Source organism: Rutidosis leptorrhynchoides, chromosome 1 (genome assembly GCF_046630445.1).
Source record: "Rutidosis leptorrhynchoides isolate AG116_Rl617_1_P2 chromosome 1, CSIRO_AGI_Rlap_v1, whole genome shotgun sequence".
Taxonomy (NCBI): Eukaryota; Viridiplantae; Streptophyta; class Magnoliopsida; order Asterales; family Asteraceae; genus Rutidosis; species Rutidosis leptorrhynchoides.
This window is the reverse complement of record NC_092333.1, coordinates 77,220,706-77,292,794: the sequence shown is the minus strand read 5'-3', so window position 1 is coordinate 77,292,794 and position 72,089 is coordinate 77,220,706. Positions and strand designations below refer to the sequence as shown.

Here is a 72,089-nt window from a genome sequence, read left to right as displayed (position 1 = left end):
TACATGATTAATATATTTAGCTACTCGATAATTAAAACATAATTATAAATCTATATTAGTTTAGTTATATATATATTTAGAATTACAAGTTATAATATAAATACATTACATTAATAATAGGATTGTTATCATTTTTATTATTATTAGTATCAAGATTTCATAATGTTATTATTATTATTTGTAACATTAAAAGTATTATTATAGTTATAATTATTAATTAACGAGATAAACCATAATTCATAAATACATATATATACATATAGATATATAAATACATATATGTATATATACATGTACATAAAATCAGATATATATACACTGATATATATTCAGATACAATATATAAATCAATATTATTGTATTTATAATATAATTATATATATATAAATTATTAATTTTATAAACTCACAAAATAATTAAGATTTTGTATCAATTAAATCTGTAAAGTTTTGATTCTGTCTTTTATCAGTTTTCCACGTAAATACAAATCAAGGAACGAATAATAAGTCTTTTATTACAAAATAATTCTGTTCCATGTCCCTATCTACTGTATCTTTCTGTTTTATTTTCTTTGGAACGAATATTATGTCGACCAGTTTGTTACCAGTCGGTTTCAATCGATCAAGTCACGTACTATCTCGTATAGTCGATTACTATCCTTACATAATGCTAACTCCTCCTACAATTGAAAAGGAAATAAAGAAAACACAGAAAATATAAATAAAGTGCTCGATATCCTCTGTTCTATCTCATTTTTCAAATATCTCAATTACAAATTAAACTTCAAAATGTAAGAATGCAATTGTGTTAGGAATTCATTAGTTAATCTTTCTGCAAAGTTTCAAAATCTAATTCCTCATATAGAGTTCTAATTTCGAAGTCAAACACGTTTTTCTAAAAGTCAAACAGCGTGTTCATCACAAAAATTTGAAATTTGTGTTATGTTTAAAGCTCAATTAAGATTACAGGAAGTTTTTAGTAGTAATTTGCAACATATTTTGTGTTGTAATCTTTTCTTAAAACTATCCAAATATCAAAATCGATTGTGGGGTTCAAAATCTTTTTTTTTCTTTTTGGCGTACCAGCAGGTTCTGATTTCATTTTATTTTAAATCTTTTTGTGTTGTTAATTAAAAAATCACTCACATGTTATAATATGTTCTGTGTTAGTAACGATATTAAATAAAACTATGATTTTGGTTATAAACTGATTCTGGGTCGATTGATCTTGAGGAAGATGAAAAAGATAGAACTTGAGTTATGACATAAATAAATACGGGTTGATAAGCATTACAGAAAAGCTGCTTTGGTCGAGTGGTTGGGTTTATATACAAGGATTCAAGAGGTTTTGGGTTCAATCCCTGCAGGGTGCAATTTTTTTTTAATTGAGCTTATGAGGTAGTTATTTTTCATTTATTATTCCTATTATTATTATTATTATTATTATTATTATTATTATTATTATTATTATTATTATTATTATTATTATTATTATTATTATTATTATTATAAGTAGTAATTATGATATTATTATTATTCTAACTTTAATATTATTATCATGAATATGTTTAATTATGATTATTATGAAGATAATACAAATTATTAGTATTTTTAGTATTAGTAACTTTTTGTAAATAATAGAATTGTTAGTATCAAAATAAATATTATCATTAAGATTATTATGAGTATTATTAATATGATGATTAAAATCATTATCATAACTATCAATAAAAATAAAATTTATATTTTTATATGTATTGTTATTAATATCACTATTATTATTATTATTATTATTAATATTAATATGATTATTATTAACATTATTATCTTTATTTGCAATATTAAGTATTACTAATATTAACATTTTACCATGACAAATATTATTTTACTATTATTATAAATACTAGTTTCAACAAACAATATATATATATATATATATATATATATATATATATATATATATATATATATATATATATATATATATATATATATATATATATATATATATATATATATATTGAATGAAAATATAAAAATGAAACTTATGAAAGAAAAAAAAATAATAACAATTACATCACCAATAATATATATATATATATATATATATATATATATATATATATATACTCAATTACAATCATATATTAATGAATATACAAATTATATAGGTTCTTGAATCCGAGGCAAACCCTACACTTGTTCAATGATGTTATATGTATTTTTACTACAAAATACAGTATGGTGAGTATATAGTCCCACTTTTAAACTCTAAATATTTCGGGATGAGAATACATGCATTTTATGATTTACGTTATGGACACAAGTGATTAAAAATATATATTCTACGTTGAGTTGTACCACTGGCATACTTCCCTGTAACTTGGTAACTACTATTTACATGAGGTATTGTAAACGTGAATCCTGTTGATAGATCTATCGGGCCTGACAACCCCAACTGGACTGGACGACCAGTATTCAACGGTTGCACAGTACTTCATTTCGGTGACTACACTTGGTACGGTGTAGGGAGATTTCATAATAAAGGGAATATGCGACGTTGATTAAATGTTAAGTATGGTTGCCAAGTGCTCAACAACTTAGAATATTTTTATTAAAATGTTTGTGAATATGAAATCTTGTGGTCTATAGTTATAACGCGGCTAGCATCAAACCTATATCTCACCAACTTTATGTTGACGTTTTAAAGCATGTTTATTCTCAGGAATTAAAGAAACCTTTCGATGTGCATTAGCTCATATTAAGGATATTACTTGGGGCCATTCATGCTATATTTCAAAAATACGTTGCATTCGAGTCATTGAAGTTCAATAGAGATTATTATTAAATAAAAGACTGATTAGGTCATTTGGATATTATGAAATGGTAGGCGTACATGTCAATTTCTGATGTAATGAAAGATTGTCTTTTAAAAACAAATGCAACGTTTGTAAAATGTATCATATAGAGGTCAAGTACCTCGCGATGTAATAAACTATTGTAATTCGTTTGTAATCGATATGGACATCTTCCGGATGGATTAGGACGGGTTATTAGACGAGATCTGAACCTTCACCCAAAAGAACTAACATCTCCAATTCAACAACAATCATTCTACCCCATTCGTCTAATTCCTTATCAGCATCAACCAATGTTTCTTCACTATGATCTGCTTCTAGACTATCTTCAAACACTGAGGTATCACCATACTTATCCTTCCAACTGTTGAAGTAGTAGTCCTCTGATGATGTCGGTGAAACACTTCCAGATTCAGGTGTACGAGGGACTGAATCACGTGCCTTTTTGAATTTGCTCACAACTTGCTTCTAAACCATCTCTCTTCGAATGGTTCTTAATAATTCTTCAGCTCTTTCAGCACGAGCAGTCAGCATCTCAATTATGTTTTAACTAGTGACAAAGTCTTTTTCTACTTCGGTGATCTTTGCCATGTTGGCTTTAGGTTGCTGATCAGCCACATTTAACTTCATAGACCAATCATCATCGTCTCCATGAATAACAACCAAAGCTTTGTTCGGACTTTCAGCTGCATCAGCTTCATTTACTTTATCAGTAATGTAAATCTCACATTTAGTTGAATGACTCTGAGAACTGTAGTTCTAATTCTTGAACGGATTACGATTACCCTGCTTCTTCTGTTTTGTGCATTGTCTTGAAAAATGACCTAATTCTCCACAGTTGTAACAAGTAACAGAATTCATATCAAAACCCAGTTTTGTATCTTTGGTCAGACTGATCGGTTTCCCAGTTCTCTCTTCATAATCTCTAGAACGTCTCACAAGATTTGCCATACCCCACATAATATCCATCTTCTCGGCTTCGTTCTTATCAAGTTGATGATAATCTTCAGTTGTTAGATGAATATTGCCTACGCGACCATCAAGATAACTATCATAAGAATTAACAAGGCTTGACAGCAAAGCTATATCTTCACTAATCTTTTCTTTCCCAGCTTTCCTCATGTTTTCGATCTTAAGTGCAGAAAGAACATCTGATGCAGTCGGTGTAGATGACTCAGTAGTATTCGAAGTAGGCTGTGATTGATTGTTGAGTGAACATGGTGAAACTTGTGGTGGATATGAAGTTTGTTGAATAGGTGCACTGCTAACATTCAAACCATACATATTCTGATTGTTCGTAGCAAAAGCTGTTTGAAATGGTGCATGAGCCGACTTAGGCGGTGTGTAACCATTTGGACAGTACATTTTGGTGTCTTGGACTTGTTTAGACCTCTTGACTTTGTTTAACAACTCTAGTTCTTCTTCCTGAAGTCTTGCGATAAACGAGTTCACTATAGCAGTAGCTAATTCTCCACTAGTTTTCATAGTTAGTACAAAACCATTCCATTCTAACGGTAATGCTCCAGCTAGACATGTCACTTTGTCTTTCTCTTCAATAGTTACATCATGCTTATGTATTTCAGCTAGCAAATGACGATATCTTTCAACCAATTCTGTAATAGACTCTCCAACTTGCCAGTGAAAACGATCAAACTCAGCTTTCAGCTCTAAACCTTTTCTAGTTCTGTAAGATGAATTTCCTTCATTAAAAGTACGAAGTGCTTCCCATATATTGAATGAATTATCATGACACAGAAATTGATGGAAAATTGGACCATCAAGAGCACTTGTCAAATTACAGTACATCTTTTTCTCCAAGTTATACTCCTCACGTTCTTCAGAAGGCATGTTGTGTAATGTATATAACTCATTCGTAACTGGTGAATGTGGCCATTGAAATTCGGTTTCAATGTACTTCCAAAGCTTCGTGTCCTAACCATCAGACCAAATCTTAAACCTTGACTTCCAAGTAGAATAATTATCCATATTCAGTAACCTCGGACATTTCGTACCACTTCCTGATTCACTCTCAGCAAGGAGTAATCGTTGAGTCATATTCGTAATGCTCTGAACTAATGGTGCGGCCAACGCGTAATCATTTGAATTAAACATCTTGAAAACTTTACCAAAGGGGAAAACGTGCGGTTCAGGTTATCAACCGTACGTGTGATAGTATCAACCATACGTGTGAAAGTATCAACCGTACGTGTCACAGACTCAAGCGTACGTGTTACTACTTAACCAAACAAAACCGAACACAAGTAACAACCGTGTGAGTGACAATCAACCGTGTGATTACTCGTACGTGTCACAATCAACCGTTTGATCACTCGTGTGATCAGACTGTAGTCACTTAACCTCAAAAGGTTATGCTAATCCGTGCGTGTGAGTTCACGAGTGATGATCAACTGTGTGGTCAACCGTGCATGTGATCAAAAAGTTTGACCCACTCGTGTGAACTTCTGTTCAGCTCAGTTCACTCAAAAACCCTAAAAATTGATGTTAAACCTCAATTTCTTCGTCCAAAAGCTGGATTAGCACTAAACAAATATAAACACACTCTCTAATTACAATTACACACGTAAAAATGATTCCTTTTTAATTAAAATCACTTTTATCTTAAAAACCCAAATAATAAACCCTATTAATCACCAAAAATCACTTGATGATGTTGAAATCACAACCAACGCTCTGATACCAATGATGAAACATGACTAGGAACTTCGAGATCAACAGGTTTAATTCACACAAAGGCGGAATTAGTAAATCAAACCAATCAAAGTGAATATGGATAGCTTTTTGGGATTAAATTAGCCAAACTACAACAAGAATTGTGATTAGATTAATGCCTAGAGCTATTATTCACTACCAGGAGTGATTTGGGTTGAGAGAGAATCGGATCAGGTGAACCAGATCTGAGTTATTGTGTATGAGAGAGGCTTAACCTAAAATGAAGAACATAAGACTTTATATACCCCTGCTGTTGACTCACCCATACGAGTCATCCATCACATGTACGAGTTGGCTTCATCAGCCGTACGAGTGATCACTCACTCGTGTCTTCTCATTCAGGTTATAATTATGACTTAGCTCAGCATCAACCGTGCGTATGAGCCTGTCATCCGTACGAGTGATGCTTCACTCGTACGTCTGACTAAGTCTAACATATTCAAACATCCGTATCGCGTTCCTGCAGTACCTGTAACCACATACAAACATAGATAGGATAATAACAAGCGATCATGGTATCCCATAAACTGAAGTACTAATCACAAACGTAGGCAAGATGTCTAGGGACTTACAGATCATGCATCAACATTATGGACCTGCTGTGTTAGATTTCCACTACATTACTTAGAGATGTCTCAATCATGAAACTTTTATCTTGCATTCATAAATTATGTTATTTTCAAATAATGACTTTGTAACGACCTTTGTGTCACGTTATCTTTTGTAAATGCTATCTTTTTATGAATGCAAAACTGGTTTTCAAACAGTATTTAGTAATTGACCGTGTAAAGATCATGTTATTGACGAATCATACAAGATGGTTTTGTACGGGGCGTCACACCTTTGATTAAATTGACGAGCCAGGATTCGATTTAAACATCTAAAATCAGAGATTTTGGACACCCGAACTACGCATGTAACACAAACTTTGTCCTAAAGGTCGACAACCACCAAATCGTGAATAAGTTTAACCTTAGCGGATTTATCAAAGACGGAAAACGAACCAACATTGCTCAAAGTTGAGGTAGAACAATCGACATTGACGACCTCCTCAAATAGATTGGCCACCTCTTATACATTGTCCCTTGAAGCATATTTAACTGGGATACCCGTTATTTCCAACCATGTGTACCGAGAAAAGGAATCAAACGAGGAAACAACGACGAACTCACAAGAAGAAGTATCGATAATATTATCAAAACTATTTTGGTCATCACATACAAACACAACCAAAATGACTGAACATACAAATACAGGAAAACACGAGCATTATGAGCATTTAGAAGATCCGAAATCTTGGTGTCAACCATCAACATCTTACCAACAAGCAAAACAGCAAACTGAAGCGAATTAGATTGCAAGAGATTCAGGTTTAAAAATTATATTTAGGTAAGAAAACATTAGTACATTTAAGTTCTTGATGGATGAGTGGTACATTAAAGTTATTGATGATAGTTATTTACAAAAACGCTTCTCACCTCCTGGGCGAGACAAGTTACCTTTAGCTAGGAGCCACACCTCGGTTTAGTTTCAATATAAAATAATTTATGTTTGTTTAAATACAATTATAAATAATCGAGTTATTACTCTTCCACTATTGTAGATTATCATGAGTTTGTGATTTTGCCATAAATAAAAAGACAATTATATCGGTTTTATTAGAAATCCGCACTCATGGTTTCAGTGGTCAAGATTTACCCTAATAGACTTATTTATTAGGAAAGTATAGGTCAGGGATTTGATATGTCTCCTAAGAAGTCCCTAAGAGGTTTTACCAACCATTTTCATGATTTAGGTCCGACTCGTATGCTCCTCGGGATGGTCTAAGGTTTAGACCCTTGTAAGAGCACTGGGAGTGGTGACCCAGGTCACTTGACATGTCAGGCGTGATTTGATGAGTCAGAAAAAGTGGGGAGTGGTGACCTATGTCAGTTAGTGTGTTAAAATAATATTTTATTATATTTAATAATTTATTCCTTTGAAAAAAAAGCAAAAATAAAAAAGGGGGTAACATTGACGTCGCCTATGCGACTGACCGAAGGTGGACGGCACCAAGTGACGGAAGTGGGGAGTGGCTATTTAGATGACGAGGTGTGCGACGTGGGGGAGACGGTACTCCACTCCCACCGCTCTAATATGGTTCACATATCCTACCAGAAAGTGCGTATGTACATGACACATGATCGCGAATGTGATTAATACTGTGATGACCCGTCTAAATCCATTTGGACGAATACATCATTCATCGATTTCACAGTGAGGTACTGACCTCTACATGATACGTTATGTAAACATTGCATTCTTTTGAAAAGGCACACCATAAATGAATATCAAATTCTAAGGTTCTTGACATTTGATGATTTCTACATATAGACAATCACCGTAAATAATAGTTTACAATACTACATCCGTTGACAATGCAGTCAAATAAGATACATGGTGATGATTTTGTGAATGCAACGTTTTCTCGGATAAAGCATGTATGACTCCATGCACATAGCTTGTATAACATATAAGCAAATAGCGGAAGACTTCTAGGAACCTGAGAATAAACATACTTATAAGTGTCAACACAAAGGTTGGTGAGTTCATAGTTTGAATGTTGCGCATAATCTGCATATAAAGGTGGATCATAAGATTTCAGTTGTTTCATCCAGAAACGTTTATCAAATTATTCTACAAGATTGAGCACCCTGGTAACTAAGCTTTAACGTTATAATAAGTACCCCTGTTTTAACATACATGCAACCAACATGTACAATACACGCAATCCAACGTGTACTAAACTCAAATAGCATACGTCTGTTTTATAGTTCAGGCTAGGGTTTCTATACCTGGAACAGACGGGGATGTCAAGCCCTATGGATCCATATACAACTATTCGCGCCCACCAGTTCCTATAACTGGCAGTTACTAGTTACCAAAGCTAAGGGATTTTCGGTTCAAACTCGGTGTAGAATTTAGTATGTACTTGTGTCCATTGCATTTAAAATAAAGTGCATGTATTCTCAGCCCAAAAATATAGATTGCAAAAGCAATTATTTAATGACCCGTTCATACAGATTATAAACGATTCATAATAGTTGATTACATTGCGAGGTACTGACCTCTATATGATACTTTTTACAAACATTGCATTCTTTTAAAAAGACTAACTTTCATTTCAACAAAAGTTCACAAATATGCATACCAATGATATTATCATGTTCCTAAATATAATTGACTAATCTGACATTCATCTATTAACAATCTTTTTGAACTCAAATGATTTGAATGCAATGCCTTTTGAAATATGTCATGAATGACTCCCAGTAATATCTCTAAAATGAGCAAATGCACAGCGGAAGATTTCTTTCATAGCTGAGAATAAACATGCTTAAAAGTGTCAACCAAAAGGTTGGTGAGTTCATTAGTTTATCATAATCAATCATTTCCGTAATAGTAATAGACCACAAGATTTCAGTTTCCATAAATATCCGTACACTCGCAAGTGTATAAAGTATTCTATAAGTTGTTGAGCGCTTCGGTAACCATACTTAACAATTAATGTGGCATATTCCCTTTATTATGAAATCTCCCTACATTGTACCAAGTGTAGTAAAAATGAAGTACTATGCAACCGTTTACGATACTAGAGCGACTAGCCCGGTTGGGGTTGTCAAACCCGATGGATCTATCAATAGGATTTGCGCTTACATGTTCTTACAACATGTAAATATTAGTTACCAAACTATTTGGGAAGATATGCAAAGTGGTACAACTCAGCGTAGAATATGTTTTTAGTACTTGTTTCAATTTCGTAAAACAGTTATAAAACGGCGCATGTATTCTCAACCCAAAAATATATATAAAAAGGGAGTAATGAAACTCACGTATCAATATTGTGGTTCAATATTGTAGGAAAAGTGTGCAAACGCAACGGAAATGATAAATGCAAGGTTGACCTTTGATTCACGAACAAAACCCCCGAACAATACCCATAACCTCCTTAGATATAACCCATAAATTCCTTAGCTTTAACCCATTTGAAAACTCGTTTTGAAATCACCCGAACATAACCCCGTCGTAGTATTTTATGTATTATATGATAGTAATACTAATACTATATTATTATTAATAATAATAATAATAATAAGATTAATAAAAACAATTAATAATAATAATAATAATAATAATAATAATAATAATAATAATAATAATAATAATAATATTAATTATAATAATGTAATCTAAGTGTTTGTGTGACTTAGAAGAAATTTTTTACCGAGTATGATATCTCCATATGTGTGCATATATATAGAGATATAGATGTAGATATTTTTAGTTTAATAATATAATAATATTGAAATAAAATATAATAATATAAATATAATATAATAATATAATAAAGTAATAAAATAATAATCATTTTAAAAAAAAATGTGTGAAATCTTTTGTCAATTTCTACCGACAGTTTTCATGGATCGGTATTTCGTACTCTTATTGCTAATAATTGACGGGTAAAAGTATGAGTAAAAATTTCACTTTTTATATTTGAATACATATATATCTGTTTTGGTCTTAAGCTTTATAAAATTAGTTGTAAAAAGGTTTGTCTATAAAGTTTATAAGCGTAATATGTGTTTTTCTAGTTTTTGACTGGACAAAGGTATATAATATAATATTAATTTAAATATAATAATATAATAATATTGAAATAAAATATAATAATATAATAATAAATTTAGAATCAAATTTGAATCGTAAATTTTTAAAAAGCCGTATTTATTAAATACTTCAGGGGTATATTATATAACTTATAATTAATAATTTCTATCATGTCGCTTTCATTTGAATAGTAAATGAATTAATTTCGTTTTATTTACTATTCAATGAATAGTAAATGAATTAATTTAAATTCAACTATTTAAGCTACACGTTATTGTACGTTGTGCTTTACAAATTGTACATTTTTAATTTAACTTCGTTTCTTAAAAAAAATTACAAAAATTATATCATAAAAATAAAACGACTTAATACGTAAAAATTTTAATTTGAAATAGCATCGTTTAATAGTAAATTTTTTTATCATTTCATATATAAATATTATAAAATTTAGTTTTCTAGAACAAATTATATTTAAAATCATTTTATTAAGAGGTTATAATAATAGAAATTATTATATCATAAAACGTCTTCGTTTAAGAAAGTTAAATCATATATAAATCATGACCGGTTCGAATTTTAAATTATAGGTTGTTCGTGAATCGTAGAGTAAAGTCCAATGGTTAATTAAATGTATTGAAAAAATATTTTAATGCAACACATCAATTTGCTTATCTTGTCGGAGTTATCAGAGTTTAAATTTGATCAGAAATTTCCGGGTTATCACAAATTAAAAAGGGAGCAAATGAAACTCACCTTAGCAGCACATAAGGTCATTCACCGAAATGTGACCGAAACTCGGAATGCAAAATAACCGTAGATCTCAACCTAGAGAACATATGTTGGTCAATACAGGTCTAACAAGCTAGGTCGGGTCATAGTGTATCACAATCCTAATGCACGAGACCGACATGCAAAAGTTAACAAAAGTCATCTCAAGAGTCAACTTTGACAATTGTTTAGCAAAACGGGACGTGTCTTATATAAGAATTCATTTACTCAACTAGTAGTATCCAAAAATCCAATATATTAATCTTATAAATAAGTTATTTAAATTGTAGATTCAAAAGCAATTTCAATTAACGTCAACCATAATTCAGTTGACCATAACTTTTAGTTCGTTCATCGAAATCACGCGATTCCTAAATGAAAAGTTATTAATTTTTCGCCAGCTTTCCAATAACATGCATATCATATACCTTATATCAGTAGTATATGTATTAAATTTGTGATTCATCATAAACTATCTAACGACGAAATTTAGCAAACAAGCATGTATAAACATATATACTCGAGCACTAGACATGGATACACTATTAATATATAAAAGGTAAGATATGAATGCTCACGTATCAATATTGTGATTCAATATTGCATGAAAGTACGTAGACGCAACGGAAATGATAAACACTAGTTTGACCTCACGAGCAATACCCCCGAATAATACCCATCACCTCCTTAGATATAACTCATAATTTCCTTAGCTCTATCCCGCTCGAAAAGATTGTTTTGAAAATAACTTGCTCATGACCTCGTCGTAGTATTTTATGTATAATAATACTAATAATAATAATAAGATTTATAATAATAATAATAATAATAATAATAATAATAATAATAATAATAATAATAATAATAATAATAATAATAATAATAATAATAATAAATATTGAGAGAAAGAAAGAGATTGAATTGTAATGGATTCGGCAGAAACCTGGGCTATTTATAGAAGAATTCTGATTCCTGACCCCCATGTGATCGCATGGGTTTTATGCCTATTTCCCATGCGATCGCATCGCCCCAAAATCCAGCTCACAATTTTTTTGTTTTCTTGTTTGTCGACATATTATTATATATATATATATAATTTATATATAATTTATATTAATTATATATATTATATTATATTCATGTACATAGTTGACTTGTAATTTTAGGTCCGTTGACTCATACGTTGATACTCGGTTTCTGTCTCGATTCCGGATTTTCGAACGTCCTTTCGTACGCTTAGAAAACTTGTACTTTACGTTTCGTGACTCATACCTTTGTCAAAATATAGATTTAAATTATCAATAAACTATATTACTCGAAGTGTCACTTTAACGTTCAAGTGTTTTGGTCATTTGCTTCTTTAATTCCTCATCTCGTTATTAATTAATATATATTTAATAATATATTAAGTCTTTATAATAAATCATTTTCTCATTATTTATCAAAGTATATTTAATAATATTGTTTTAAATCAAAACGTTTTATGACCAAGTTAATATTATATTTTATCACTTTGTAAAATATATATTCAAATTACGTCAAAAAACATTTCAAAAATCAATTCCTATTATATCTAAAAACGTTTTCGCACGTTTGAAATTAAATCAATAGAATATTATGAAATTTAGTTCTCCACTAACTTTTGTCTAAATCTTGTTATTTGACACTTTGTTCTCACTCGTAGATTACTTTACCATTTATTTCGTATGCCGTTAAAATGAAATGATTTCTCAAATCAACGTGGACCTCACAACAGAGGCTCGTAATCATATCACAATGTATCTGATAATTCAATCATTTGATATTATCTTTTAATTCCTTCGATGAATATGTTAAACATATATTGAAACAAATACGTTCATGTAAAGTATTATACATCTAATACTTTGTTAACGTTTTCAATTATTATAACTATATATTGTATATACATATCTTTATGTACATAAATGTTCGTGAATCGTCGAGTATAGTCAAAAGGGTAATATTTTCGAGACTCAACATTACAGACTTTTCTTATCTTGTCGAAATCATATAAAGATTAAGTTTAAATTTGGTCGAAAATTTCTGGGTCATCACAGTACCTACCCGTTAAAGAAATTTCGTCCCGAAATTTGATTGGGATCATCATGGCTGACAATAAGTATGTTTTCATGACTCATATATTAGAGTTTTATCATCATTGAGTAATATAAATAAAACAATTCATTTATGTGAAGAGTACGAGTGAAGTTATCGCAAAAGAGTGAAATGAGTAAATGCAGGTTCGTCTTACCGGTGACGTAGTTACGGTGAATTTCCGGATTTCAAGGAATTTAAAGATAATCCTTGAAATCTATAAAAGATTTAATTATCCGGTAATCAAGGAAATTATGATCCTTTTTGATTAAATACGGTAATTTGCCTCGATTGCTATGTCTGATATTTTGCTATAAATTGACCTCTTCCGTTTCATTTATTTTCACCACTCCTATAATCTTCTTCCTTATTTCATACATCTCAATAGATTGTAAAAACGCTAAATCCAGTCCTAATTCTTGATATTTTTCTGGCTATCGTATCCTTCATTCTTCTTTTTCATCTGCCACCAGAGGAAGTTATTTTCTTCTACTATTACCTTGGGGTTATAATATTTTTAATTCTCCCGTGTCTTTACGTTGCAATACTTGTTGATATACACGGTCTGTAATTTATGTGTTGTTGTCAAGCTTTATATTTTTCCTTATATTTAGGAGCTCCATGCTTTTGTTTCTTCTTCCCGACTTCAAGTCAAGCGAATAATGGTCCAGAATTCGTAGGTATGGAGTTTCGAATGATCATAATATACAAAGTAGAATGGAAAGGTAATAGCACGATTTGATTTGTCAAATTACCAGAATATCCAGAAAAGACCGAATCATCAAGAAAATATTTTCTTGATAGTTTAGAGGTTAAATAGAATGAAAGAGTTATGTAACATGGTTCATGATGAGGGTATGATCTGTGAACCTTTATCACGTTCTATTAGAAACTCAGCATGACTTACTGTAATATAATCACGTTGATCAAATGTCATTATATTATACTAACTCATGCTTCAATTCCCAACACTACTTCAAAAACATTCATACTTTAAACTCGAAGGTTTCAAAATTTAGAAACTAAAACAGTTTTCTTTATGATATGATACAGATAACGCGAGGAGATAAATGATTTCAGATAAGAATGGTTATGAAAATATCTTCAGAAATATCGAGGATCTTTATAATGAAAGATACGATGATATCTTAGAATTTCTAATATCGAAAGATGATAAAGAAGATTTGTCCGTAAAGATTTAGAGTCAGGAGCAAGGTATTCGTTAATGACTTCAGCAGATACTGAATCATTTGGATTCTTTGAAGGCAGATTTAGTCTTTGTGATTTGTCCACAGTCTCTTTCATGGTTTGCTCAATCCTTTTTCCAGTTCCAAACCTTCTATTTTTCTGAGCTTTGCCAACACATTATTCTTTATCATCAAACTTTTGACTGTTAAGGTCATTTACAGTTTTTGCTGCTTCATCAGTTGTTTTCCAAAATTCGAAGAACTAGTTCACAGTTTAGGGTGTTTTTCAGAAACTTCACATTAAAAGTGTGTAAGTCTAGGAGATAGACGTTATATGTACATATATAACTGTTGACGTAGAATTGCTGGAAAATTCGAGAATAATGATTGAAGCTTTTTGATATGACAACTACCGTTACAAGATGCAGATGAGTACATGATAGGGTTTCAATGAATATAATGATATTTCGGAAAGTTAAAAATCAATGATGTTGCTGGTAAGTTTACTGCTAATGTGGTGGAATATAAACGGTTCCCCGGTAACGATGACGAAGGGCAAACTTATATATCAAGGTTATAATGAGGCTTATTCGACTGAAAAATCGAAGTTGATTTGCTGAAGGTGTGACAAAACTGACTACTTTGAAAAGGAATTGCAAAGTTATTTTCGGTAATAATAATGCAAAGGATCTAGCACAGTTTTGAATTCAAAGTATGATTTTGTAAGATGTGAAAATCTAATAGTGATATCTTCTGTTAAATCTTGTGTGTAATCGAATTTGTATGAAAATGGTTGTTATGATTCTCATGGAAGAATATATATCGCTGTAAATGTAGTGAGTATAGTTAATGATTCTTGAATCAAAATTGAAAAATGTACAGTGTAACATATTAATTGTGAACTTATATATTTCCTGGGTATTACCTACCCGTTAAAAATTTCACAAGTAATATTTTGTACAGAAGAATTTTACTACAGTCTTTATGATAATATATATGTATATGTATATTTTCTTCAGATGCAATACGTATTTAATGAGTTAATATCATATTAAGCTCATTTGATTTTCAGCTGGATTAGAAATGAATAATCTCTAAAACATTAAAGATTTCATAATCTTCGCGGAGTATTTCACTAATGTAATCAATACTTCATTATTCAGTTTTATTGATATTTCCTCAGTGAATCATGTTGGTGTTCATGGAACTCTTGCTAATTTCACAAGGTACGAATGATGTTTTCTAGAAAGTTTCGAGTACATCGAAAATGAAAGTGTAAAATCAAACGTGTAATTGAATAATACACTTAGTTTATTATGAAAAGGAATTCATTGAATTTGAAACAGAGATTGTAGTTAACGATGGTTATGTCATTAATGAAGGATGTACATCATTGCATATTAGTAATATGAACTAACCGAGTAGTACCTACCAGTTAAGATTCACACGTAATAGCTTAGTACGAAAAGATTTATTTTGATTTCAAAATTCATATATATTAACTATACATATAATTTCTTCAAGGAAAATGAGTTAATACTTCATAACTCGTTGATACAATATACGCGTTATTGATTTGTGATGATGTTGGTGATTATGGAATTGACGGAACTTGCAGTGCTACAGGTTTTGTCGGTGTTGGTGATACTGATGGTGATATTGGTGGTACTACCGGTGGCGCTTGTATAACAAGTCTAGCTTGTAAATCACGCATCATTCTTGTCAGGGTTTCTACCCTTCCTTCTATTATTTCGGTCCGTTTATCTACTTTATGGTTAAGGCTAGAATAGATAATCTCTAAGACTTTAGAGATTACATAATCGTCGCAGAATGTTTCTCCAATGAAGTTATGAATCAATACTTCATCGGTTATTGTTGTTGGTACTCCTTGGTACTTATGGTGCGTATGACGTTGATGTTCGAGGTACAGATTGTGATGTTGAGGTGTGAGATGCGAATGTTGTTGGTGGTGGTGGTAATGATACTGTTGGTGTTGATGATGGTGGTACTGTTGATACCGGTGATGCTGCTGGTGCTTGTAACCTTTGCACCATATTCTCTAAAGTCACTACCCGAGCGCGAAACTCGTTGACTTCTTCTATTACACCGGGATGATTGTCGGTTCGGATGAGCTGACGAATAAGATCTAGAATTTGAGATAGTATATAATCGTGACGAGATACTCGGGATGTTAGAACCTCAGGAATTGCATAGATTGTGTGCTAAGCCTTGTAAAGGTGGGATATAGACGAGGGCTATATATATCCCACAAGGCAACCTTAGAAGTGATCCATTTAACACATAGCCAAAGATATGTAAAAGTGTTCAAGGAAGTTGTGGAATAGAATTTTAGTTTTCTCTCTACAATCTTCCTACCTTCACACACATTCATACGATATTCATCCTAACACACCCCATCAATTGGTATCCGAGCAAAAGTTTTTAAGCATCGATCTGAATATTGTGTGGATCTTCATACTCTCATTTGAATCTTCAAACCGAATCTTCATATCTTCATCCAATCTTCATACTCATCTTCGAATATTCATACCGAATCTTCGAATCTTCATATCCAACTTTTATCGAATCACAACAATTTTCATTTTTCATATTACAAAAACAAAATAAAAAAATAAAAAAAATTTGTTTACCGAATCTCAATCAGATACATCAGATACAGTACAGTCTAATCTTCTCTCTCCTAAAACACTGTACATCTCTCCTCTCAATATACAGAACATCGAACATTTTCATCTCTCTCAATTTACATATACCGAATCTCAATCATCGTCGATCGATCTTCATCAAGGATCATCAACAGATTCATCTTCATCGAGCATCCTATATATATGCACATACCGAATCTAGTTCAACGTTCATCGTATTGAGGTCCTCGGTTGAATCTACTCATTCTGAGATCAAATTGAACACAAAATTGAGTTCCTAAATACTCGTTTACACTTTGTAAATCATATAAACGATTGGAAAAACATCACAGATCACGAATTCATCAAGCCAAAGTTTCAAGGTTTCTGGTCAACAATTTAATTCGAACGAATTATTGTGAATTAGATGTTATGATTGAGTGACGAGCATTTATGTGATGATTCTAAGGAACTTTGATTCACATATCTTCACCTGAAAACATCTACATCATCGATTTTGATTTTGGAGTTCTTATGAAGAACATCCTACTGTTCATGCTTTAATCTGAAATTTAAAGTCATTTTGATCGAAATTCCTTCACAGGATGTGTTAATCGGTGCTATTTGATGCTATTTCCATCAAATTTGAAGTTGAATTGCATAAAATTCGAGATTTAAGTTTTGGTGTTCATATTCTCAAGAACACATTCGGTATTGATTGAAGAAACACACTCGGTATTGATAACTTTCGGTATACAATTCGGTATTCATTCTGTATATGTGAACTCGGTTACACATTTGATATATTGAACAACATTCGGTACCTGATCAATAGGCAGTTACAACATTCGGTATTTGCTTCGGTATAAGCTTTAGTATCGGTTACTGTTTGAAACTGCTATTGGACATTACAAATTGTTAATTGGGCCTACTAAACTGCAAAGGCCCAAGCGAAGTTTCTATTAGACTACCGAATCTGTGATAAGCCCAAGTTCACTTCAAGAGACTACTTTTTACTTTTAGTCCTTGAAAGTTTCAAGATTTCTGCAACATCAGTCCTTTACCGAATCTTAGGACTTATTTGACACTTTCAGCCCCTGTCAGTTTATCAGAATTTACAAGGGTGGTCCATTACCGAATCTTGACTAACGAGGACTTAACGAAAGTTAACAAAACGTTCAAAAACAAAATTTGATTCACCGGAATCATATTTTGAGGGGGAGAAAAGGCGATAATACTTGATATTATTCAACGTTTCGTGATGATGACACCCGATTTCATTGTAAGATTTAATCATCGAGATAAGAGATGTTCTTGTTGTTACAACACTCCCGAAAAATGTGCTTTTATCAGATTTGTGGAAGATACAAAAGCTATACAACTTAAGTCAATTGCTTTGTTAATGACTCCACGAGAACCATCCTCTGTTGAAGAAACTGCACATTATGAATATGGTTGTTCATGCCACAACAGAAGTCAACCTTCCAATTGTATCTTTATACAATACAAACTTCATCAACAACTTCAAACAGAACTTCAACAGATGAAAGAACAAGAAGTTCAAACGACATCTTCAGAGATTTCCAAGTTGCAAGCTCAAGTCAAAGAACTGGAATCTCTCGTTGCATACAGTTAATCAAAATCTGAAAAGCTTCAAAAGAAAGTGACTACTCTTCAAAGTTCACAGGTTGTTGAAAAAATAATACTTTCCAAGGAACATGAGCTTGATTCAAAGATCATCACTCAACTGCGTAATCAAAATCGAACATTAATGTGTGACTTTGAGAAACGAATTTCCGAGTTACAAAAGGAGTTAGATGTTAAATCAACACCAATTTCGAAACCCAAAATGGTGTCACTAGGAGTTAATACTGATCCGATATTAGTAGTGGATGCATCAACGACTACGATTCCGGATTCTCCTCAAACGGTTGAGAAGAAGGTCATCAAGACGAAATCCACTCCTCCTACGGTTTCTAAACCCAAGACAACATTTTCCTCAAGCAAAAAGATTTATTCCGGTTATGAAACCAACGTGAATCGTCCGTTTCTGAAAACCACATATGGGGAGAATGGAGAAATTACGGGTTATCGTGATCAATATGGTTGGTTTCCACACAAAACCAAGAAGTCATCCATATGTCCGAGAAAAACCCCTCGCACCAAAGTTGACCTAGTTTCTAAAACTTTAAAGATTTAGTTTCCGAAACAAGTGTCAATCAAAGCTGGCACCACACACGTTTCCGCAACAACAAAAACCAAATACTCTTTTAAAGAGTTACTCAAGCTTAAGCCAAGATCCGTGCATATGGCTAAAACTTCATTCCCTTCAATTCCACTGGAACTATTCTCAAAAGCTAAACCAAATGTCCCGACAAAGTGGAGTGAAGAATCCATAGATGCAATTGATAATACCTACCAGTGGTATTTCAAACGACGATGATTTGACTTCACTACGGTTTCCATATACTTCTGTATGGGACCCGGTCTTCAAAGAGATGTTAAACATCATGTACCTTGACCGACGTAACTTGTCAAGGGGGAGAAAGTGTTCTTACTTCCAGGGGGAGCACCGATTATTCTTTCCAGGGGGAGTGAACACATGCTTACCATGATTCCCGACTCTGATACCTTGATTAAGTTTCCGTATTAGTCAAGGGGGAGCTATGCATGAAGATTCAACGCCGATTATCTTTGCGTAGGCTCTGATACCCTTTCCCTCTCAGATCAAAATATGCTTAAAAGTTAATCACATTTTGAGGGGGAGATATAAGGGAAAGTACGAGAGGTATTCTTCAGCAATTGGAAAATTCAAAGAAGATTCTCAAGAAGTCCGTTGAGGCTCCAAGAATTCAAGAAATTCAAGTTCGTCAACAACGGCTACATACATGAATCGAAGACTAGATTTGTAGTTTTAGATTTTTTGTATGTAATTTGTAAGGTTGCTAACTTTTTGCACACAATCAATGCAAAGGGGGAGATTGTTAGAACCCCGGGAATTGCATAGATTGTGTGCTAAGCCTTGTAAAGGTGGGATATAGACGAGGGCTATATGTATCCCATAAGGCAACCTTAGAAGTGAGCCATTCACACACATAGCCAAAGATATGTAAAAGTGTTCAAGGAAGTTGTGGAATAGAATTCTAGTTTTCTCTCTACAATCTTCCTACCTTCACACACATTCATATGATATTCATCCTAACACACCCCATCACGGGAAATGAGAGAGAAAATGGTATTACGAATAGGTTCACCGGTAAGTGCTTCAGGTTCTTCGCCAATAGGGCAATATGGTGGATGGAAGGGATCACCTTCTTCTTGTCTCCAATGATTAAGTAAGCTACGAACCCATCTCCAATTCATCCAGAATAGATGATGACTAATTGGTTGATCCATTCCGGTTACGCTGCTTTCGGAGCTCAGGTCGAATTCCATATGGGAATAGCTGTCGGAATCTGAGGAATTCGAACTAGATGCGGGATCCATCTTGTATAATTAGGGAATTGATTTTTGATATGAAATAGATTATAGGACTTAGATTGATATTTTTCAACACATAATTTACATATGTATATATAATACCAAAATCCCATAAATTACGGAGAAATTTTCGAAAGATGTCAAGAAAAGTTTACAGTAGCAGATATGCTAAGATATGAATTAGTCTGTACACTATCTATGCAATAAATGCAGGAAAACATGTCTAGACTTAAGAATGATAAGCAAGTAATTTCTGACAAGAAATGATAAGCAAAACTCGGTAATTACAGATACGGTCATAGTCCAGACTCACTAATGCATCCTAACAATTACCAGTTAAACACACTAATGTAAATTCTGGTTCCCTATGACCTCAAGCTCTGATACCAACTGTGATGACCCGTCTAAATCCATTTGGACGAATACATCATTCATCGATTTCACAGTGAGGTACTGACCTCTAAATGATACGTTTTGTAAACATTGCATTCTTTTGAAAAGGCACACCATAAATGAATATCAAATTCTAAGGTTCTTGACATTTGATGATTTCTACATATAGACAATCACCGTAAATAATAGTTTACAATACTACATCCATTGACAATGCAGTCAAAATAAGATACATGGTGATGATTTTGTGAATGCAACATTTTCTCGAATAAAGCATGTATGACTCCATGCACATAGCTTGTATAACATATAAGCAAACAGCGGAAGACTTCTAGGAACCTGAGAATAAACATGCTTAAAAGTGTCAACACAAAGGTTGGTGAGTTCATAGTTTGAATGTTGCGCATAATCTGTATATAAGGGTGGATCACAAGATTTCAGTTGTTTCATCCAGAAACGTTTATCAAATTATTCTACAAGATTGAGCACCCTGGTAACTAAGCTTTAACGTTATAATAAGTACCCATGTTTTAACATACATGCAACCAACATGTACAATACACGCAATCCAACGTGTACTAAACTCAAATAGCATACGTCTGTTTTATAGTTCAGGCTAGGGTTTCTATACCTGGAACAGACGGGGATGTCAAGCCCTATGGATCCATATACAACTATTCGTGCCCACTAGTTCCTATAACTGGCAGTTACTAGTTACCAAAGCTAAGGGATTTTCGGTTCAAACTCGGTGTAGAATTTAGTATGTACTTGTGTCCATTGCATTTAAAATAAAGTGCATGTATTCTCAGCCCAAAAATATAGATTGCAAAAGCAATTAAAAAGGGAGCAAATGAAACTCACCTTAGCAGCACATAAGGTCATTCACCGAAATGTGACCGAAACTCGGAATGCAAAATAACCGTAGATCTCAACCTAGAGAACATATGTTGGTCAATACAGGTCTAACAAGCTAGGTCGGGTCATAGTGTATCACAATCCTAATGCTTGAGACCGACATGCAAAAGTTAACAAAAGTCATCTCAAGAGTCAACTTTGACAATTGTTTAGCAAAACGAGACGTGTCTTATATAAGAATTCATTTACTCGACTAGTAGTATCCAAAAATCTAATTTATTAATCTTATAAATAAGTTGTTTAAATTGTAGATTCAAAAGCAATTTCAATTAACGTCAATCATAATTCAGTTGACCATAACTTTTAGTTCGTTCATCGAAATCACGCGATTCCTAAATGAAAAGTTATTAATTTTTCGCCAGCTTTCCAATAACATGCATATCATATACCTTATATCAGTAGTATATGTATTAAATTCGTGATTCATCATAAACTATCTAACGATGAAATTTAGCATACAAGCATGTATAAACATATATACTCGAGCACTAGACATGGATACACTATTAATATATAAAAGGTAAGATATGAATGCTCACGTATCAATATTGTGATTCAATATTGCAGAAAAGTACGTAGAAGCAACGGAAATGATAAACACTAGCTTGACCTCACGAGCAATACCCCCTAATAATACCCATCACCTCCTTAGCTATAACTCATAATTTCCTTAGCTCTATCCCGCTCGAAAAGCTTGTTTTGAAAATAACTTGCTCATGATCTCGTCGTAGTATTTTATGTATAATAATACTAATAATAATAATAAGATTTATAATAATAATAATAATAATAATAATAATAATAATAAAAATAATAATAATAATAATAATAATAATAATAATAATAATAATAATAATAATAATAATAATAATAATAATAATAATAATAATAATAATAATAATAAATATTGAGAGAAAGAAAGAGATTGAATTGTAATGGATTCGGCAGAAACCTGGGCTATTTATAGAAGAATTCTGATTCCTGACCCCCATGCGATCGCATGGGTTTTATGCATATTTCCCATGCGATCGCATGGCCCCAAAATCCAGCTCACAATTTTTTTGTTTTCTTGTTTGTCGACATATTATTATATATATATATATATAATTTATATTAATTATATATATATATATATATATATATATATATATATATATATATATATATATATATATATTATATTCATGTACATAGTTAACTTGTAATTTTAGGTCCGTTGACTCGTACGTTGATACTCGGTTTATGTCTCGATTCCGGATTTTCGAACGTCCTTTCGTACGCTTAGAAAACTTGTACTTTACGTTTCGTGACTCATACCTTTGTCAAAATATAGAATTAAATTATCAATAAACTATATTACTCAAAGTGTCACTTTAGCGTTCGAGTGTTTTGGTCATTTGCTTCTTTAATTCCTCGTCTCGTTATTCATTAATATTAATATATATTTAATAATATATTAAGTCTTTATAATAAATCATTTTCTCGTTATTTATCAAAGTATATTTAATAATATTGTTTTAAATCAAAACGTTTTATGACCAAGTTAATATTATATTTTATCACTTTGTAAAATATATATTCAAATTACGTCAAAAACATTTTAACAATCAATTCCTATTATATCTAAAAACGTTTTCGCACGTTTGAAATTAAATCAATAGAATATTATGAAATTTAGTTCTCCACTAACTTTTGTATAAATCTCGTTATTTGACACTTTGTTCTCACTCATAGATTACTTTACCATTTATTTCGTATGCCGTTAAAATGAAATGATTTCTCAAATCAACGTGGACCTCACAACAGAGGCTCGTAATCATATCACAATGTATCTGATAATTCCATCATTTGATATTATCTTTTAATTCCTTCGATGAATATGTTAAACATATATTGAAACAAATACGTTCATGTAAAGTATTATACATCTAATACTTTGTTAACGTTTTCAATTATTATAATTATATATTGTATATACATATCTATATGTACATAAATGTTCGTGAATCGTCGAGTATAGTCAAAAGGGTAATTGAATATATAAACATAGTTCCAAAATTTTCGAGACTCAACATTACAGACTTTGCTTATCTTGTCGAAATCATATAAAGATTAAATTTAAATTTGGTCGAAAATTTCCGGGTCGTCACAAATACACCTCTAGGTGATGAGGATAACTTGCTTTTAAAGAAAAAAAAAGGGTTTTTTTATAGAAAATATTTACTTCTAATTTTATTTTATAATGCTTGATTATGATTATTGATATTAATGATTAATGATTAATATTAATATTTAATATGAATAAATAATATGATATGATTATAATTTGCAAAAATTGTTTACCAGTAATTACACGCAAACATACATTCAAATAAAAGTGACTGCAGACTCTTCAATTTCCCCCAAATTTTGTAATCACTATTTATAATTCATCCATCGATCTCTGTGTGCGTAGTCCATGGATTCATAATAATCCTACGCTACACTCTCTTTGCAATCACTTTAATCTCCTTCATACCTTTTAATTCAATTAATGGGTTTCAGAAAATGGGTCGCAGGGTTTCTAGGGTTTGGAAATCACGATGAAAATGATAATACTGAAAACGATAATCATAAGACTAGAAACATGAACTCGGATGAAGAAATTCATCATCATCATCATAATCATCCTCATAGTTATAGTAATCGTAGAGGATTTAGTGTTCAAGTTCCTGTAGATAAAGTTCATCAAATCGGTCCTGTTTTATTTCCATGTGTTGCTGGCGATGGTGGTATTCAGGTATAGTTTTGCCCTATTCAATTCTTTGTTTATATGCTGATTTTATGTTTTGTATTTTATGTATTGTATTTCATGTATGTATGTTGTTTGATGGAATTCATGGTTTACTTGTATACTTTACTTGTATACTTTTACTGCACATATTGGAATTCATGGTTCTTTATGGTCGGAGGTCCCTAGGAAGCAGCCTCTCTGCTCTACAGAATAGGGAGGGACGACTTCCTCTACCTGGGGACCGATAGGTATCCGTGGGTGGAGGAATGACTTCCCTTTTACTTTAAGGTAGAGGAAAGGACTGTCTACATCTAACCTCCCCCATACTCCACTCTAGTGGAATTGGGTATTGTTGTTGTTGTTGTTGTTGTTGTTGTATGTTGTTTGATGGTAATTCTTATAGCTGCTATAGGTTTGATGAATAGATCCTTGATATAGTGGATTGTTTCTATTTTAGAGTACAATTTGAGAGTGTCACGTGGCCGAAACGTTTCATCAAAAATTGAGCAAGATGTTGATATAAGAGAATGGAAATAGTTAGAGTAAATGTTGCGCGTAAGAACATATTTTAGAACCATCACTAATGTGGCCTAGTGATAATGTGTACTCATGATGCTTATTCGTTTACTCCGTGTCAACAAAACACTTGCTTTCTTCGTTATACTTGATCACTGCTGAAAAAATTTGATAGAAAAGAATTCTTGCTGATCTGTTATTGTCATGATGAACTGTATTTGAGATGTTTCTTGATTGCGTTTTAATCTTGCTTGTCTGGTTGAATTGTCTATTAATATCTGACTGAAGTTTAGTGCTTTTATTCTTGATTGTACATTTTAGATGCCTTATGTAAGTATAGCTGAAAATGAGGGTTGATTGCTGTTTAATGGTTAATACAGATGGTAAATATTTGGGTTGGAAATTTAGAACCAATACTGAGGTTGAACCTAAAAAAGACCAGATCAGGGATAACCTTCGTAATAAAGGTGTCATCAGGGAATATTGTAGCATTGCGTTGTGTGGTAGCAATAGCAGTTGTAGTATTGGTATGTTGAAATGTTTTGGATCCACTGCAAGTTCATTTCAACTTATAGAGTTCAATCAGTAATATTTTTATTTTTTTTCATCAGCCTTTTTGTTTACCATGCTAAGTGCTATCTGTTTTTCATCACTTCATTTTTACTATGTGACGTGGGCATCTTTAGGGGAAGGGAAAATGTTATCACAAAAGAAACATTGATACATACTTCTGTCTCTGTACTTTGTTTTTGTTTGTGAGTGGAGATAGTGTAACGATAAACTAATAAGGATAGCAAGAACTTATTCCTATTATATTTTGTTTTGCCTTAAATTTTCTTTTTTATTTATGATGCGCGTGTGTGGAAAGACAAGGAATTATGCCAGAAAGGGAAAAAATACATTCTTTGTCTTGATCTTTGAGACTCATTCTTTATTGTTCTTTTAGTGCTCCGGAAGAGTTAATTTTCAATTTAGCAACCCTATATTGGCCAATGATTAAGGCTAGCGTTAAACTTTTATTTTAGCCTATGATTAAGGATATATTGACAGGATATGGTGATGGACTAAGGAAACATAAACATGTTATTATCTTAGATGAAGTAGCAATTGATTTGTATAGTGCCTAAATATATTTCAAAAGAAACTATTTCTTCCGAGGGTAGATTTGTTCTACAAACTGAAAGAGAACTCACGAGATGTATAATTTTTGTACTATCTTTTTTTAACTACAAGGCCCAGCACATGGGGATTGAACTTGGTTCTTAAACTTGACAGCAACACTCAGTATTCCTAACATCCAACTAATAAACTTCATGAATTACTAAAGTAAGTCCCTAGAATACAAAATCACTAACTGCTAAGCACACAAGCCTCATATCATTTTTATAATAGATACAGAGATATAACAAGTAATAATAGATACAGAGATATAACGGCGCCTTCCGCACATCGTGTTGCGGGGGCAGTGGGGGAGGGGGGTTTTACCGCCCATGCCCTCGGATTGGGCCAGGTTTCCTCCTGGGCAGCAGTTGGGGGTGGGTTATGCAATTGCGGGAAATGAACGCGTGGGTGGTTTAGTCCCCCTGGGTGATCCCAAATTGTTGTTCAAAGGAAAACAAGGAATAATAGATACAGAGATATCAATGTCTAATGTGTGCTACCCATGAAATGATTTTGCATTTCGTATAATGGGATTAACGCATTTGGATGAATCAGACATTTTTTTTTTAATAAATGTTCTTCTGTTTTCCTTGAGTGAGTTTCACATGCGCAAAGTGAGTCTACCACTTCCATTAGTTGAACTTTTTGATATTACCTATGTGACCCATTCAGGATAAAAGTTAAACTTTTATGAAATTGCTATTTGATAAATGGTACTAGCAGTTAGAGATCTTGAGCCCACACAATTACATTATTTTTCAATTGGAGGGTATTATAGATCAATGACACTTAGTTATGGTTTCAGGGTCTAGGATGGTATACAAAACGTCTCAGGGTAGATGAAGATGGAGATGTTGCAGACGAGTTTCTTGATGAGGTTTTTTCGGAAACATCAGCATCTAATATTACCGAAGTACACCACAAGCAATTTCCCAAATTTGAAGTGAAAGTAAACACTAAATCTGCTAAAGCAAGGAATCCAATTTTATCACGTGAAGGAACAATTCAGCAATTTGTGGAATATCGAGGTCGGTTCTTGCTGGCCTGAATTGCACATGGCTTTTTGCAAACTCGATAGAAGGTTATCTTCTAGGGTTATGTTTAGACATAGAATTGTATATCAGTTGGAATTCAATGAACTATCTCTAAGTCTTGAAACGAGAATTCTCCATTGCTTTAATGGTGGTGTGTTGTGGTTTATCATGATTGGTTTAGAGGTTATGTTTTTGTTTTGGTTTTATATCAAGAAATATCCTCACCTGCTTGTTGTTTGAAGATACAAGGATGTGGTTTTTTATAGGCTTGCAGTAATTTTAGATATTGATCAATAGTCAATATTAAGGTGGATATTTATGGATGTTTTACTGCTCCTGTACAATTATATGATTTCTTTGATCATATTTCTAGTCCTGCATTTTGTTAGATGAAGCAATCAAAGTTTTTTTTAATCAAATCAAAACTATAATAAAGGTGGAGAAAACTGAAAAATAATTTGTTTGTAGACCAGAAGCTAAGGTGATTCATGCTTTTAGATGTCATTAATACATGTCACTCGAACATTTTATACCAACCTATGTACTACAAGTGGGGGCGGAACATTTAAGGGACCAAAGGGGTATCCGCCCCCCTCGATTTCGAAAAAAAAAAAAATTACACTAAAAAAAAAAAATTACGAAAAAATAAGGTTTTTTTTTGTGTTTACCCCCTTCGATTAGTTTCGCCCCCTCTCGAGTTGGGTTCAAGTTATTGTCAAGATGTTAGATTTTCAGGTAAACTATACCACTTAATGCTTTTTCTCCTTAACAGAGTCTCTTTAATGATACAGATATTATTTATGCACAATATGAAACTGAATATAGTACATTTTTCTTTTAACATATTGAGCAACTGTGTATGATACATAATTAGTCCCCCGAATATGAGATATAAGGACATAGGCTATTGATATGATTATGCTAAATCATAATAACTAGTTTTTTGGCCCGCGCTTTCGCTGCTGGTTGGTGGAGCGGGTCAGGGGATTCGAATGGTATTGAGTTAGTGATTTGGAGGTGTTGGGCAAATCATGTTTTGAAAAGAAAAAAAAAATTTACTATTCACGAATGGTGTCAACCAATCAGAGGTTGACACCATTTACCACAAATTATATATATATAAATATAAATATCTTAAAAATACTTTTCATGGTATGATAAATCAATTTTATAAGGATCTAAATTTCTTTTCTTCATGACATGACATAGATAAAGTTGGAAATTTCACTTGTTATAATTCTTTTCAGGAAATTATCAAAATCTGTAAACTGATTAGGTAACGTACATGTGAGTAAAAGGAAAACGTTATCGATTTATATTTTTCAATCACTAGCGAGTTAGTATTAATAAAATTTTTGTTCTATTTTCGAGCTACTTCAAATTTATTAAAGCCGGTTCCGGTAGGCCCGATCCTTGCCAAAACACGTTTGTAACTAATTAATTAATTCATCTTCATAATTTTGGTCAAACATATGTAGATCATATTTGTACCATATAATTCTTTGAAATTAAAAGATCCAGGATTAATTAATTTAAATACTACGGAGTACTGTTTAAAAGAAAAAAAAATCTTAATTTTTTATTGGTTGATGGTGATTACCATCGCTATCTCCCAATATATCTTTCTTTTTATGATGTGATATTAAAGACAAAAAAGGGCGTAAGGCACCCTTTAGTCTTTCCTATTCTCCTCTCACCGTCACATTTATTTAATAATTATATTATATAACTATACTATACTAGTGGTTGTTATAGTTTGGGTTGGCAATACTTTTTTATCAACTTGCACCATTTTTATAAGTTATAACCAATAAGATTTTAAGTTATTCTAAGCCATACAATAGCAAATATCTTAATACAGTATTTGTTTTGATTGGTTGGTGATGCTTTCATTTTTTTCTCACTTATATCACCATTTTATGATGTGACATAGAGGACATAAAAAATGATAATGCATGACACACTCTTTCTCACTGTCTTGCATTAACCATATAATCAATCATCTTTAGATCAAACAAAACATTAGTGTATGACCTACTAAAAGGTGACTCGATATGCATAGAACTCATTACCCATTAATGTAAAAAATCAGCTTGAAATAACTAATTTATACCAAAAATACATATGAACCGGCCGCGTCAATCGAATATTGATTCTGGTAGTAACCGACACGCAAGGCCTACACCTGACGCTCAAACCAGGGCCCGGACCAGTCCTGGGCTTCTTCTTTTTTGTCTGAAAAGACGAAAACTTATATAGAAAACGAAGACGTGTTCAGGAAAAAAAAAAAAAAAAAAAAAACGTCAACAACCAGGAAATACAAAACGGAAGGCCGGGAAGAGGCTACACATAAATGACCCGTACAGGTTTACGTTTACATAACACGAGCTTAAGCATAAGACTAATGAGTTTGGAGTACCACATATCCAGCCCAACCTGGCCGATATGACCCACATATGACCCGTACACTACTTGCTGTCTATAAGAAAACAGAAGTCAACATTTAACATTTAAAATCCTTGAATGTAATTTTACAATGTACATGAGTTTATACTGATTGCCCGGAGAAAGGTGTCAACATTTAAAACATCTCCGGCGAAATATAAAATAAAAATAAAAATGAAATTCAATGGAGATAATAACTAAAACATCCATCTCCCTTTGTTTCAAAAGACAATAGAACACACAAGACCTCTTGTCTTGTGGTAGACATTTCTTGCTCGACCGAAAACGCGCTTTTCTTAATTTTTTTTCTCTATTCGTCGTCTTCATCAGAATCTCCATATATGACACTTATATAGTTTCCTAAAGTCTCGAGATTCAGCCCGGGAAAACGATGAGAGGTAGTAACGGGCCCCGGATCAATCTGCACAAACGGCCATTGCATGTTTTCGGATGCTTCACATTCTTCCCATCCGTCACCAATTGCACAAAACTGCACGTTTGGCCCGTTGAAACGCTCTTTTATCATCGAAAAACATTGATACTTCCCGACGTCCCATGAGCTGTAAACTGTGCAAAACTCTCAGTTCATCATTCAAATTATCTAATAACATTCAATCATGAATATTTGAAAACCGAAACTTTAAAATAATGTTTCATGTGTGTTACCCAAAACTTTATAATTATTGCCATTTCAAGTCACTATAGCAGATAATTATATCCAAAATTAAAATCCAAAACCATAGTAAATCTGTAAGTAGGAGCACGAAAACAATGTAAATCAAGTGACTAACCATTTTCGGAGGAAAACAAATCATCGAGCCGAAATAGTAAGCATTTGACAAGGCTGGGGATTAATGAGCCTGAAGTTACAATAACGTTAATGTTTTGAACCCTAGAACTTGTAGAATCTGAGATGACATCCGCTGATTCTACCGAGGGAGTTGAATCTTTGTTTCCACTTGCACATTGCTCGACACAAGCCCGAGCTGCAATCGAAGAGAAATGCATAGGTTACAAATAGAAATTTAAGACCAATTTAATGTAATGTTATTTCTTCTAATAACATATTGATGGGTCCCACAAAAAGAAATTACAGATACGGTTAGTTAAGCTATTAGTTTCCTAACTCGCTTTTACCTAGCCGAATATGCATGCAGGTGCTAAAGCTTAAAGAACCATTAAGCTATCCAACATTAATCGCAACAACATAAGGAACAATTAGCGGGTTCCAAAACAATAAATTGATTTAATACTTAAACTTGTGATCTTTTGTTTACATAATCCATACAAATTAAAGCAAGAAAAAACCAGGAAATTATAATTTCCCTAAAAATAAAAAAAAAACAAAAAAAAGATAAAAAAAAATTTCTTATGTTTACTAAACGGGGGTTATGCAGCATTTTAGCGCTATACTTTACAGGCATCAAACACGTTGCACATCTCACCATTAAATTATTACATGTTGCCCAAAGGAACAAAATATCCACAAACTACTCATTGTATATACGCTATTAGCATGATGATAATATACGGAATAATACACTCATATACTGTCTACATGTGTGACAGGTGAAACAACAAGAGTATAAGACCTATAACTTATTATATATCGACTAAATAAAAATAAATGCAACTTACCTGAAGATAGCCATTTGTCAGTATACTCATCAGTCACCCTATAAAGATTGTCCCAAGATTTTGTCATCTTTTCACCAAATACGCTACGCAAACCCTGCGTAACATGACGATACAACGACAGTAAGACTAATCTGTAGTTAAAAATTAAGTTACAAGTGATTCACAGAAGATCAACTAATGGCATAAATAGCAAATAAAATTTGTTACTGATACTGAAAAGACCACAAAATATGCATGTAGTTATGTAACGGATAACGATAGTTGGACATTGATGTAACAGATAACTTTTAAGGCTAAATTATTTCTATGTAACATTTACTTCTAGTGTAAACATGTGAAGCAATTAGCAATTTACATTACAACATTTAGTAATTATGATATTGAATGAGTTTGCAAGTTATTAAGTGTGATTTTAAAATTTTAATTCCATTTTCGTTCCAAATTAACAGAAGCTGAGCTGAAGAGTGAAAACTATGATCAAGATTACATTCTAAAAGATGACATCACACTTGATCTCAGATCATAATATATAATAACCTATAGATTACATAAAGGAGGAAACATCAATCTAACTATGTTGTCCTCCATGTCCTGAACTCCTGATATTAACTTTTTTTAAGTAAATTTCTTGCACTATCCTATTAAAGACAAACCATAAAAAACAGTAACTAGTCGTACAATTTACATAGTCGTACAATTTAAACATTGGTGTAGGTTTGAAGCACCAGATTCCAAAAAAAAAAAATTTAAAAAATAATCAATTGACTAAAAAAAGTCAGCATAAATCTTAAATCCTAAATCTACAGTATATAGCAGACACATAACCAATCAATTACATCAACTGTTATATACAATGATGAGTAAAATAAAATAACCTTTTTATACTTATGAGCAATGGCCCTGTGCCTATATGCCAACTTCTTCTTGTTAGAATCATCATCAAAAGCAGTACCCACAAAACCATCATTTGCAAAATCATAATCAGTCAGATCTAACCCATCATCATACTCCCTCATTGCATCAATACAAGGCTTGTTGCATCCTTCAATCTGCTCAAATCAGATATCAAATATAATATAAATCATCAAGAAAACCAAAAATTTGAACAAGAAAAAAAGCCCATTACATTAAAACTAAAAAATGGGTCTCTAGATTCAATTCTACAATAAAGATGGGTTTTTTCTTCAGTTAAAACATAAATCAAGATTTTTAAAAAAATGGTATTTTGACCAAGAAAAAACCCAAAACATTAAAATCAAAATCTGGGTATTTTCTTGGAAATCTTTATATTAAAAATTTTGAATTTTTTAAATAAAGAATAATGGGATTTAAACTTACTTGCTCATAGAAGAAATAATCATCACAAATTCGAAGGATTTGATTCTCCCAAGTTTTGCCAATTTCAATGCCCTTTTGAACATCTTTTGAGCCATTGAAAGCTTTTGCATATGAGCCTGTGATTAAAGATTTAAGTAAAATTAGGGTTTCGTCCATATCCCAAATGAAAACATTGATTTTTTGATCCATTAATGGAAAGGGCCTGAAATCACTAGAATAAAGAAAGTGAAGAAGGTGTCGTGGTGAGTTTTTTATATCATATCATAATCATAATTGGAGTTTAAAGAGAGCAACTTTTTTGTGCATATGCAAAGGAGATAAAATAGTAAATACTGTATTTATTAATAAAAAAACTCCCTTAGAGTTTGATGGTTGTCATTATACCCCCTTCAAAACTTTTACAAACTTCATTTTAGACCGAAGACTCAAATTAGGTACATTTTGAATACGTAAACAAACAACAAATCATTTTAAACTTATTTTTTCTTCTTTACATTGGTCAAAACGTGTATATTGGCAGAGACACGCTAACTCTGTGTGCCGTAGCACCCACCAATCCCACCCCGAAAGGAACCTGTGCCGGAAAAGTACCTCCTCCCAGTACCCAACAGCGGCGGCAAGGCGATCTTTACCCCAACTAGCTAGTCCCCCGAATTCTTTACATTTATTCATCAAATAAAAATAATAATAACTTCAACATATGGACCAAATAAAACTTGTAATTATAGTTATAACCTCGTCATGTTTTTCGAAGTAAAATGCAATAGAATTGTTAGATGGAAGCTAGGTTTTTGTAACCAAGTTATTAAGGCTTTAGAGTTGGTAAAATTTGGGCTTCGACCCAATAAACCAACCAACTAGTTGCTAACAAGTTCATTTGAGATTAGCAGCCCATAAAATTAATAGTTGATGTCTTGTGAGCATAAATAGGTGTTACGTGGGTTTTATTAATCGGGAAGTGATAGTGCACCATTAATATTTATCGGTACACTACTAAAATTATTTGTACTAACAATATGAGAATGCATGTTTAGTAATATACGAATAACTTAGTAATGTATAAATAATCACCCTTTAATAATATCTTAGTTTAAGTTTGATGGTCCTACATTCACTTTCATATAGAAGGTTTACTGAATGAAAAAAAAAAAGTTGTCAAAACTAAACTCTACTTGTCAAGGCATCTTACCTTTTTAGTTTTACCCAGTGGGGTAAACGACGTTCGTTGCGTCTGTTGCGACGCCCGTTGCGATGTTTGGTGATAAGCCCGTCTCGACCCCCTCCCGTCTTATAATAAGTCGGAAAACGGTCAAAATTCGGATCAAATACAGGAAAGGTCGGGTCAACATTGACCAAAAGTCAAAAATTCGGCTTAAATCGGTCAAATCGATCAAAATTGACGTAATTTAGTGTTACTTTATTATATTATATTAACGAATAACGATAATAACGATAATAACGATTATAGGTACAAATTGGTCAACGAATATTTTTTGGCTTTGAAATGTGTGTGTGTGTGTGTGTGTGTGTATATATATATATATATATATATATATATATATATATATATATATATATATATATATATATATATATATATATATATATATATAAGTTAGCGTCAGTCAACCTCGACCCCCGTCTCGACCGTCTCAACCCGTCTAGCGTCTTTATCAACCTTGGTTTTACCCTACATCCCTTCTCAATGTATAAAAGTTCTAGACAAAATTTCATTCATCGTCCCTGAACTTTACATCAAATTTGACTCCATGTCCTTTTTTTTTTGTGTGCATTCCTCGTCCCTAATGTATCACAATTCTACATCCCTCGTCCTCTCGTCTAGATTCTCTCAATTTCAGCTGTTTGTTCAGTCATGTGCAAAGCATGTGAGGGTAATTTGGTCTTTTCATTTTATTTATTTTCTTAATTATTTAACTTATCTTTTCACCCTCATCCTCAATCTTCATCGTCTCATCTTCATCATTCCCAAATTAAAAACGCTAGATTTATACTTCTATAAAATCTATAAAATCAAGACCAAACCTATCTTCAACCCCCACCACCGCCACCATCTGTAACATCCCGCGTTTTTCCGTTAAATTTATTTTTTAACACTGTCTTTTTTTTTAAATAATATCTTTCGTTATTTAAATTCGTAGCTTCCGTTGACTAACGTTCATAATATTTCCGTTATTTGGTTATAACATCTCTCGGTTACACTAACGTTTTTAAAATATTCGATTGGTTAATTCCCGCACCCGCTTTGAAACTTGAGGGACCGAGGTTGCCAAGTGGGCAAACTAGTTGACTAGGTCAACTAGTCAACCCACCTCATCCACCCATTCACTTCCACTCACCTCCTCATCTCTTTCTCTCCTTTCTCATCTTTCATTTTTGAACTTAAACACCCAACTCACAAAAATCATCATCTAAATCCGGATCAAGAGGCAAACATCAAAACAAAGTGCATATTCGTTATCCTCTCTTCATCCTCTACATTTTGGTACCAATTTCATCTCGTTTGGGTAACTTTCTAACAACTCTAGATTTCTCTAAATTCGTTTTATATACTTGAAATGGTGTTAGTTAGTGTCTATGGCTCAAGTATAACATGAATATATGTTTTGTTTGCTCGATTTGTTGTTTTGGAGTAACTAGCATGAACTTGAAAATGGGTGTGATTCATCTTTGATTTTGGATGAGTTAATGTTGTCAAATTGTTAAAGTTCATGTTTTAATTGTGTTACTAGTATCACTAGCTTCGTTTTGATGCGTAGGTTGATTAAGAAAACTTCAAACACATGATTATTGATTTTTGTGGATTTTGGTTAGGGTTTGATAGACTTAAAACGAACTTTTTAATGCTTGAATGCCATGAAATGTAAATTGTAAATGTATAGTTGTAACGTATGTTTCATTACCTTCAAAACGGCATATCATATGTGTGAATTGGATTCCCGAAACTTAAAATACATTTGATGAACTTGAAACTTTGAAAATAAACCTTTATTGATCACTTGACGAGATTTCGGTTATTGTAATTGATGTTTTTGCTTCTTGAAAGGTAATTAGTTGTATTCCTTGTCAAAAGAGCTTTCCAACGATATAAGATACGTATTCTAAGTGTTTACGGTTTGTGTTTTGCGCTAAATTAAATTTTGGATCAAGACTTGAACTTTTGAAACAGCCCAGGTACCAGGCCACGCCTAATGTCGCGGCGCGGCAATGGCCGTGTTTGGGGACTGTTCAACTTTGCACTTTTTCGTTTAATTCCAACTATGCTACGCACCTCCGATTAACATGTAACTTGGCCAACATGCTCAAATATGACTTCTAAGCATAGAAAAATAGTTGGGACCCGACCCGAACGTGTTGACTTTTTCGTTGACTTTGACTTGACCGAGTTTGACTTTTAGTTAAACTTAACCAAACGTTTATGCAATCGTTCTAATCTTCTTTTATACTTGATTCTTGCATGAAACTTGACAACGTGATTCACATGCTATATTTAATCGAGTCGTAACGAGCCATAGGACTAATTGAACACATTTCGCCCGACCTTGTGTCGTAACCAGTTAATTAATACAACTTACTTGTTTAGGTCAAGGCTAAGCAACTATCATGCACACGTTTACTTTGTGAAGTACTTTTATACTCGTGCACTCGAGGTGAGATCATAGTCCCATCTTTCAAACAACTTTTATGCTTTAAACTATGGGATGAGAAACATATATGTATCATACTTTTACACTTTAAACACAAGTACGAAAACGAACATTCCACGTACGGGTTTGAACAAAAATTCTCAATTCAATTATCATTAGTTACACTTGCAGGGTGTAAACGAGAACTTATATTATGTGATCACATGGGCTTGACGAGCCTCATTCGGACGGTTCGCTACCGTTAGCGGATGAAATATATTTTCGGGTCTAGTGTATGTTCTAACACTACGCAAAGGGTGCAAAACAGTTAAGTTTGATAATTGAGTGCCCGCGATACAAACAACAACTTTGGAATGCAAATGATTTTGATAATCATCTTATATTAAATCTTGTGGTTCAAATGCAACGTTTACTAAAACACCTATGATTTCACCAACGTTTTTCGTTGACAGTTTTCTATATGTTTCTCAGGTTCATACTTGGCTATTTGATACATGCTTCCGCGTACACTCATACTTGCTCGGAGTCAAGCATACATACATACTTACGCTAGTGATATCACCTTTGGATTCAAACTTAAAGCATACATACTTTCGCTATTTATAGCAAACCGTGATTTTAAACTAATTATGTCGCAAGTTGTTTCATTTACACTTCATAACTTTTGTAAACTTAAACTTGTTGTCGATCCGTTTGGTAAACTAAACTTTGTAAGTTTTGTACTTTTCAAAAGAATGCGACATAATTTTGGTCAAACGCGTCTCATATAGAGACTATGACCACGCAACGGGACCTAAGTAGCGGCGCCGTCGATGACGATTTTTCCGGGTCGCTACACCATCTTCAACCACCACCACCACCACCACCACCACAATCATCTTAACCCCCACCACCACCTCCATCTTCAACCACCGCGACACTCAAATTAATTAAAATGAAACACAAACTTACAAATTTATGTAAATCAATTCACATACTGAACAAACATGTGAAGAAAAGAATAAGATTCATATCAGATTTATAAAACAAAGTATCACAACCATGTTATAGAATGAAACCTGTCGTTATTATTCAATATTGATGTGATATTTATATTACAATGCAAACCCTAATAAACCTACAAACCCTAGTGGACCTAAGCCCGCAATCGGGTTGGGCTAACTTATCATCTAACAGTCCCCCGCAGTCCGAGCGGCGAAATCGCGAAAGCTCGGAATGGAAGAAAACAATAAACATAAAAAGAAGAAATAAAAACACATATTTTCTCTTTAATTTGTTGTATCAAATTGATTGATATCGTTGTTTGGTTGCATTGCTTGACTGCGTTTCCTTTTCCGTAACGTTTTTTTTACGTCGTAGCATGCTTGCCTAAGGATTGAGCAGAACTTGGGCTTTGAACTATTTCCGCCGATACAATCTTCTTCAACGCTGCAAAACAAGAGAGTTTTTTTTTATTCCTTTTTTTTCGAGGTTTGGAACCTAGTCTGGCTAGGCGGCTCATCCCCACGCCGATTATGATTGCAAATGGTTTGGGGAACTTGGAAAGTCTAGACTTCTCGAACAAGGTTTTTTTTTTTTTTTTTTTTTTTTTTTTGGACTTCTATCTTATGTTTGCTTTTATATGAAGCCTAGACTAGATTTACACAATTCTAGAAGATACAGAATGATAAATTCATACTGTATATCATTCTGCTAACTGTCAGAAGAAAAAAACACTCAACAGTCAACATTGAACGTGCACTCAACACACATACAAAAATGAATAAAAAAAGAGATAAAATTAACAATTTTTGATCATATACTTTAGTAGAGTTATCTATTCCTTTCTCATGATATTGAGTTGTTATTAACATTAACTAATTCAGCCGCAGCACGAGCAGCAGCAGATGCGCGATCTGCAGCAGCTATTGCAACACGAGCTCTCTCCAACACATCAAATGACTCCGATGAAACTGGTCTTCCCTTTTGACTTTCTGCTAAGGATTGTTTGACTTCGATCGGACTCACGATTGCAGCAGCCTTGGGAGATTGAAGTGGCTGAACAGGAACTTGTGGGCTGCTGATCGATAGTGGCCGAAGTGCAGCTTTTGGGGGTTCTTTATTATTGATTTGTGAAGTGACGCTTGATATTTGCCTTGGTCCATTCAAAAGATCCTCTGGCAATTTGTTGAATTCAACTTCGGTTTTAGATGAATCCCATAAGATATTATATTCTCGTGCAATTTCTTTTAATACGTTAAGCTTTACCTCACCGGACGGAGTATAAACTGAAAGTTTCTCAATTATTGTACGGTTGACACTTGTATCAGGTCGAAGCTCAGAGGCAGCTGCAATAAACTCCTTCCCGTATTTTGTAGCGAACAAATTTCTAACAGTCAATAAATCGGGCAAATCGGAGCATCTCGGAGCTGTAAAAATTATGCTTGCAACAGCTTCTTTTAACTCCAATGGACATTCTTTATGGCTTTCGATAATCGGAACTCGTGCAAGAACGAACTCACAAAACATCTCCAAGATCTCATAGGCAGCCCATATATTTTGTTCTCTTATAATATGCTCCACTCGTATCCGCGCTATTGGTTCTTGCCCAGATTGAAGAAACTGAGCTATTTCCTGGCGCATTAGTTTCAACTGTGTGTCTCTCTTGTTTGAAGCAATTTAATCCGTGATATCGCTAACGTTAGGCATGTTTTAAGAACCGAAACAAATTCGATGGACGTTTGATAACACGAGGCGTATTGTTCCGGCTCTCAATGAAAGCACCAATTGATCAAGCATATTTCCGCCTAGGATAGAAACATACTTGAGTGCAATAGAAGGAGGGTTTTATTAGTTCAGCTGCATTAACCTCGGGTCCGGATACCGTGATAACCCTAGCCGAGATGATTATCTCGGGAGGGTGGCTAAGGGCTGACCGTCGGCCAATGGCGGCGCCGATTGGCGGCGAAGGGGAAAAACCCTACGAGGAGTCGTAGGTAAAAACCCTAGTGTAGATTGTCCATATCGCAAAAAGAAAACAAGAAAAAGGAGGATTCATAGTGAAGGATACGTACACATGCGTGATGGTGGTAAAAAGATTAATTAGAAGACAAATTAGTAGCAAGTTACAACCGATGGTTTTATTGTGCGGCTGAAAAAAAATAAATAAATAAAATTGATGATAGTTGAAAACGGCGATGACACACTTGGGGTTTTGAACGGCGAGTACGATAAAAACTAAAAAATTTGGATCCCTCCGTATCACTGACTTGATCGAAGGATAACGAACATCAAATACAAGCGGATCAAATAGTTAGAGCACTGGCTCGGATACCATGTTATAGAATGAAACCCGTCGTTATTATTGATGTGTGCGAGGTGTACTAGGAAATAGTATTATTTTTATAAGGAAATACTATTAAATACGATACAATTTTACACAAGATATTTATTTATTTATAGAATGGATATACCTAAACCTTGCTACAACACTTATAGGCAGTGTACCTAATCGTACAGTAGTGTAGTTTTTAGTAAGTCCGGTTCGTTCCACAGGGAAAATTAAACAAGCTTAACACTATATTTTTAAAAACTATATTTGTAAAAATACAAAAATATATATAAGTAATATTATTATTATAAAAGGGGGGGGGGGGGTTTTTTACCGTTTAATGACCGGTTTGTCGATTTTAAAACTTTAGTCGCAGTTAAAACATAATGTAAAATATTAAAAATAAATAAAAGACTTAATTTAAAGCGTAAAGTAAATAACGATAATGAAATTGCGATAAATAAAAGTGCGATAAAATAAAATTGCGATAATTAAAGAGAATGATAATTAAAAGTGCAATTAAATACGATGACAGTAAATAAAAGTGCGATAATTAAAAGTGCAATTAAATATGAAATAAAAGAATTATGCTTATTTAAACTTCCGTAATCATGATGTTTGACGTGTTGATTTTAGTTTATTCCCATGGATTAATTGTCCTTTGTCCTGGATTATTTAATATGTCCGTCTGGTTTTTGTCCATAACAGTCCATCAGTCATAAATATAAAGTGCGAGTGTCCTCGTCAAATTATCCTTATATCCGAAGTCAAATATTCCAACTAATTGGGGACTTAAACTGTAACAAGGTTTTAATAATTTGTTTAATAATTACACCAGGATATCGACTGCGTGTAATCCAAGGTTTTAATACTTTGTTAACAATTATGCCAAGTGTCCTTGTACATAATTCACCCCAGTTTTAATAAGTCTATTAACTATTAATCCATTCCCGTGTCCGGTTAAATGAACGATTATTCGAACATATAAATATCCCGCCCATCGTGTCCGATCGAGTGTATATGGTTATTTATAGGTACGTCCAATTGTAAATCTTTACATTAAATTAACAAACTATCATTTAGTTAAACAAATATAAAGCCCATTAATAGCCCATAGTCTAATTTCCACAAGTGTCATTCTTTTGTTCAAACCCCAATTATGGTACAAAGCCCAATTACCCAATTTTAGTAATTAGCCCAACATCACGATTACTTCGGCATTAAATAAGCATAATAATAAATTAGCTACGAGACATTAATTTAAAAATAACATTAACCATAACTTACAGTGATTAAAAATAGCGTAGCGTTACACGGACAGAATTTCGATTTACACCCTTACAACATTCGCTAACATACCCTTATTATTAGAATTTAAAATTAAAATTAAAATTAAAATATATATATATATATATATATATATATATATATATATATATATATATATATATAAACGATATATATATATATATATATATATATATATATATACGTTTATAGATAGAGAGATGGATGGATATTGAAATGTCCCGTTCTTATTGATTAAAAACGTTCCATATTAATTGATTTCGTTGCGAGGTTTTGACCTCTATATGAGACGTTTTTCAAAGACTGCATTCATTTTAAAACAAACCATAACCTTTATTTCGTCAATAAAGGTTTAAAAAGCTTTACGTAGATTATCTAATAATGATAATCTAAAATATCTTGTTTACACACGACCATTACATAATGGTTTACAATACAAATATGTTACAACAAAATAAGTTTCTTGAATGCAGTTTTTACACAATATCATACAAGCATGGACTCCAAATCTCGTCCTTATTTAAGTATGCGACAGCGGAAGCTCTTAATAATCACCTGAGAATAAACATGCTTAAAACGTCAACAAAAATGTTGGTGAGTTATAGGTTTAACCTATATATATCAAATCATAATAATAGACCACAAGATTTCATATTTCAATACACATCCCATACATAGAGATAAAAATCATTCATATGGTGAACACCTGGTAACCGACATTAACAAGATGCATATATAAGAATATCCCCATCATTCCGGGATCCTCCAACGGACATGATATAAATTTCGAAGTACTAAAGCATCCGGTACTTTGGATGGGGCTTGTTGGGCCCGATAGATCTATCTTTAGGATTCGCGTCAATTAGGGTGTCTGTTCCCTAATTCTTAGATTACCAGACTTAATAAAAAGGGGCATATTCGATTTCGATAATTCAACCATAGAATGTAGTTTCACGTACTTGTGTCTATTTTGTAAATCATTTATAAAACCTGCATGTATTCTCATCCCAAAAATATTAGATTTTAAAAGTGGGACTATAACTCACTTTCACAGATTTTTACTTCGTCGGGAAGTAAGACTTGGCCACTGGTTGATTCACGAACCTATAACAATATATACATATATATCAAAGTATGTTCAAAATATATTTACAACACTTTTAATATATTTTGATGTTTTAAGTTTATTAAGTCAGCTGTCCTCGTTAGTAACCTACAACTAGTTGTCCACAGTTAGATATACAGAAATAAATCGATAAATATTATCTTGAATCAATCCACGACCCAGTGTATACGTATCTCAGTATTGATCACAACTCAAACTATATATATTTTGGAATCAACCTCAACCCTGTATAGCTAACTCCAACATTCACATATAGAGTGTGTATGGTTGTTCCGAAATATATATAGATGTGTCGACATGATAGGTCGAAACATTGTATACATGTCTATGGTATCTCAAGATTACATAATATACAATACAAGTTGATTAAGTTATGGTTGGAATAGATTTGTTACCAATTTTCACGTAGCTAAAATGAGAAAAATTATCCAATCTTGTTTTACCTATAACTTCTTCATTTTAAATCCGTTTTGAGTGAATCAAATTGCTATGATTTCATATTGAACTCTATTTTATGAATCTAAACAGAAAAGTATAGGTTTATAGTCGGAAAAATAAGTTACAAGTCGTTTTTGTAAAGGTAGTCATTTCAGTCGAAAGAACGACGTCTAGATGACCATTTTAGAAAACATACTTCCACTTTGAGTTTAACCATAATTTTTGGATATAGTTTCATGTTCATAATAAAAATCATTTTCTCAGAATAACAAATTTTAAATCAAAGTTTATCATAGTTTTTAATTAATTAACCCAAAACAGCCCGCGGTGTTACTACGACGGCGTAAATCCGGTTTTACGGTGTTTTTCGTGTTTCCAGGTTTTAAATCATTAAGTTAGCATATCATATAGATATAGAACATGTGTTTAGTTGATTTTAAAAGTCAAGTTAGAAGGATTAACTTTTGTTTGTGAACAAGTTTAGAATTAACTAAACTATGTTCTAGTGATTACAAGTTTAAACCTTCGAATAAGATAGCTTTATATGTATGAATTGAATGATGTTATGAACATCATTACTACCTTAAGTTCCTTGGATAAACCTACTGGAAAAGAGAAAAATGGATCTAGCTTCAACGGATCCTTGGATGGCTCGAAGTTCTTGAAGCAGAATCATGACACGAAAACAAGTTCAAGTAAGATCATCACTTGAAATAAGATTGTTATAGTTATAGAAATTGAACCAAAGTTTGAATATGATTATTACCTTGTATTAGAATGATAACCTACTGTAAGAAACAAAGATTTCTTGAGGTTGGATGATCACCTTACAAGATTGGAAGTGAGCTAGCAAACTTGAAAGTATTCTTGATTTTATGTAACTAGAACTTGTAGAATTTATGAAGAACACTTAGAACTTGAAGATAGAACTTGAGAGAGATCAATTAGATGAAGAAAATTGAAGAATGAAAGTGTTTATAGGTGTTTTTGGTCGTTGGTGTATGGATTAGATATAAAGGATATGTAATTTTGTTTTCATGTAAATAAGTCATGAATGATTACTCATATTTTTGTAATTTTATGAGATATTTCATGCTAGTTGCCAAATGATGGTTCCCACATGTGTTAAGTGACTCACATGGGCTGCTAAGAGCTGATCATTGGAGTGTATATACCAGTAGTACATACATCTAAAAGCTGTGTATTGTACGAGTACGAATACGGGTGCATACGAGTAGAATTGTTGATGAAACTGAACGAGGATGTAATTGTAAGCATTTTTGTTAAGTAGAAGTATTTTGATAAGTGTATTGAAGTCTTTCAAAAGTGTATAAATACATATTAAAACACTACATGTATATACATTTTAACTGAGTCGTTAAGTCATCGTTAGTCGTTACATGTAAGTGTTGTTTTGAAACCTTTAGGTTAACGATCTTGTTAAATGTTGTTAACCCAATGTTTATAATATCAAATGAGATTTTAAATTATTATATTATCATGATATTTTTCATGTATGAATATCTCTTAATATGATATATATACATTAAATGTCTTTACAACGATAATCGTTACATATATGTCTCGTTTAAAAATCATTAAGTTAGTAGTCTTGTTTTTACATATGTAGTTCATTGTTAATATACTTAATGATATGTTTACTTATCATAGTATCATGTTAACTATATATATATATATATATCCATATATATATATATGTCATCATATAGTTTTTACAAGTTTTAACGTTCGTGAATCACCGGTCAACTTGGGTGGTCAATTATCTATATGAAACATATTTCAATTAATCAAGTCTTAACAAGTTTGATTGCTTAACATGTTGGAAACATTTAATCATGTAAATATCAATCTCAATTAATATATATAAACATGGAAAAGTTCGGGTCACTACAGTACCTACCCGTTAAATAAATTTCGTCCCGAAATTTTAAGCTGTTGAAGGTGTTGACGAATCTTCTGGAAATAGATGCGGGTATTTCTTCTTCATCTGATCTTCACGCTCCCAGGTGAACTCGGGTCCTCTACGAGCATTCCATCGAACCTTAACAATTGGTATCTTGTTTTGCTTAAGTCTTTTAACCTCACGATCCATTATTTCGACGGGTTCTTCGATGAATTGAAGTTTTTCGTTGATTTGGATTTCATCTAACGGAATAGTGAGATCTTCTTTAGCAAAACATTTCTTCAAATTCGAGACGTGGAAAGTGTTATGTACAGCCGCGAGTTGTTGAGGTAACTCAAGTCGGTAAGCTACTGGTCCGACACGATCAATAATCTTGAATGGTCCAATATACCTTGGATTTAATTTCCCTCGTTTACCAAATCGAACAAAGCCTTTCTAAGGTGCAACTTTAAGCATGACCATCTCTCCAATTTCAAATTCTATATCTTTTCTTTTAATGTCAGCGTAGCTCTTTTGTCGACTTTGGGCGGTTTTCAACTGTTGTTGAATTTGGATGATCTTCTCGGTAGTTTCTTGTATAATTTCCGGACCCGTAATCTGTCTATCCCCCACTTCACTCCAACAAATTGGAGACCTGCACTTTCTACCATAAAGTGCTTCAAACGGCGCCATCTCAATGCTTGAATGGTAGCTGTTGTTGTAGGAAAATTCTGCTAATGGTAGATGTCGATCCCAACTGTTTCCGAAATCAATAACACATGCTCGTAGCATGTCTTCAAGCGTTTGTATCGTCCTTTCGCTCTGCCCATCAGTTTGTGGATGATAGGTAGTACTCATGTCTAGACGAGTTCCTAATGCTTGCTGTAATGTCTGCCAGAATCTTGAAATAAATCTGCCATCCCTATCAGAGATAATAGAGATTGGTATTCCATGTCTGGAGACGACTTCCTTCAAATACAGTCATGCTAACTTCTCCATCTTGTCATCTTCTCTTATTGGCAGGAAGTGTGCTGATTTGGTGAGACGATCAACTATTACCCAAATAGTATCAAAACCACTTGCAGTCCTTGGCAATTTAGTGATGAAATCCATGGTAATGTTTTCCCATTTCCATTCTGGGATTTCGGGTTGTTGAAGTAGAACTGATGGTTTCTGATGCTCAGCTTTGACCTTAGAACACGTCAAACATTCTCCTACGTATTTAGCAACATCGGCTTTCATACCCGGCCACCAAAAATGTTTCTTGAGATCCTTGTACATCTTCCCCGTTCCAGGATGTATTGAGTATCTGGTTTTATGAGCTTCTCTAAGTACCATTTCTCTCATATCTCCAAATTTTGGTACCCAAATCCTTTCAGCCCTATACCGGGTTCCGTCTTCCCGAATATTAAGATGCTTCTCTGATCCTTTGGGTATTTCATCCTTTAAATTTCCCTCTTTTAAAACTCCTTATTGCGCCTCCTTTATTTGAGTAGTAAGGTTATTATGAATCATTATATTCATATATTTTACTCGAATGGGTTCTCTGTCCTTCCTGCTCAAGGCATCGGCTACCACATTTGCCTTCCCCGGGTGGTAACGAATCTCAAAGTCATAATCATTCAACAATTCAATCCACCTACGCTGCCTCATATTCAGTTGTTTCTGATTAAATATGTGTTGAAGACTTTTGTGGTCGGTATATATAATACTTTTGACCCCATATAAGTAGTGCCTCCAAGTCTTTAATGCAAAAACAACCGCGCATAATTCCAAATCATGCGTCGTATAATTTTGTTCGTGAATCTTCAATTGTCTAGACGCATAAGCAATCACCTTCGTTCGTTGCATTAATACACAACCGAGACCTTGCTTTGATGCGTCACAATAAATCACAAAATCATCATTCCCTTCAGGCAATGATAATATAGGTGCCGTAGTTAGCTTTTTCTTCAATAACTGAAACGCTTTCTCTTGTTCCTCATTCCATTCAAATTTCTTCCCTTTATGCGTTAATGCAGTCAAGGGTTTTGCTATTCTGGAAAAGTCTTGGATGAACCTTCTATAGTAACCAGCTAGTCCTAAAAACTGGCGTATGTGTTTCGGAGTTTTCGGGGTTTCCCACTTTTCAACAGTTTCTATCTTTGCCGGATCCACCTTAATACCTTCTTTGTTCACTATGTGACCGAGGAATTGAACTTCTTCCAACCAAAATGCACACTTTGAAAACTTAGCGTACAATTCTTCCTTCCTCAATACTTCTAACACATTTCTCAAATGTTCACCGTGTTCTTGGTCATTCTTTGAGTAAATAAGTATGTCATCAATGAAAACAATGACAAACTTGTCAAGGTATGGTCCACACACTCGGTTCATAAGGTCCATGAACACAGCTGGTGCATTAGTTAAACCAAATGGCATGACCATAAACTCGTAATGACCGTAACGTGTTCTGAAAGCAGTCTTTGGAATATCATCTTCTTTCACCCGCATTTGATGATACCCGGAACGTAAGTCAATCTTTGAATAAACAGACGAGCCTTGTAGTTGATCAAATAAGTCGTCGATTCTCGGTAGTGGGTAGCGGTTCTTGATGGTAAGTTTGTTCAACTCTCGGTAGTCGATACACAACCTGAATGTACCATCTTTCTTCTTGACAAACAAAACAGGAGCTCCCCACGGTGATGTGCTTGGTCGAATGAAACCACGCTTCAAAAGTTCTTGTAATTGGCTTTGCAGTTCTTTCATCTCGCTGGGTGTGAGTCTGTAAGGAGCACGAGCTATTGGTGCAGCTCCTGGTACAAGATCTATTTGAAATTCAACGGATCGATCTGGGGGTAATCCCGGTAATTCTTTCGGAAATACATCGGGAAATTCTTTTGCAATGGGAACATCATTGATGCTCTTTTCTTCAGTTTGTACTTTCTCGACGTGTGCTAGAACAGCATAGCAACCTTTTCTTATTAGTTTTTGTGCCTTCAAATTACTAATAAGATGTAGCTTCGTGTTGCCCTTTTCTCCGTACACCATTAAGGGTTTTCCTTTTTCTCGTATAATGCGAATTGCATTTTTGTAACAAACGATCTCTGCTTTCACTTCTTTCAACCAGTCCATACCGATTATCACATCAAAACTCCCTAACTCTACTGGTATCAAATCAATCTTAAATGTTTCGCTAACCAGTTTAATTTCTCGATTCCGACATATATTATCTGCTGAAATTAATTTACCATTTGCTAATTCGAGTAAAAATTTACTATCCAAAGGCGTCAATGGACAACTTAATTTAGCACAAAAATCTCTACTCATATAGCTTCTATCCGCACCCGAATCAAATAAAACGTAAGCAGATTTATTATCAATAAGAAACGTACCCGTAACAAGCTCCGGGTCTTCCTGTGCCTCTGCCGCATTAATATTGAAAACTCTTCCGCGGCCTTGTCCATTCGTGTTCTCCTGGTTCGGGCAATTTCTAATAATGTGGCCCGGTTTTCCACATTTATAACAAACTACATTGGCATAACTTGCTCCGACACTACTTGCTCCGCCATTACTCGTTCCGACACCATTTGTTCCTTTCGTTCTATTAACCCCTGGTCCGTAGACCTCACACTTCGCCGCGCTATGACCATTTCTTTTACACTTGTTGCAAAATTTGGTGCAGAACCCCGAGTGATACTTTTCACACCTTTGGCATAGCTGCTTCTGATTGTTGTTGTTGTTGCGGTTATTATTGTTGTTGGGATGATTGTTGTAGTTGCTGTTGTTGTTGTTGTTGTTGGGCCGTTTGTTGTAGTTGCGATTGATGTTGCGATTGTTGGAATAATTGTTGCGATTATTGTTGTAATTGCTGTTGTTTTTGTATTGGTGATTCTTATCACCGTTTTCCTCCCACTTTCTTTTGACTTGCTTCACATTGGCCTCTTCAGCAGTCTGTTCTTTAATTCTTTCTTCAATCTGGTTCACTAGTTTGTGAGCCATTCTACATGCCTGTTGTATGGAGGCGGGCTCGTGTGAACTTATATCTTCTTGGATTCTTTCCGGTAATCCTTTCACAAACGCGTCGATCTTCTCTTCCTCATCTTCGAATGCTCCCGGACACAATAGGCACAATTCTGTGAATCATCTTTTGTACGTGGTAATATCAAATCCTTAGGTTCGTAACCCTCTAAGTTCTGTCTTGAGCTTATTGACCTCGGTTCTGGGACGGTACTTCTCGTTCATCAAGTGCTTGAATGCTGACCACGGTAGTGCGTACGCATCATCTTATCCCACTTGCTCTAGATAGGTATTCCACCATGTTAACACAGAACGTGTGAAGGTATGCGTAGCGTACTTCACTTTGTCCTCTTCAGTACACTTACTTATGGCAAACACCGATTCGACCTTCTCGGTCCACCGTTTCAATCCGATCGGTCCTTCGGTTCCATCAAATTCCAAAGGTTTGCAGGCAGTGAATTCTTTGTAGGTGCATCCTACACGATTTCCTGTACTGCCAGATCCAAGGTTATTGTTGGTATGTAGCGCAGCCTGTACTGCGGCTATGTTTGAAGCTAGAAAAGTACGGAATTCCTCTTCATTCATATTCACGGTGTGTCGAGTAGTCGGTGCCATTTCCTTCAAAATAGTCAAATGGAACAAGTTAATCATACAGAATATTAAGAGTAGTTAATAGTATTTCGTAGCATAATATGAACTCATTTATAAAAGCTTTTTCTTCGTATTAGCGTTTTATAAGTTTAAATTCGGGTAGTACCTACCCGTTAAGTTCATACTTAGTAGCTAATATACAATTCAACTACTACAATTCTATATGAAAAACTGATTATAATAATATTTCGCGTTCAAACTTTTACACAATATTTTACAAACTTACAATACCGCTTATTTTACATATAGCATGAAATATAGCACACAATAAATTTGATACAAGATGGTTGTGAAGATAATTCTAGCTAGTACACAAGTCGTTCAGCAAAGGCAATAAAGACACGTAATTCATACGTCCAGAAACAAGTCATGCATTCTGGTTTTACTAGGATTACTTCCCATCCTTGGTCTTGTGGAACATAACCGTTATGGCCGTTGATAAGACAGCGTGTTGTAACGTCGTCAAAGGGACGAGGGTTACGTAATGTCCAACAATCCCGTAACAATCTAAAAACCTCATTTCTTACCCCAATTACCGACTCCGTCACTTGTGGGAACGTTTTGTTTAATAGTTGTAGCCCGATGTTCTTGTTCTCACTTTGGTGAGAAGCGAACATTACTAATCCGTAAGCATAACATGCTTCTTTATGTTGCATGTTAGCCGCTTTTTCTAAATCACGAAGTCCAATATTCGGATATATTGAGTCAAAATAATTTCTTAACCCATTGCGTAAAATAGCATTTGGGTTCCCCGCAATATATGCGTCAAAGTAAACACATCGTAACTTATGGATTTCCCAATGTGATATCCCCCATCTTTCGAACGAAAGCCTTTTATAAACCAAGGCATTCTTGGAACGTTCTTCGAATGTCTTACAAACTGATCTCGCCCTAAATAGTTGTGCCGAAGAATTCTGACCGACTCTAGACAAGATTTCATCAATCATGTCTCCGGGTAGGTCTCTTAAAATATTGGGTTGTCTATCCATTTTGTGTTTTTATACTGTAAAATAGACAAGAGTTAGATTCATAAAAAAAATACTTATTAATACAAGCAATTTTTACATATATCATAAAGCATAAGCACACTATATTACTTATATTACACCACACGAATACAACTATCTTATTCCAACTCGCTTGTTTCTTCTTCTTCGGTTTTGGTTCGTTTTGCCAAGTTTCTAGGGATATATGATGTTCCCCTAATACGAGCCGTCGTTATCCACATTGGTTTAGAAAAACCTGGTGGTTTAGAGGTTCCCGGGTCATTGTTACAACTTAAGGACTTCGGGGGTAGACGATACATATAAAGTTCATCGGGGTTGGAATTAGATTTCTCTATTTTTATGCCCTTTCCCTTATTATTTTCTTTTGCCTTTTTAAATTCAGTTGGGGTAATTTCTATAACATCATCGGAATTCTCGTCGGAATCCGATTCATCGGAGAATTGGTAATCCTCCCAATATTTTGCTTCCTTGGCGGAAACACCATTGACCATAATTAACCTTGGTCGGTTGGTTGAGGATTTTCTTTTACTTAACCATTTTATTATTTCCCCCACCGGTTCTATTTCTTCATCCGGTTCCGATTCTTTTTCCGGTTCCGATTCTTCTTCCGGTTCCGACTCTTCTTCCGATTCCTCTTCGGGAACTTGTGAATCAGTCCACGAATCATTCCAATTTACATTTGACTCTTCATTATTATTAGGTGAGTCAATGGGACTTGTTCTAGAGGTAGACATCTATCACATAATATCAAACGCGTTAAGAGATTAATATATCACATAATATTCACATGTTAAAAATATATAGTTTCCAACAAAATTTGTTAAGCAATCATTTTTCAACTAAACACGGTTGAAGTCCAGACTCACTAATGCATCCTAACAAACTCGATAAGACACACTAATGCAAAATTCTGGTTCTCTAAGACCAACGCTCGGATACCAACTGAAATGTCCCGTTCTTATTGATTAAAAACGTTCCATATTAATTGATTTCGTTGCGAGGTTTTGACCTCTATATGAGACGTTTTTCAAAGACTGCATTCATTTTAAAACAAACCATAACCTTTATTTCATCAATAAAGGTTTAAAAAGCTTTACGTAGATTATCTAATAATGATAATCTAAAATATCATGTTTACACACGACCATTACATAATGGTTTACAATACAAATATGTTACAACAAAATAAGTTTCTTGAATGCAGTTTTTACACAATATCATACAAGCATGGACTCCAAATCTCGTCCTTATTTAAGTATGCGACAGCGGAAGCTCTTAATAATCACCTGAGAATAAACATGCTTAAAACGTCAACAAAAATGTTGGTGAGTTATAGGTTTAACCTATATATATCAAATCATAATAATAGACCACAAGATTTCATATTTCAATACACATCCCATACATAGAGATAAAAATCATTCATATGGTGAACACCTGGTAACCGACATTAACAAGATGCATATATAAGAATATCCCCATCATTCCGGGATCCTCCATCGGACATGATATAAATTTCAAAGTACTAAAGCATCCGGTACTTTGGATGGGGCTTGTTGGGCCCGATAGATCTATCTTTAGGATTCGCGTCAATTAGGGTGTCTGTTCCCTAATTCTTAGATTACCAGACTTAATAAAAAGGGGCATATTCGATTTTGATAATTCAACCATAGAATGTAGTTTCACGTACTTGTGTCTATTTTGTAAATCATTTATAAAACCTGCATGTATTCTCATCCCAAAAATATTAGATTTTAAAAGTGGGACTATAACTCACTTTCACAGATTTTTACTTCGTCGGGAAGTAAGACTTGGCCACTGGTTGATTCACGAACCTATAACAAAATATACATATATATCAAAGTATGTTCAAAATATATTTACAACACTTTTAATATATTTTGATGTTTTAAGTTTATTAAGTCAGCTGTCCTCGTTAGTAACCTACAACTAGTTGTCCACAGTTAGATATACAGAAATAAATCGATAAATATTATCTTGAATCAATCCACGACCCAGTGTATACGTATCTCAGTATTGATCACAACTCAAACTATATATATTTTGGAATCAACCTCAACCCTGTATAGCTAACTCCAACATTCACATATAGAGTGTCTATGGTTGTTCCGAAATATATATAGATGTGTCGACATGATAGGTCGAAACATTGTATAAGTGTCTATGGTATCTCAAGATTACATAATATACAATACAAGTTGATTAAGTTATTGTTGGAATAGATTTGTTACCAATTTTCACGTAGCTAAAATGAGAAAAATTATCCAATCTTGTTTTACCCATAACTTCTTCATTTTAAATCCGTTTTGAGTGAATCAAATTGCTATGGTTTCATATTGAACTCTATTTTATGAATCTAAACAGAAAAGTATAGGTTTATAGTCGGAAAAATAAGTTACGAGTTATTTTTGTAAAGGTAGTCATTTCAGTCGAAAGAACGACGTCTAGATGACCATTTTAGAAAACATACTTCCACTTTGAGTTTAACCATAATTTTTAGATATAGTTTCATGTTCATAATAAAAATGATTTTCTCAGAATAACAAATTTCAAATCAAAGTTTATCATAGTTTTTAATTAATTAACCCAAAACAGCCCGCGGTGTTACTACGACGGCGTAAATCCGGTTTTACGGTGTTTTTCGTGTTTCCAGGTTTTAAATCATTAAGTTAGCATATCATATAGATATAGAACATGTGTTTAGTTGATTTTAAAAGTCAAGTTAGAAGGATTAACTTTTGTTTGTGAACAAGTTTAGAATTAACTAAACTATGTTCTAGTGATTACAAGTTTAAACCTTCGAATAAGATAGCTTTATATGTATGAATTGAATGATGTTATGAACATCATTACTACCTTAAGTTCCTTGGATAAACCTACTGGAAAAGAGAAAAATGGATCTAGCTTCAACGAATCCTTGGATGGCTCGAAGTTCTTGAAGCAGAATCATGACACGAAAACAAGTTCAAGTAAGATCATCACTTGAAATAAGATTGTTATAGTTATAGAAATTGAACTAAAGTTTGAATATGATTATTACCTTGTATTAGAATGATAACCTACTGTAAGAAACAAAGATTTCTTGAGGTTGGATGATCACCTTACAAGATTGGAAGTGAGCTAGCAAACTTGAAAGTATTCTTGATTTTATGTAACTAGAACTTGTAAAATTTATGAAGAACACTTAGAACTTGAAGATAAAACTTGAGAGAGATCAATTAGATGAAGAAAATTGAAGAATGAAAGTGTTTATAGGTGTTTTTGGTCGTTGGTGTATGGATTAGATATAAAGGATATGTAATTTTGTTTTCATGTAAATAAGTCATGAATGATTACTCATATTTTTGTAATTTTATGAGATATTTCATGCTAGTTTCCAAATGATGGTTCTCACATGTGTTAGGTGACTCACATGGGCTGCTAAGAACTGATCATTGGAGTGTATATACCAATAGTACATACATCTAAAAGCTGTGTATTGTACGAGTACGAATACGGGTGCATACGAGTAGAATTGTTGATGAAACTGAACGAGGATGTAATTGTAAGCATTTTTGTTAAGTAGAAGTATTTTGATAAGTGTATTGAAGTCTTTCAAAAGTGTATAAATACATATTAAAACACTACATGTATATACATTTTAACTGAGTCGTTAAGTCATCGTTAGTCGTTACATGTAAGTGTTGTTTTGAAACCTTTAGGTTAACGATCTTGTTAAATGTTGTTAACCCAATGTTTATAATATCAAATGAGATTTTAAATTATTATATTATCATGATATTATCATGTATGAATATCTCTTAATATGATATATATATACATTAAATGTCTTTACAACGATAATCGTTACATATATGTCTCGTTTAAAAATCATTAAGTTAGTAGTCTTGTTTTTACATATGTAGTTCATTGTTAATATACTTAATGATATGTTTACTTATCATAGTATCATGTTAACTATATATATATATATCCATATATATGTCATCATATAGTTTTTACAAGTTTTAACGTTCGTGAATCACCGGTCAACTTGGGTGGTCAATTATCTATATGAAACATATTTCAATTAATCAAGTCTTAACAAGTTTGATTGCTTAACATGTTGGAAACATTTAATCATGTAAATATCAATCTCAATTAATATATATAAACATGGAAAAGTTCGGGTCACTACAGATATATGGTTCGTGCAAAGCCTGCCTTTTATAGGCATGTGGCCAGAATTTCAGGGCCATGCGATTGCATGGCTTTTGTGCCTCCAGGCCATGCGATCGCATGGTGGTAGGTATCAGCTCACACTTCTTTGTTTTCTTGTTTGTCGATGTTTATAATATATAATATAATATATAAATAATTTATATAATTATTTAAATATTATATTATATTTTTGTGCATAGTTGACTCATAATTTTTAGTCTGTTGCGTCGAGCGTTGAGAGTTGACTTTGGTCCCGGTTTCGGTTTTTCAAACATCCTTGCGTACAATTTAATATCTTGTATTTTGCGTTTCGCGTCTTGTACTCTTGTAATTTTGAGACGTTTCTCATCAATAATTTGAACCATTTTGATTGCACTTTGTACTTTTGAGCTTTTTTGGTCGTTTGCGTCTTCAATTCGTCGAATCTGTCTTTTGTCTTCACCTTTTATTATTTAAACGAATATCACTTGTAAATAGAACAATTGCAACTAAAAGCTTGTCTTTCTTGAGGGATAATGCTATGAAATATATATTCGTTTTTAGCATTATCAAATATTCCCACACTTGAGCGTTGCTTGTCCTCAAGCAATATAGTCTTGAAATAAAAATACTAGAATCACTTCTTTATTCTTCACACTTTGTACATCAGTGATTTCTATACGGAGGTATAAACAATGGTAGTAACGATGTGGTTTACAGTTCCACATGACTATGAAAATTTAGATCCCTTAAGGAATTTGGATCTTTATGAAAACATTTGATCTTTTGAAAATTAAATCTAGCTTTTACCCTAGATAAGTTTTCAGGAATAACCCTTCACCGGTGTTTGCAAATTGTTTTTGTGGGTTTTGTGGGTTTCAGATTTGAAAATTTTAGCTCAAAACTTACGGTTTTGTGTCACCCACTTGCTAACCTTGTATTGGGAAAGCAACACGTCCAGTATACTTGCTCCGTATATTACCTTTCAATAAACTACCGTCCGGTTGTAAAGGAAAGCGTTGAAGATGCAACTGTTAAGGCAATGTCCCCTAACATGCTTTTAATTATGGTCTATAACGTGTCGGATGCAATTACTATCCTTGGTAGGAGCAATAGTAAAGCTCACCCTTATAATTTTTCGGTTTGGCACAAGGTACTGTCTTTGACCATATTATGCAACCACTGTTCTTACGGTTGACACCCGATTTAGTTCAGGTGACCTAATGAACTCCAGGTGAATTCCTAGGATTTTACGTTCAATGGTAATGAACGCATTGAAAATGGGTTTTCAGAAAACAAATCGATTTGTAATTTTGATCAAAATATTTTCTCGTTCAAGTTCGAGTTTAGATATCATTGAATTCCATGAGTTTGTAATTCTCAATCTTTAAAAGTCAATCTCAAGGATTGAGTAATATCAGTCTTAAAAGCTGATTTTTAATCTTTAAGGAGATTACCCTTTCTGGGGATCTGATTCATTAGTCTTATCAAGCTAATTTGCACGGCGTCCTCCCCATTTTACAAGACAGATCCTCTCATGGTTAGGATAAGTCTGACCACTTGGCGACCCTGTTTGATGCTGAGATCCGTGGATTTCCTGCTGATTTTAGTGATGACTTTTCTAGATTTTTCGTCAACCTACAGCTGGTCTGGACGACAACTTCATGACCTAAATCAAGAAACGCGTTTCTTTTTCGGAAGACTTTACTTCCTTTTAATGATGGAGTTGATTCATCGTGTAGATCCATCTTTTCTTACAGTAAATTGGGTAAAACTGATTAAATTAGTCCAAAGCAAAAGTATCTTTAATTATTTGTACAAAAATATGTTTTAAATAACTTGGTAGATTTTTCTCACATTTGGCTTTTATTTTCCTTTCTTTGCCTTTTTATTGTCCTCTATTCCATTTTAAATGAATTCTAACATTTTGGTTTGTTTCTCAATTTATGTCCTTTCCAAGGTAACAATAATTTCGGTATTAACACCTAGTTTTATCGTTCATAAATATGTATAAACATGATTTTGAGTTCATTTAATTGAAAATTTTGAAAATTTTTACTAGAATTGGGTAGTCAGTATATAAGACTAGGGCTGTTCTTTATTATCAGAGAGCACTAGATTCTAATACAACTACTGCGTTACTAGTATTTCTAATGGTAACCAAGTGTATAAGTCAAAAATTTTTAAAATTCCGAAAGAATTTAACCCCTTCCCACACTTAAGATCATGCAATGCCCTCATTTGCAAGAAATCAGTAACAATTTAAATTATTGAGGGTGATTAGCGTAGAAAAATGATTAAATTTTACCAAAGTTTCCAAATATATTGGCGTTTGTTTGCTGAATGATAAATGGTGCATATCATTTGTTCATTCCGTCTTGTTGTTACATCACATTTGTTTTTCGTTTTGTCATCAAAATTAGTAGCTTTTGCTGAACTTAATGCCAGTCTTTGAAAATGTGCTGTGATATTGCTCAATAACATCATATATATCTATCGCAATATCATGTAAAAATGCTCTAGAATCAAGGATAATGAAGGCATTTCTACAAGTAATAGGCCAAGATGTGCAAATTTGTATCGGAGAGTGATTTATAAAGAGTTTTGATGATCTATGACCTTGGTTGATCCCGATACAAGTTAAGGTCTAGTTTATGCTCTAAAATGGTAAAACAAGGCATCAAAGGTGTTAGGCTTCGTCCAAATGAAAGAAGATTGAAAAGAAAACGAAACAGCAATTTTCGTTACATTGGGACGCCGTCCAAGGCTTTGGGGCGCCGTCCAGCCTTTTAATGTGGGACGTCGTCTAAGTCTTTGGGACGCCGTCCAGCTCTTAAGAACGGGACGCCGTTCAGACTTTAGGACGCCGTCCTGTAGTAGGTTTTCAGCTACTTTTGCCTTTTGACCTACTTTCTCCACTTTAAAACCTACTGATTGAGGGACTGTTTTATCATATACGAAACCAGAGGTTACTGAGACGATTTTGGGAGAAAATTTGGTGAACTCCAAGCTCTTGAAAGAGGATCAACATCAAGTCTTCAAAGATCAAAACCTTCTCCATCCAAGATTCATTCTCTATTAGGTTGTTTTCTTGTCCTCCAACAATGAAATCTACTTATCAGTTGATTGTTATTTTGTTTGTAATTATGATTGTTGGCTAAACTCTATAATGTTCATCTAGATAAATAACTGAGATGTTGAATGTTTACTTTTGATTGATTGTTATTATGCACGATAGTTTGATGTTTGAATACAAGAACCATTCTTGTTAAAGCTTAATCCTTTCGATTCAACTAGTTGATATGTTCATTTGATTAAGAAACATCATCTTGTTAAATTAATGTATTGATTTACATCTAGTGACATGTGTTTATCCATCTTTTACCAAAAGGGATAAGTTGAGTTCAAATGGTTAGTTTATATAGGGATGTAAGAACGACTCTTATAGATACTTTCGGATAGCCTAATTGATATGTGTAGTTATATAGGTGAACGATCAATTCCCTAGATATTGTTATACATATTTTCATTACTCGATTCCATATAACTAATAGGTGTTAGTAATTTGCCTTATCTAGTGACGTTTATAGGGATTTTATTACCACACTAAATTGATTACTTGGGTTGGGTGAATTGAGCATTTAACCGGACCAAGGGAATGAACTAGGCTAAATCATAAGTTGACATAGGAGTGGATCATGATCAACACACCATTGACTTGATCATTCTTCAAGTCTTTAGACTAGTTGAATTAGTTGATTACAAATAGGAGGTCTTAGATGACAAGAACATCACTTGCGTCTTGTAATCCCGTTTGAGTGTTTACTCAAGACTACTCTTGGTGAACCGATCAATTAGTTCTCGTGCATAACCAATCAATCCGGTCTTAATCTTAAATAACATTCAACATCGAGGGTAAAAAGTCTAGATGAGCATTTTTCCTTAAATTGATATCAAATCTATCTTACTTACTTTCTTTGCACTTATTTTCATCTTATAAACTTAAAAGACCAAAAATATTGTTTTTACATTTAACCTTCTCTGATTTGGCTAAATCGTTAAATAGCCACCAAAACATAAAACTTGTACCTTTAAGCTTCATTTACTTAGTTAATCATAATATAGTTTATAATTCTAGTTTGACTAATACAACTGTCCTTGGAATGATACACGGAACTAAATCAGTTACTATACTACTACACGATCGGGTACACTGCCCGTTAGTGTGTAGCAATCTCTAATCGGTATTTTTCCATATTATTTTATACAACAATTCATACACCACTTTTCGCATATCAAGTTTTTGGCGTCGCTGCCGGGGACAGTTTTGTGTCAAAATAGAATTATTAACTAATTTGTGATTAAGTAGTTTCTTAATTATTTTAAATTATTAATAGTCTTTGAATAATCTTGTAGAATCGGTATGTTTAATAGTTTTTGTTAGTTGTGTGATTGACAGATTATAGGTTGCATATGCCACATACCCGAAGTTCAGAATCTCCATTACTTACACCGTTTAAGGAACCTGATAGAAAGCTTGGTAGAATTCCAAAAGAAGTACTTGAACTTTTTGTATCTTCATCAAAGCAAGAAACTTTTGATTCAGAATCAAGTACAACCAAGCCTCGATATTCAGATTTTAGTAAACCCGTTCAACCCCCAAATTTTGAAATGGAAGGAGACAGACCGTTGGTACCAAGACAATTAATGGCGACTAAGATGAAAGCAACCCGAACCGGCCAAGGTAGTGCCATTACTCCGCCCACTGGTGAGGTAAATTTTGAAATAAAGGGACCTATTCTTCAAATGATTAATAACAGGTGTCAATTTAGTGGTGGTCCTAATGAAGATGCAAACGAACATATTCGTCTCTTTCAAGAGATATGTCTTCTTTTCAAACTTAAACCAGACACTGACCAGGCCATATTTTTAAGACTTTTCCCATGGACACTCCACGGGGAAGCACGAAGTTAGTTAGATTCATTGGCCGAGGCTACGATAGAAACTTGGGATGGTATGTTGGAAAAATTTCTTAAGAAATATTTTCCAGCTTCTAAGTCCGCGAGACTCCAACATGAAATTACCCAATTCTGTCAAAAGTCGATGGAAACCTTGTATGAAGCATGGAATCGATTTTCCAAAATGCTAATAGGTTGTCCAAACCATGGCTTGGATACCTTTCAAAAAGTCCAAATCTTTTACAAGGGTTGTGATGTTGCAACCCGAATTTCCATTGATCAAGCGTCCAGAGGTTCACTCATGGACAAAACCGAGCAAGAGGCTTATGAGATAATCGAGAAGCTAGCCGATTATTCTCATGAGTGGCATCAAGAACGCCCAATTACTCGTAATGTTCAAGTCCAAAGCGCCGGTGCTTATGATGACCTTAGTTCCCTAAGTGTAAAAATAGACGGTGTTGCTCAAAACATGGACAAAATCACCACGGAAATTCATAGTATGAAAGTAGGTTGTGAATACTGCGGTGGACTCCATTTAGGAAAAGATTGTGATGCCGGTTTAACTATGGCTCAAAAAGAAGAGGTGGCTTTCATAAGTCAAAGAAATAATAATCAATTTCAAGGAAGAGCCCAGTTTAACCGGAACTTTAACAACCCCTACAACCCTCAAGGTCAAAATTCCAATTACCAACAAGGGTCAAGTAGCGGGTATCAACAACAAACTCCGGGTTTTTATCAAAACCCCAACAGGAAGAGAAAAAGTCAAATTTGGAGAGTATGTTGGAAAAGTTAATTGCATCACAAACTCAGATTGTCACAAACATAAACCAAACCAACGAGAAAAACGAACACCGGTTTAGAAACCAACAAGCCTCAATATAGAACTTGGAGAAGCAAATGAGTGGGTTAGCTAGTTTACTTAGTGAGAGAAAACCAGGAAGTTTACCGGGCGATACCAATAAGAACCCCCGAAATGAGCACGCCAATGTTATCACCACACGGAGTGGTTTAGCATACGATGCTCCAAAAATGCCCGAAAATTCTGATTTCAGTGTTCCGTTGAACCAAAATGATGAACCGGTTAAGGAGCCGGAACAAGTGGTTGAAAAGGAAGAACGGGAAAAACCCATAGTGACACCATATCAACCACCGCTCCCATACCCAAGAAAGCAAAAACAAGAAAGGCTAGAGGCCGAAAGGTCAAAATTCCTAGATATGTTTAAACAAATTAACATAAATATGCCTTTCATTGATGTAATCTCGGGTATGCCCAAGTATGCTAAGTTCTTAAAAGACTTACTTACTAATCGGAAGAAAATGGAGGAACTTTCATCCGTCACCATGAATGCCAATTGTTCAGCAATTTTGATGAACAAAATACCAAAGAAGTTAGCTGATCCTGGAAGTTTTACAATACCATGTCTCCTAGGAGATTTGGAATGCATTAAAGCATTAGCGGATTTAGGGGCTAGCATAAATTTAATGCCTTATTCATTATATGTTAAGCTAAACCTCGGGGTACTAAAACCAACCCGAATGGCAATTCAACTAGCAGACCGCTCCGTTAAATTCCCCCGTGGAATTTAGAGAATATGTTAGTAAAAGTGGGTACCCTAGTATTTCCGGCTGATTTTGTAATTTTGGACATGGAGGAGGACACACGTTTGCCTCTTATATTAGGTCGACCTTTCCTCAATACTGCTAGAGCTATGATAGATGTTCATGGGCAGAAATTGACCCTTAGTATTGAGGATATGAAGGTTACCTTTTCCGTTGACCATGCCTTGCAATACCCCGAGTCTACTGATGATCAATGTTATTATTTGCAAACCGTAGACACATATTCGGAGTTGTTGCAGGAATTTCCAGAATTGCAAGGTACGAGAGAATGCATTTTTGCAGAAGGTGATGAAGAGAATATGGTGGAAGAAGTGGAGATGTTGACCACCTTGATGGCTAACGGTTATGAGCCAAATGATGAAGAGTACAGAAAGTTGGATTTGGGAAATGAATACCGATGTAAAACATCGATTGAAGAACCCCCCGTTTTAGAACTCAAGCCACTCCCAAAAAACTTGGAATATGCTTACCTTCAAGAGGGTTCTACTCTTCCGGTTATCATTTCATCCGAACTCTCTGTAAGTGAGAAGTCTAAGCTTGTTTCCATGTTAAAAGCCCATAAACCGGCTCTAGCATGGAAAATTCATGACATCAAGGGTATAAGTCCCTCTTATTGTACGCATAAGATATTAATGGAAGATAACTATAAACCATGTGTACAAAGACAAAGGCGACTAAACCCTAATATGCAGGAAGTCGTTAAAAAGGAGATTGTCAAACTCCTTGATGCAGGTCTTATTTACCCAATTTCGGATAGTCCTTGGGTGAGTCCAGTCCAATGTGTACCCAAAAAGGGTGGCATGACTGTTATCACCAATGAAGACGTCCAATTAATTTCCACCAGGACTATCACGGGTTGGAGGGTATGCATTGATTACAGAAAATTAAATGATGCTACCCGAAAAGACCATTTTCCCCTTCCTTACATTGATCAAATGTTGGAAAGGTTGGCAGGAAAGAATTTTTATTGTTTTCTTGACGGTTTCTCGGGATATTTCCAAATCCCTATAGCACCCGAGGACCAAGAGAAAACCACCTTTACATGCCCTTATGGTACTTTCTCCTATCGACGTATGCCATTTGGCTTATGCAATGCTCCTGCTACCTTCCAAAGGTGTATGGTAGCTATTTTTCATGATATGATTGAAGACTTTATAGAAGTATTCATGGATGACTTTTCAGTCTTCGGTGATTCTTTTGATTCATGTCTTCATAATCTTGAGCGTATGTTAATTCGGTGTGAAGAATCTAATCTTGTTCTTAACTGGGAAAAATGCCATTTTATGGTAAGAGAGGGCATTGTTTTAGGTCATAAAATTTCCTCTGCGGGACTGGAGGTGGACAGAGCTAAAGTGGAAGTCATAGCTAAATTACCACCACCGTCAAATGTGAAAGGTGTAAGAAGTTTTATGGGGCACGCCGGTTTTTACCGGCGGTTCATTAAAGATTTTTCCAAAATTGCAACCCCGATGAACAAACTTCTTGAGAAAGACGCTCCATTTGTCTTTACAGACGAGTGTCTTAACGCCTTTAACCTCCTTAAAGCAAAACTCACGCAATCACCCATTCTCATATCGCCGAATTGGTCAATTCCATTCGAACTTATGTGTGATGCTAGTGACTTTGCTATTGGTGCAGTCTTGGGGCAAAGAATTGAAAAACATTTCAAGCCCATTTATTATGCTAGTAAGACATTGCAAGGAGCCCAACTTAATTACACTACCACCGAGAAGGAACTCCTGGCAATTGTCTTTTCGTTTGATAAATTCCGATCCTATTTGGTACTAGCAAAGACGGTTGTCTATACAGACCATTCGGCATTAAAGTACTTGCTTGCTAAGCAAGATGCTAAACCCCTATTAATACGTTGGGTCTTGCTTTTGCAAGAATTCGACATTGATATTAAAGATAAAAAGGGGCTGAAAACCTAGCAGCCGATCACCTTTCTCGACTTGAGAACCCGAATCTTGAGGTTCTCCATGAGACCGTTATTCAAGATAATTTTTCTGATGAAAATCTCATTAAAATTGAGAAAATTGATGATCCCTGGTTTGTAGACATAGCCAACTATCTTGCGGGTGGATTCCTAGAAACCGGTATGTCACATCAAAAACGAAAGAAATTTTTCAGTGACATAAAATACTATTTTTGGGAAAACCCGTATCTCTTTAAACGGTGTTCCGATGGGATAATCCGTTGTTGTGTGTCCGGGGAAGAATGCAATCAAATTCTTCTCCAATGTCATCTTGGTCCCACTGGTGGACATTTCGGACCCCAAATCACGGGGAGAAAAGTCTATGAGGCCGGTTTTTATTGGCCTACCATCTTCAAGGATGCCCACCAAATTTGTACATCATGCGATTCTTGCCAAAGGGCAGGAAAAATTAGTCAAAGAGACGAAATGCCTCAAAACATAATCCAAGTTTGTGAGGTTTTCGATATTTGGGGCATTGATTTCATGGGACCATTCCCAAAATCTAATTCCAACCAATACATACTCGTTGCTGTTGACTACGTGTCAAAATAGGCGGAAGCAAAGGCTCTCCCCACAAACGATGCACGAGTTGTTGTAATTTTTCTTAAAGAGCTCTTTGCCCGATTCGGTACCCCGAAAGCGTTAATTAGTGACCGTGGTACCCATTTTTGCAACACCCAATTGGAAAAGGTGTTGAAACGATATGGGGTAACCCATAAAATTTCTACATCTTATCACCCGCAAACAAGTGGGCAAGTTGAAAATACAAATCAGGCACTAAAAAGGATCCTTGAGAAAACGGTTGGATCAAATCCTAAGGTGTGGTCAACGAAGCTTGACGATGCTTTGTGGGCATTTAGATCCGCCCACAAAACTCCTATTGGAACCACACCTTACCGCCTAGTCTATGGGAAGGCATGTCATCTCCCTTTGGAGATAGAGCACAAATCACATTGGGCTCTTAAGACATGTAACCTCGATCTTGAAGAAGCAGGAAACCTTCGTTTAAACCAACTTAATGAGTTGGATGAGTTGAGACAAAATGCATATGAAAACTCGCTCATATACAAGGAAAAGACAAAAGTTTGGCACGACAACCGTCTTAGGAATCTGAAAGATTTTAAAGAGGGTGATCGTGTTTTGCTATTTAACTCACGATTTAAACTTTTCCCTGGAAAACTCAAGTCCCGATGGATGGGACCATTTGTTGTTAACAAGGCTTTTCCATATGGAACGGTGGAGTTAAGGAATTCAAAAGGTGAAACGTTTAAGGTGAATGGCCACCGGGTCAAGCACTATGTTGATGGTCCCCTAGAAATCGAAGATGAGGTTAGCCTCAACTTCGAGAACAAAGCGTAAATTAAAATGGGGACGAGTTGGGTGAACGACTCATTAAAAAAATGGTTCACAAATGTAAATATTTTGAATTGTGTGTACGATAATTTTTAGTGTTGTGCAAAATGATTTACGTTTGGACTTAAAATTGGCTAGTGTCGAAGAAAGAAGGTCAGTGAATTTTAGTTAATTGGGACGCCGTCCCATTTTCCTAGACGTCGTCCCACCTTAATGATCCTGGACGCCGTCCCATTTAACTCGACGCCGTCCCATCTTTAAGACTTGGACGCCGTCCCAGGAACTGGACGCCGTCCAAGACCTCTGACTCAGAAAAAAAAATACGCGTTTAATACCCTATCCACCCTATTTCTCAACCACAAAACACATTTTTTATCAACTTCTCTCTGCCAAACACGAACACACTTCCAAAAACCCTAATTTCCTACCTCAAATTCGCGTTTTCTTCTACCAAATCCAAGCTCCAATCATGTTTTCTAGGGTATGGTTACTTCATTTTCACATTTTTCTTTCTCAATTACTTGAATTGTATGTTTATATGTCTAATTGGTGAAAGATAAGTGTGGGGTGTTTGATTTGCATGATTATTGTTTAGATTAACATGCCTTAGTTGTTTAATTACCCATATTGAGTTGATTTTGCAAAAATTACATGTTTTTAAGGGTATGCTCATGATTCTAGGGTTTGTGGAAATTGAATCCGAATTTAGGGTGGTTAATTCATAATGTTAAGTTTATGTATGATGTTAATGAAGGTTGTGACGTGTTTAATTATTGTTGGTGATATAGATGTCAATTTGGCCGGGTCATAATTTAAATGTTCTTGAATTTTTAGCATATTGTTGAAATGTAATGAACTTATGAAATATGTATGCTTAACTTTCACTAGTTTAGGCCTGTTGAAGTAAATTGTTGGAATGGAATGCCATAATGTATGACGTTATAATGGTCATTTGAGCTAAAATTGTGAAAATTGTGTTATGATTTGTGATGAATATCATTAGAATGCAAGTTTAAATGTTATGACCTATTAACGCAACATGCTTGAGTCCTAAGTTGATGCTAAATTGTGAAGTTGTGATTTTCATTTTTGAAAGTGTATTAGCGAGTTCATATTGACTTTAGTTAGCTTTGGTTAAAAATTGTGAACATACGCTTTTGTTTAAATGATTCATAATACTTATGAACTTTGAATGGAATGATTAAGTTCTCTTGCTACTCGGTTATGTTTTTAGCTAACATTAACACAACGGTCTCTATGTTCTTTTGGTTTGGTGTTATCATGTTTTGCAGGGACAATCTAGCCGAGGAGGACCAGCAAAGAGAGGCAGGACCGCAGGTTTGGCTCCACCACCACCACCACCGCAACAACATTCATCATCATCGTCTGGAGAGGAAGAAGAGAAGGATCTAAATGATCCTCGAGTTTGGTTGAGACTGGTTCAAAATGACGACGACTACGCAGAAACATTTGAGAAGGTAAATAGCAGGCCTATTAATGCCACGTGGTATTTTATCTGGGGCTCGTTGGATGAGGCGGGTATGCACCGCCATGTTTCCAACTTACTAGCCATCCCCTACGGTAGGATAGTTACCCACGCATGGGAACAATTTTTCAGCATCAACGAACCAATTTATCCCGTACTACTAAAAGAATTCTACTCAACGGTACGGTTTAATAGTGTCCGTGATTATTTGTCAAATGATTTTCTCCAGTTTTGGTTGGGGGGCGAATATAGGGGTATAAGCAGTTTTGAGCTATGCAGAGTTTTGGGTATTTTTGAGGAACTCACCGACACCCAGTTAGGTGAATACTTGCGGGGTTCCGATTACGTTGGTCGATATGTTTTTAATGACACTGTTTATTGGCGAAGAATTTGTAGGCCAAATGCATCTACACCATTCAAATTGAGCAGAAACAGGTATAATGAGATTGCATCCAGGGATGATAGACTTCTGCATCGACTCATTGCATGCACTTTCAATGCGAGAGTCGAAGGCAACGAAAAGGTTAAAACTTTGGATCTATGGATAATGGACCAAATTAAACGGGGTCGCTATACCGACATTCCTGGGTTGATAGGAAACTATTTCCTGACCATCGCTACCGAGACACGGCGAGAAAAGCCGCTTCTTGGAGGCCACTACATCACCAGAATTGCTCGACACTTCAACATAGATTTCAGCCGATTACAGGAGTGTACTAACGTCATGAAACCATTAAAGAAGGTTTCTTATATCAATGCTGAAATTCTTATGAAAGATAGAAATGGGCATTTGGTACCTTTTGTGGCAGGTGGCGCAGGTGGCGCGAGTGGTAGTGGCGTGCAGCAAGAACAGCAGGTAGAGGAGGAAGCAGAAATGGAGGCGCAAACGAACGTTGGTGATCAGGTCCCTTGGCATCCGTCCCAATCTAGTTGGGATAATTTGATTAGTAGTGTTAATAATATGAGGTTGAGTCCGAGTGAGCAAATGACACACAACGATCGAATGTGGGATAGTCAGCAGCGAATGGAGCAACGACAGATTGCTCAAGTGCACGATCAGGGATGGATGAGTTATGGTATTGATTGGAATAACCATAACTTAGAGTTGTTTTATTCCAACCCCGATCAGTACTATGGGACGACACGTCTGACACCCCAATATTACACGGATCCTCAAAACCCACCTCCTCCTCACCCGATTTATGATAATAACGCTGCGATGCAGGATGCTAGGAACCGGTTTGAACAGGAATACCCGCAAGGACGCCCGTACAGAGATGGTTCGGGAAACTACTTTTGGCCATATGGTAACTAATCCAGTTAAGGCCTGTGTGCCTTTGATCATTTTGTACACTGTTTTCAGACAATTTAATTTGTATGGTGTGTTTTTAGACAATTTTTGGTTTGTAATAATTAACTAATTGTGTGGATTGATAATGGGTGTGGTTGAAAAAACACCATTATTTTTAGTATTATTTGTGTGGTTTATTAAATTGTGCAGCGTGATTGAACTTCAAAGACTGGCATTAAGTTCAGCAACATTTGATATTATGATGTGTGTATGATGATAATCATGGAATGGACGATGCTCTTATGCTAGCAGTAAGTTCAGCGGCATCCGTCTACATGTTCCACGATTTGCAGGTTAAAAATTGAAAATTTCTACAATCACCCTATCACTTTGCCCTCTAAATTTAATCCTTTTTCTGATTTCATGCAATGAGGGCCTTGCATGATCTCAAGTGTGGGGTGGGGAATAGAAATTTATCGGGAACTCGTTTTACTAAAATTAAGGCGTTTATTTAAAAAAAAAAAAATTTTAAAATTTTCAAGTAGCCTTAAAAACGATTAAATGTCCAAAAACCATGTTACACACATTGTGGTCTTAAAATCTAGAAAATAAATGTTGATTTATGTTTTAAATTATTAATAGTCTTTGAAGTTGCTCTATCATTCAATTATTTGGATGAAAATCCTACTAGTTTAGTAAAGCTAACTTGTAGGTCACTTGTACCAAAACGAGTGTAAACCGTGAGAGAGCGGTGATTGTATAGCGTGGTTGGAAACCGTATCTCGCGCCAGATCGAAAACCCTAAGGACGATCCTCATTGTTTCTCCTAACAAGGACAATGTTTCGTCCGACCACTTCTTATGACCAATAGGATGTATCTATTCCATCCTCAAGGAAGTAAAGTCTTCCGAATGACATACTTACTGATTTAATTCAGAAGATGTAGTCCAGACCAGTTGTAGGGTGATGAAAAATCTTGAAAAGTCATTACTAACATCGACTGGAAATCTACCAGGCCTCAACGTCAAACAGGAAAACTGGTAGTCAAAGTTTGTCTCAATGAGGGAGATTTACTAGTAAAATGGGAAGCGCACCATGATACACAAAATGTCAGTGAATTGATCAGATTCCCAGTGGATAACCTCCGGAAAGGTGAGATATCAGCTTTTAAGACTGATGAACCTCAATCTTCATGATTGATTTAACGTATTAGATGATTACCTCATAATTGTCAATGATATTCGGACGTAATGTGTATCCTTCTAAGCACATTATTTTCTTACCGGCATCGCATGGTGTTAGGTACCGTGGGAGGGATTGGCTTAACCAATAGCGGGAAACCCGCACTCATTTTTCAAAATTCAGAAAATCCGACAAAATCGGAAAACGTGCCTAGTTTTAAAACTAGCATGATATTTTCAAAAACCATAAAACGTTTTCATAAGGTCCTGATTTCCGTAGGATCAAATTTTTCGGATACTTGGCTCTAATCTCCCAAAAATGTGTGTGTGTATTTCTATTGTGTATATAGTGTGAGTGTGATTACAATAAAGGTGTATTATACTTAAAGCGTGTGTTTCATATAGCGTGAGTTGCGTTCCATATCAACGTGTGTGTATCGTGTGCTTCGAGTGATTTATGTAATGTTTGTAATCTATATTGTGTGATTGTGTTTGATATTGTTCTACTTTGTAAAGAAAGAATTGCTTGAGGACAAGCAAGGTTTAAGTGTGGGGTGTTTTGATATTGCTCAATAACATCATATATATCTATCGCAATATCGTGTAAAAATGCTCTAGAATCAAGGATAATGAAGGCGTTTCTACAAGTAATAGGCCAAGATGTGCAAATTTGTATCGGAGAGTGATTTATAAAGAGTTTTGATGATCTATGACCTTGGTTGATCCCGATACAAGTTAAGGTCTAGTTTATGCTCTAAAATGGTAAAACAAGGCATCAAAGGTGTTAGGCTTCATCCAAATGAAAGAAGATTGAAAAGAAAATGAAACAGCAATTTTCGTTACATTGGGACGCCGTCCAAGGCTTTGGGATGCCGTCCAGCCTTTTAATGTGGGACGCCGTCCAAGTCTTTGGGACGCCGTCCAGCTCTTAAGAACGGGACGCCGTCCAGACTTTAGGACGCCGTCCTGTAGTAGGTTTTCATCTACTTTTGCCTTTTGACCTACTTTCTCCACTTTAAAACCTACTGATTGAGGGACTGTTTTATCATATACGAAACCAGAGGTTACTGAGACGATTTTGGGAGCAAATTTGGTGAACTCCAAGCTCTTGAAAGAGGATCAACATTGATAATGCTAAAAACGAACATATATTTCATAGCATTATTCCTCAAGAAAGACAAGCTTTTAGTTGCAATTGTTCTATTTACAAGTAATATTCGTTTAAATAATAAAAGGTGAAGACAAAAGACAGATTCGACGAATTGAAGACGCAAACGACCAAAAAGCTCAAAAGTACAAAATACAATCAACGAGGTTCCAATTATTGATAAGAAACGTCTCGAAATTACAAGAGTACAAGATTCAAAACGCAAAGTACAAAATATAAAATTGTACGCAAGGACGTTCGAAAATCCGGAACTGGGACATGAGTCAACTCTCAACGCTCGACGCAACGGACTAAAAATTACAAGTCAACTATGCACATAAATATAATATAATATTTAAATAATTCTTATAATTATTTATATATTATATAATATATTATAAACCGTCGGCAAGAAAGGCTCCAAATTTGTGTGAGCTGTAAAAGCAAACTCCGCGACTCGCGGAGTTTGAAGGCAAAAAGGGCCGCGAGTCGCGGAGACCCAAATTCTGAAACTCCCTATAAAAGCAAACGAATTCTGATCGCAAAAACCAACATATATCCATCTCTCTATCTATATACGTAAAAATATATATATAATTTATATTTTAATTTTAATTTTAATTTTAAATCCTAATAATAAGGGTATGTTAGCGAATGTTGTAAGGGTGTAAGTCGAAATTCTGTCCATGTAACGCTACGCTATTTTTAATCATTGTAAGTTATGTTCAACCTTTTTAATTTAATGTCTCGTAGCTAAGTTATTATTATGCTTATTTAATCCAAAGTAATCATGATGTTGGGCTAATTACTAAAATTGGGTAATTGGGCTTTGTACCATAATTGGGGTTTGGACAAAAGAACGACACTTGTGGAAATTAGACTATGGGCTATTAATGGGCTTTATATTTGTTTAACTAAATGATAGTTTGTTAATGTTAATATAAAGATTTACAATTGGGCGTCCCTATAAATTACCATATACACTCGATCGGACACGATGGGCGGGGTATTTATATGTACGAATAATCGTTCATTTAACCGGACACGGGAATGGATTAATAGCCACTAGAATAATTAAAACAGGGGTGAAATTATGTAAAAGGACACTTGGCATTAATTGATAACAAAATATTAAAACCTTGGGTTACACTCAGTCGACATCCTGGTGTAATTATTAAACAAAGTATTAAAATCTTGTTATAGTTTAAGTCCCCAATTAGTTGGAATATTTAACTTCGGGTATAAGGATAATTTGACGAGGACACTCGCACTTTATATTTATGACTGATGGACTGTTATGGACAAAAACCAGACGGACATATTAAATAATCCAGGACAAAGGACAATTAACCCATGGGCATAAAACTAAAATCAACACGTCAAACATCATGGTTACGGAAGTTTAAATAAGCATAATTCTTTTATTTCATATTTAATTTCCTTTATTTTATATTTAATTGCACTTCTAATTATCGCATTTTTATTGTTATTATATTTAATTGCACTTTTAATTATCGTACTTTTTAATTATCGCAAGCTTATTTTATCGCACTTTTATTATTCGCAATTTCATTATCGTTATTTACTTTACGCTTTAAATTAAGTCTTGTATTTATTTATTATTTTACATTTGGTTTTAACTGCGACTAAAGTTTTAAAATCGACAAACCGGTCATTAAACGGTAAAACCCCCCCTTTATAATAATAATATTACTTATATATATATATTTGTATTTTTATAAAAGTAAACTAATATAGCGTTAAGCTTTGTTTAAAGATTTTCTCTGTGGAACGAACCGGACTTACTAAAAACTACATTACTGTACGATTAGGTACACTGCCTATAAGTGTTGTAGCAAGGTTTAAGTATATCCATTCTATAAATAAATAAATATATTGTGTAAAATTGTATCGTATTTAATAGTATTTTCTTGTAAAATTTAATAGTATTTTATACCACTCTGCTAAAACATCAAGTATTTTTAGCGCCGCTGCCGGGGAACAATCTAGTTTAAAAGCCGGAAGCGCAACGCTAATTAAAAAAAAAAAAGATTTTTAGTTTACTTTTATTAAAATTCGTTTTTATAAAAATACGTTTTAAATATTCGAAAATATAAAAAGAAAAACAAAAATATAAGTATTTTTAAGATTTTGTTAAATATTTAAGTTTTATAAAGTTTCTTTATTTTTATATAAGTTTTATTTAAGTATTTTGTTTTTATTTAAAACATATAAAAAAAACCGAAAAAAAATTTAATATATATAAATCTATTTTTAAGATATTTTTAAAAATTATAAAGTAGTTCTATTTTTATTTAAGTTTTTAAATATAAGTTTTTATTATACAAATATCTTAATATAAACAGAAAATATAAAAACAGGAAATAAAATAAAAAAAAAACGCGTCAAATTTAAAACTGTACCAGAGTTGAAATTTGGAACCCCGCGACTCGCGGGGTTTGCTGCTTGGAATACCGCAACTCGCGGAGACACCCTGACACCGACAGAAACCCTAATCTGCATTTAATTACGGGTAATTATTAATTATTATTATTATTAACCCTAATTAATTATTATTATTATAATTAGTTTTACTTTTTATTTAATTTATATTTTAGTTAAATTAGTTTAATTAAATTGTAAAATTAATAGTTTTAATAAATAAATAATATAAAAATAATATTTTTATAAAAATTGTAATTTTTACAACTTTTTGTATATTTTTATATTTTGTCTCTTTTTAATCGTTTTAGCGTAATATTTGTATTTTTAGCTCATATTTAGTTTTAAACTTAGTTTTTGCCATAGTTATTTTTACTTCTAGATTTT

At 34.0% G+C, this 72,089-nt stretch overlaps 2 protein-coding genes, 1 non-coding gene and 1 pseudogene across 3 annotated transcripts; 1 reads left to right on the top strand and 3 right to left on the bottom strand.

Annotated features, from left to right (window-relative positions):
- Positions 1-24,095: 24,095 nt before the first annotated feature.
- On the top strand, positions 24,096-27,536 carry LOC139861856 (uncharacterized). The gene is made up of 2 exons (XM_071850384.1): positions 24,096-24,516; positions 26,993-27,536. Exons 1-2 carry the CDS (start codon positions 24,271-24,273, stop codon positions 27,233-27,235), a joined length of 489 nt encoding a protein of 162 aa, XP_071706485.1. The 5' UTR covers positions 24,096-24,270; the 3' UTR covers positions 27,236-27,536.
- A 2,167-nt stretch (positions 27,537-29,703) lies between these two features.
- LOC139861848 (protein phosphatase EYA-like) lies at positions 29,704-32,915 on the bottom strand. The gene is made up of 5 exons (XM_071850373.1): positions 32,643-32,915; positions 32,180-32,353; positions 31,305-31,398; positions 30,458-30,652; positions 29,704-30,233 (listed from the first exon to the last, which is right to left on the bottom strand). The coding sequence occupies exons 1-5, from the start codon at positions 32,829-32,831 to the stop codon at positions 29,977-29,979; spliced, it is 909 nt and encodes a 302-aa protein (XP_071706474.1). The 5' UTR covers positions 32,832-32,915; the 3' UTR covers positions 29,704-29,976.
- Positions 32,916-38,134: 5,219 nt separating this feature from the next.
- Positions 38,135-39,623, bottom strand: LOC139885796 (uncharacterized; annotated as a pseudogene).
- A 19,690-nt stretch (positions 39,624-59,313) lies between these two features.
- LOC139887187 (small nucleolar RNA R71) lies at positions 59,314-59,420 on the bottom strand. The gene has a single exon (XR_011773027.1). It is a non-coding gene; the product is annotated as a small nucleolar RNA R71 (small nucleolar RNA).
- Positions 59,421-72,089: the final 12,669 nt, after the last annotated feature.

What these genes read in the sequence shown, in the direction of transcription:
- LOC139861848 (XM_071850373.1), bottom strand. Translation starts at nt 32,831, where the DNA reads ATGGATCAAAAAATCAATGTTTTCATTTGGGATATGGACGAAACCCTA. An exon ending in TTGCTCATAAGTATAAAAAG is followed by an intron (nt 31,399 to 32,179) that starts GTTATTTTATTT and finishes CATGTTACGCAG; the next exon opens with GGTTTGCGTAGCGTATTTGG. An exon ending in TGACAAATGGCTATCTTCAG is followed by an intron (nt 30,653 to 31,304) that starts GTAAGTTGCATT and finishes CTTCGATTGCAG; the next exon opens with CTCGGGCTTGTGTCGAGCAA.
- LOC139861856 (XM_071850384.1), top strand. Translation starts at nt 24,271, where the DNA reads ATGGGTTTCAGAAAATGGGTCGCAGGGTTTCTAGGGTTTGGAAATCAC. An exon ending in CTGGCGATGGTGGTATTCAG is followed by an intron (nt 24,517 to 26,992) that starts GTATAGTTTTGC and finishes TTATGGTTTCAG; the next exon opens with GGTCTAGGATGGTATACAAA.